Source organism: Mytilus trossulus, chromosome 1 (assembly GCF_036588685.1).
Source record: "Mytilus trossulus isolate FHL-02 chromosome 1, PNRI_Mtr1.1.1.hap1, whole genome shotgun sequence".
Classification (NCBI taxonomy): domain Eukaryota; kingdom Metazoa; phylum Mollusca; class Bivalvia; order Mytilida; family Mytilidae; genus Mytilus; species Mytilus trossulus.
Genome location: NC_086373.1, coordinates 35,082,116 through 35,154,204, shown reverse-complemented (window position 1 = coordinate 35,154,204; position 72,089 = coordinate 35,082,116). Strand labels below are relative to the sequence as shown.

The following is a 72,089-nucleotide window of genomic DNA, read 5'->3' as shown; positions in this document are numbered from 1 at the left end:
GTACAAAAGTGCATACAATATATATGACATGGTCTATCAACAACAAAAGCCTTTATGTCGGTGTCTTTGGCAATATGCTACAAACTACAAACACTTTAGTTGAACACTATTATAATTAATTTTATATAATGTTGACGTCATTGTTATCGTTTCTATCAACTATGTTTTTGTGGGCGTATTTGCCCGATTTTTTTGTAAATATAAAAAAGAAGATGTGGTATGATGTTTCTGATTTATGTTTACACAGTTTTTTGCTGCTAGATCCCAAGTATTGTCACATTAAGCTGTAATGGCGGTTTAGATTGCTGACTAAATTTTGTCATGCAACTGGGAGATTTAGCTAGGTACTTAAAAGGTTTATAGCACAATCTTCTTCGAAAGAATGCCTATAGCAAACCAGGAATTTAACTTTTGTTTCCACGCGTTCCGTTGGTTGACAACGGTTATTTTGTTAACTTCCCCTTTTGGAATTTACATGTGAAGTTTTCTGTGATACCCTTTTTTATTAGTAAAGTACATTTCTATTTCAGTTAAATAACAAAAAAAAAAACGATAATGGGGCGATGAAATCAAACCAATAAGAGAGTTTGAAAATATTGAAAAAAGGAAAATGTTTGTTATGAATATTTAAAAAAAAAATTGATGCCAGATAAGAATAAAATTGAAAACATTAACAACCCTGAACTAACCCATTCAATTTAATACTTTTACTTACAGAGATATGGAAAACAGTTTATGTTTTATAGAGGTATGGAAAACAGTTCTGTTTTATAAAGATATGGAAAACCGTTTATGTTTGTGTTAAAACTATACAAAGAAAAAACAAATGGTTCGAAGATTTTGTGTTATAATTTGGAAAAAAGTTTTTCCAATTTTTCGCCATCGACATTTTTTCCATCAAATACCATGACTGAATTCTGTCCGCAGTGAAAGAGGGTCTTCAGAAAAACTGTGAAATTGTTTACTCGTGAAGTGGTATTAACCATTTGTGGATTCTTAAACATTCTAAAGAGCTTCTAGACAGTTTTAAATCTCGGTCTTTTTTTCGACATTAGTTTTATCAAAAATTTTGATTTTTCAACTCTTGTTTACCACCATTCCCCGTGTGAAATTGATAAATCGTCAGAAAGAATTATACACAATGCCTTTCAACATAAATATGGTAGCATACCTTATAAATTTATTACTTTGGGAAATCATAAGGCATATTTTGTTTATAGTGAACAAAAGGGTAAAACATGCTTCACATATGAACAGGTGATCAGTATTCTGGAGTTTCTAATCGAAAATATATTTGTTGTATTTGGAGGTAAACTTTTCCAACAAATTGTCGACTTTCCCATGGGAACGAATTATGCGCCTCTCCTTGCCGACCTCTTCTTATGAATCGGAGTTCCTTCTAATACTTGTCAAAAACAAGAAGATCAAAGAAGCCAGATTATTAAATTTTACTTTCAGATATATTTATGATATCCTTTCCATTAACAATCCGAACTTGTCTGATTGGGTTCCAATCCCCCAGAACTAGAAATTAAAGAAAAAAACAAAAACGGCTTCATCCGCCTCATATTTAGACTTATACCTCGAATTTGACATACACGGTCATCTCAGTACCAGAAACTATGACAAACGAGACGATTTTAATTTTGAAATTATCAATTTCCTTCACCTTAGAAGCAATATACCAACTTCACCTGCATATGGGATATACATTTCCCAACTTATTCGATATTCAAAAGCTTGCAGCTCCTACTCAGACTTTGTAAAACGTCACCAGTGTCTGAGCAGAAAGTTAATGGACGAGGGGTATGTCAAATAACGTCTCGTTCAAGACCAGATTTTGCATACTGACGTTGTCATATTAAAAACGTGTTATATTGCTCTTTCATTTGTCTTTATTCTTTTATTAATATTACTTTTACTGTTTGGTATGTTTTCTGTGATATCCTTTTGTTGTTGCTCGGTACTTATACATCCTGTCAATGTGTTTGTATCATCTTTCAATTTTGCTGGTGTGTTTCTTTGGTTTATACGAAGTGACTATGTACTTTTAAAGATACCGCCATTCTATTGTTCTTTTATAATTATGTCATAATGTTATTGTTTTAATATAAATTTGAAAATACATTGAACGACAAAATTGTTTTACTCGCGTAGTGGTATTAACCATATGTGGATTCTTAAAAATTCCAAAGAACTTCCGGACAATTCAAATCTAGGTCTGTTTCTGAAATTAGTTCTTGCATAACTTTTGATTTTTTAACCCTGTATACCATCATTTTTCATGTGAAATTATAATGTTTTTGAAAAAAAATTGAACGACAAAATTATTTTATATTTCTTCCTATGTGACGTTTATATTTTCTGACGTCATACACGTGAAACAATGAATGTGGTTTTTAAATTTTATAGATGCTTTTTGTGCTTTTTTGTAAAATATTCGTTTGTTTTGAGATTGTGACACAATGATGACAGCTCTACCCATATTGTGACTATTTTACCTAGTATGTCTGTTTTGTTCACACATCGTTGTAAATATAATGGAATTTGATGAGACTGTCATACAAGTGAGATGTTTAGCGTTATAAAACCAGGTTCAATCCAACATTTTCTACATTTGAACATGCCTGTAACAAATCAGGAATATGACAGTTGCTGTCCATTCGTTTGATGTGTATTATCATTTGATTTTGCAATTTGATTAGAAACTTTCCGTTTTGAATTTTCCTCAGAGTTCAACATTTTTGTGAATATATTTCTTCCCAATCAAAACGATAATGTAATCATGAAGAAAACGTTCACAGTACACATAACGTTTACGTGATTAGTCGCAAATTGAAGTCGGGGATTAGAGTTACCTCCTCCCAAAGATTGACTGACTTACTTAAGTTTTCAACGTTTTCCATATGCATTTAAAAAAGAGGGCCGAAAGATACCAGAGTGACAGTCAAACTCATAAATCGAAAAAAAAAATGACAACACCTGGCTAAAACTGAAAGAAGACAAACAGACAAGCAATAGAACACATGACACAAAATAGAAAACTAAAGAATAAGCAACACGAACCCCACCAAAGACTAAGGGTGATCTCAGGTGCTCCGGAATGGTTTAGCAAATCCTGCTCCACATGTTACACCCGTCGTGTTGCTTATGTTATTAAAATCCGGTAAACAGTCTAATTCGGTAGGTCACATTTTTGAAAGGGAAATGGATTGTAGTTACGACGTTAGGAACATATCCAATATCATTTGTAAAACGGTTATTCCATAACGGCCAACCAACTCGTGATGGCGTCAGTAAATTTTACGAAGGGATGATTTCAACTTCACCATTTGGAACTCTTGGTTTGATAGATTCCTTTTGAGCAGCAACCCTCTATCACGAAAATCTAACATTTAACCTTTTTCAACGTCTATATCGAAATCTGTCGCTGTTTCGCTATCTACAATCTTTATTAGTCATAGTCACAGACGACAAATCATCTCTTTTCGCCACAATACCAATTCTACTAGCACTTCAAGGTGACGATTACTCATTGTTTATTGTAGGTTTGTTGAAACCGTAAAAAAACACCGATCGTTTGAATCTTTTTAAATGCTTCAATATTTGATTTTTAATTTGCTGAGTCATGAACTTTAATTTTTTTTTCAAATACAATAAAAAAGCATGGTAAAGATGCCACAAGAAATTGCTAGGTATAAATGTGGTATGGGTGTCTTTCGCCATCTTGGATTGTAAAAAAATAGAATCTAAGGTCCAGATTTTCAATCAAGTTAGCAGAATTTGAGGGAGGGATACAGGTAACTAATGTGATTTTGCATTTAAAGAAACAAATAAATAATATTAAAATTTCATGGACTTTTGTTATTTTGTATTTTAGCCGGAGAAAATGCACGGTGAACTATTTTTTCTTTTGATATTCTGAATGCATTTTCTAAAAGCTATCTTCTCGTATTTTATTTTACAGTTCTATCATTTAGTTTAGTTTGAAACATTTCTATTTACTGACAGATAATACTTTATATAAACGAAATTAGAGAAATGTACCCTTCGACTGTAGAATCAATGTTTGACATCAGCAAAATAATATTCATAAGGTATGATGTTAGCGTTTGTTTCGTTTTCTTTGATCAATAAGCTCCTTTTACTGATTTTTAATTATTTTTTTCGAGATGTTGTTTACTTTCTTGATGTTGATTAACTCAGTCGAGATATAAACGGATTGAGATAGAGAACCGAAATACGTAATTAGAATATGAAATACCGAAGGAGACTTATCATTGAATTTGAACTTACATGAACAACATGACGGGTGTCACATGAATCTGCTTAATCTTCGGAGCACCGGAAGTCAATCCCGCTGTTTGGTAGGGTTCGCGTTGCTTAATCCTTAGTTTTATATGTTTTTATATACTGTTGTTCTCATTTAGTCCTCTCCTCTTTTTTTTAAATGGCGTTATCAATTTAATTTCGACTTGAGTTTGGATGTCCCTTTGGTATCTTTTGCCACTCTTTTAGAATGAATTATTTCTCTCAATTGTTGTTTTTTTTTATACAATTTGAGACTATACTTTAATTTTTTGTCAATCCTGCTGCTGAACACATATTTATATGACAATTTAATAATGCAATACTTATTTACCAGCGTATCAAAATAAACAGTACAATACACTTGAAAACTATTATTGCTGATTTACTCTTCGGGTAGCACAATACTAAGATTTTTTCACCTCAAATCAGACAACTTTAAACTGATGAAATTCCTCGCATCCATCTTTAAATTTTATAACTGATTTACCAAAAAGAAAGACGACAGATTAATCGTTCAAACTGTGTTAATTGTATTTTGACATAATTATTACATAATTAATTGTTATGTAATTAGTTGCTATATTGTGATGTCCATACTTGAATAAATGTAGCTTCATTGTTATTCATAGCATCCCAAAATATTTTATAGATTCTTGTACGCCACAGTTTGACCTCCAAAACCATGTCTTTAAAATATAAATCTTTCTTCTTTCTTTTTGTAGCTCATTTATAAAATTTAAAGAAGGATGAAATGAATTACATCCGTTTAATTTCGTCTGATTGGGAGTGACAAAAATATTTGTATTGTGCTACCTTAAAAGATGATTATATTACTTGCTATCAATTTCCAGTTGATACTAACAGGTGCAATAGAATAACAAATAAGACATGGTCGAACAAACAAATTAAAAAGGTTTTGAAAATGTGTGGTTAAAAATCTGATAGTTTTACAGGTAAAAATCGTAATGGATATCGAAAAGGCAAGAACGGGTTTTAAATAAATTTGGTAAAAGATGTGCATCTATCAATAAATAAATTTATCTTTTTTTTTTTATTTCCATGTCAACATTTGGGGAAACATTAAATTTCTTTTTGATATATTTTTCTCTTTCGGTTCAAATCAAAATATTTCTTTCACTTCTGCATTTCACTACTACTAAGTTTTGCTGAGAATTGTATCTTTTTAAAATGTTCTTGTTACACTGAATTTACTTTTTAAGGAATATTTTTTAAGGTTTTAAAATTTTACAGCATTTTGGAGCATTAATATACACAATTGTATAAATAGTTTGCAAAACAATGCTTGGAAATGTTTTCTTCGGCGTAAGCAAGAGAAGCAGCAATTTAGATGCTAGCGGTGATATGGGTTTTTTATCAGATGATGCACTACTAATAGTTGAAGTTTTTAAACTATGAAATCGTCTTAAAATACCAGTACTATATGAAAAAGGTGCATACCTGGGCGATAAGAAGAAAGTCTTCATAGTATTATAAAATTTTACAGTTATTACGTAAATATAGTTTGATTTAAAATATAGAAGATGAAATTAATATAAGTAATGTATGGGATTATATACAAACTTTTGAAAAAGAATCTTGGCATCATGAAGTGTGGAATGATAAAAATAATGTCAATGGTAATACATAAAGATTTTATAGATTGTTTAAAACTTGTATTGGTACGGAGCATTATGCAAAGGTTATTAATAATATATGCCACCGACGTATTTTTCACTTTTCCCGATCTGGTTCGTTGAAACACGTCGATATGCTAGACCATCAGAACATCGACAAGACCGTTTATGTATTTTTGTGATAATTACCAAATTGAATATGAAAAACACTTTCTTTTTAATTGTTGTTTTTCCTCTGATATCAGACCTAAATTATATGTCAAAGCCTGTCTTTTAAATGTTGATTTTGAGTATTTATTCGAAATTAAAAAACTTCGTTATCTAATGTGTTATGAGAATATGGTTCCTCTTTTAGCTTGTTTCCTTTATTCTATGTTTTACCTACGAAAACATATCATCTAGAAATTATTTGTTTGTTTGTTTGTTTATTTTATTTACGAAATAATTTTGACATGTAAAACAGTTGCCCTTTTATGTATGCATTAGATGTTTGTTTTCAATGATAGTCTCCTAATTTGCTTTCGGATGCCACCCTTTTACTAAATTTAGGTTCTTATGACTTTATGTGTACATCTATATAGAGACTGTAATGGATGGTGACACTCCAATAAAACAAATCTTATCTTATCTTATATAGTTACTGCAAGAAAACTGGTCGGGTTTTTGTCTCTTAGAGACATCCCCCAGTTCCATTCTCAATTTTATTTCAAAACTCACTCGATATTCAAGAGCTTGCTGTAGCTGTAAATCAAACTTTATAAAACGTAGGTCAGTGTCTCTACGGAAAATAAATGATGAAGAATTTTGCCGAAGAACGTCTCCGTTTCTAAAAAAAGTTGATCAGAAGATGCCAAGACCTTGTTGCTATATATTTCGTATCATCTACTTATAGAATATATGATGGGCTTGGAGTATAGTTTCTAGGTACTGGCGTTGTTTATCATATCAAATACGTGCTAAAGTTTCCTTATTTACCTCAGTACTTTTGCATTTTGTCATTGTGTTTTTTGGCTAAGGTCTTTTTTGCTATATTGTCTTTAATTTCAGCTTATGTTCTTTTCGATATGCTAATTCTTTTTTAATATGATTCCGGTTATAACACATCGTTGACTTCCGTACCCCCCCTCCTTTTAACATTTTATCCTATTATGTTTGTTTGTTTTATTCACACATTGTTTTCAATATAATGGAATTTTATGCGACTTTCAAATAAGTGAGAAGTTTAGATAACAACAAAACCAGGTTATGTTTTTTATTCGCTTTTGGTTTTGCAATTTAGTAAGGACTTGCCGTTTTGAATTTGCTTTGGAGTTTCGTATTTTTGTGAAATATTTTTTTACTGGCTTATTGTGATTTTATTTTTTACGGGGTTTTGTGATTTGTACGTAACTAATTCAATAACTTTTGCTAATTCAAAGAAATAAACGTAATCATTAATATAAAAGAGGGACAAGAGAGGGACGAAAAATACCAGAGGGACAGTCAAACTCTTAAATAGAAAATAAACTAATAATGAACAAGTTTCTCTCTTTAAAAAAAGTAATGCAATTGTAAACCCAAATGCTTGGTTTGGCGTTTAATATCAGATAATTGTTTAATAAAGATGTATTGTTTTATATAATTTTATTTGCCTCTCCCGAAAGACCACATGTGTAGTCACCCAGGACATGCAGGATGTTCTATATAAGGTGCTGCTTTTAATTTTTTTTTTAGATAAAAGTAAGTTTTGATAAATGTCATGCACGGGCAACAAACTCAAACCAAGCTTTTGGAATAAAACAGTATGAAACCGGAACTTTATACTTTTTCAATCAAATTTAACTCTTTTATTTCTAGCTTGTCCTTTTGTAAATTATCCCAAATAAAAAGAAGCTGTAGCTTTGTTGTTTTATATAAAGCTCTCTGAGAAGGAAGCAAAGGTCAATGCAGTATACATGAAGTTCATGTCCAGTGCACAATTACCCCCCTCCCCCACCCCCAAGCAACAACAACATAAGAGAATTTGCATTTAATTGTCCAGACACTTATAATATTTCACTGATTTAACACACCAAAAAGCTGCCTTTAGATTTCGTCTTATCTTCAATTTCGGGCACAGGACGTTTGCGCTTTTTTACCTGTAAAACGATAGGACATTTGCACGGGGCGCCAAATGGGACTCTTGTGGTTTTGTACAAAATTCAATTCTGTCATAACAAAATCATTTTTGTCTTACAAAACTATGTGCTACAGACTTGTTTTGTGAGAACTTCAATTTTGTGATGACAAAATTCATTTGTGTAGACAAAGTTCATTTGTGTAGACAAAGTTCATTTTTGTCATGACAAAATTAATTTTTGTAGACAAAATTCATATTTGTCATGACAAAAGTCAATTTTGTTTAAAAGGTATGCAAATATAAACATATTTGCATACAAAATTGACTTTTGATACCTGATATGGAAATTAAATCACAAAAGTAAATTGTGTAAGGTAAGATTCAATTTTGTGAGACAAAATTGACTTTTGTGAGACAAAATTCAATTTTGTCAATTTTGTTGAGACAAAAGTCAATTTTGTTTATTTTGTTGAGACAAAAGTCAATTTTGTCAATTTTGTTGAGACAAAATTCAATTTTGTCAATTTTGTTGAGACAAAAGTCAATTTTGTCAATTTTGTTGAGACAAAAATCAATTTTGTTGAGACAAAAGTCAATTTTGTTAATTTTGTTGAGACAAAAGTCAATTTTGTCAATTTTGTTGAGACAAAAGTCAAATTTGTCAATTTTGTTGAGACAAAAGTCAATTTTGTGACGACAAAAATCATTTTTGTGACGACAAAATTCAATTTTTTAACAACAAAATTTACTTTTATGAGACAAAATTGACTTTCGTGAGACAAAATTGACTTTCGTGAGACAAAAATCAATTTTGTCAATTTTGTTGAGACAAAATTCAATTTTGTCTCACAAAAGTCAATTTTGTCAATTTTGTTGATCACATTGGTAAATTTTGTCTCACAAAAGTCAATATTGTTTAACAAAAGTCGATTTTGTATGCAAATTAGCTCACAGAAACCAAACTAAACTAATTTGAATACAGAATTGACTTTTGTCGCCCAATTTTCAAATTAGGTAACAAAAAAAGTCAAGTCTGTGTAACAAAAATGAATTTTGTCATGACAAAAGTGACTTTTGTCCGCTGATAGATAATTTTGTATGACAAAATTTTAAATTTGTAGTATGGTACAAATTTTGTTAAACTGAACTAATTTTTGTTGAACAAAAGTGACTTTTGTCCGCTGATAGATAATTTTGTATGACAAAATTTTAAATTTGTAGTATGGTACAAATTTTGTTAAACTGAACTAATTTTTGTTGAACAAAAGTCACTTTTGTCCGTACAAAATTGAATTTTGAGTACAAAACCACAAGAGTCTCATTCGGCGCCCCGTAATTTGCGTTTCTAATACTATGGACATTTTTTGATTCACCTGAATTAAATCGACCGTGGACATTTGCGCTTTTTTTATAGTCGTCTAGCGTCTGGCGTACTAAATTATAATCCTGGTACCTTTGATAACTATTTACACCACTGGGTCGATGCCACTGCTGGTGGACGTTTCGTCCCCGAGGGTATCACCAGCCCAGTAGTCAACACTTCGGTGTTGACATGAAAATTAATAATGGGGTCATTTTTATAAATTTCCTGTATACAAAACTTTGAACTTTTTGAAAAACTAAGGATTTTCTTATCCCAGGCATAGATAACCTTAGCCGTATTTGGCACAACTTTTTGGAATTTTGGATCCTGAATGCTCTTCAAATTTGTACTTGTTTGGGTTTATGAATATTTTTGATTTGAGCGTCACTGATGAGTCTTTTGTAGACGAAACGCGCGTCTGGCGTACTAAATTATAATCCTGGTACCTTTGATAACTATTAATGAAAACTTTTATATCTCATTAGTACGACAAATGGTCCAGAATCCTTTCATGCTTCTACTTGACTCATCGTGCTATTATTTTGTTATCTTTTTGAAGAGTATCATTTAACAACAGTATGTGTTTTACATTTAGATTCGTTTTATTGATTTTCAGGCACCCATGTCAAGAATTGAGAAAGAGAAATTTGATTATTTATTTGAAAATGTGGTCGAAATACCATTCAGAACAGATAGCAATAGCTAATTTGTTTGTTCCTTTCAGATATCAAACAAACTGACCTGTGATGACTGAATGTGTTTTCATATCTTTAGAACGTTTACTTTAGCTCAGTGTATATAAACTTTAAAGCATATATCAATGTGCTGTGAAATGTGCCTGGAAATGATTTTTTAAAATCTAACCATAACGAAAATATGACTTTAACTCTGCCAGTTCAACCATGCGGGTCCCAAGCCTGGATGAAAGAGGAGAATAGTCATTAAAACCATTGCAAAAGCGCAAATGTTCTATGTAAAAAGCGCAAATGTTCTATGTAAAAAGCGCAAATGTTCTATGTAAAAAGCGCAAATGTCCTTTTTTAAAAAGCGCAAATATCATATGATTAGAAGCGCAAGTGTCCAAAAAAAATAAACGCATATGTCCTATGAAAAAGCACAAACGTCCCGCGCCTTTAATTTCCAGGGTTAACTGGCATTGTTTTCATATAACATTGATAAAAAATATGGACATATGCGACGTATGGATAGTAACACTTAATTAAACAGTTTTTAGTTTGAACGATTCTCGTTCCGAATACAAATTGCATTGTTTACATGAAATCTTATCTCATATCTATACACAGCTGGTTTTAAAGTTCGACTCTAGTTAAAATAACTACGCATATATGTAGGTAAATATAAGCAGCTTGTAATTGTGTGCAAGGGAGTATTATATCATAATAAATTTCACATCATATGTAACATAATTTATCTCTATAGCAATTTTAAGATGCTAATATAAAAAAAGAAGATGTGGTATGATTGCCAATGAGACAACTATCAACAAAAGACCAAAATGACACAAACATGAACAATTATAGGTCACCGTACGTACCGCCTTCAACAATGAGCAAAGCCCATAACGCATATAGTCAGCTATAAAAGGCCCCGATAAGACAATGTAAAACAATTCAAACGAGAAAACTAACGGCCTTATTTATGTAAAAAATTGAACGAAAAACAAATATGTAACACATAAACAAACGACAACCACTGAATTTCAGGCTCCTGAATGCTTATTCAACGGGTCAATTAATAAGCTATTGCGCATGTGTATGAAAGTTGGTCATAGAAAGAACAGATGTATTCCGAATAACATCCGGTGTTCCGAAAGACTATGCATGGACTTCGTCCAATATATACTGAGTCGGTAGGTCAAGACAAACAGACAAACAATAGTACATATGACACAACAAAGAAAACTAAAGATTGATGAACACGAACCCTACAAAAAATGAGGGGTGCTCCGGAAGGGTAAGCAGATGCTGCTCCACATTTGGCACCCGTCGTTCAGATTGTTTTTAGCATGTTTCATAGGACATTTATCTGCTTGACAGCCCGTAATTTCCTATTCGTATCGCATATAGGTCCATAAATTATTGTAGTGTTTATCAGCAAAGATTTTGCGCTCGATCTTTTCAATTCAATTTTATGGAAAAACGAGCAGAAATGCATATGTTTTTTTTTAACCTCTTGATAGATATAAACCTATGGTTTCAGGAAAGATATCACTGCAATTGATTGAAATTGTCTTTGGACCAAATTAATTTGGAGACTTTTGTGTTCACCCCCTTTTAGCAATATTTTGTATAAAAAAATGAAGTCTGTTGCCATGGTTACACCTAAAAGGAATAATATTTCACCATTATGACCATTAGAAATCAAATCTATGGAAGATTCTCTTTCTATAAATATATACACGTATAACACAAATATTAAGCCTTATTTGTTAGACAGGAGGGGAAAGAGGGTGTTTAAACATTATGAGTGTCAATTTTAAGTTTTTTCCTAACTGTGTATTGCTTCCTTATGGCATTTGACAAAGCAAATAATTGCCCTTCTTTAGACAAACATACCACAAAACTATTGATATTTAGGTTATAAATACAATTCTAAGGAAGAAACAACCTTTAGTATGACAATATATGTTAGTTTTGTTGTTTATTGTCCTTAGCAACCAATATAAACATTTTGACACAAAGACTTGGATCCGTTATTAATTGATACTTTATTGGCTACCCCTTGGAAAAGAAGATTGCGCGTTATGTAGAAACCTTAGAAGGGAACGCTTTATATTTTTTCATGCGACTAAATCAAATTTATTATTTTAGCAAGTATAAAGTCACAATTTAGCATGAATTAAGCCCAATTTTTTCCCCGCTGTTATAAATAAATTCAGTATTGACTAAATTTTAACCAAGGCCTTGGTATGGTAATACACAACAAAATTGACATTCTAGAGCTTTAAAATAGCTTTAACTTGTAAAAGTTGTCTATTTTTAAGGTTAATTTAGGTTTTTAAACAAGGAAAGACAGGCTTAGAAGGTATAGTTTTAGAAAATTGACTAAAAAAGGAGAAAATGCACTTTGACATGGCATGTTTCATAAAATCACTTTTTTGTTGCATTTCAGTGTCAACTGCTAACCTTCATAAAATATTTATTTCTGAACCGATATTCAAAACTAGCAGGCGAAAATGCTCGTTTTAACTAGTAGAAAACAGAAATCCATTTAAAGTGGAATTGGGAAAAAAATGTTAATCCTTAAGGTAGCAATACACAGTTAGAAGTTCAGTTTCGCATTATGGCCCCTGTGAATATTTTAAATATGAAAGTTTTTGTACAATAAAATAGATTTTTAGATACTTGAAGAATAATATAGCCTTCTCAGTGGGTTTATATGAACATTTAGATTGATTTTAACATGTTTTATAGGCCATTTCAATGATTGACAGTCCGTATTTTCCTATCCGTACCGTTCATAGGTCCATAAATTATTGTAGTGTTTATCAACAAAGATTTTGTGCTCGATCTTTTCAATTCAATTTTATGGAAAAACGAGCAGAAAGGCATCTGATTTTTTTTGGACCACTTGATAGATATAAACCTATGGATTCAGGAAAGGTATCACTGTAATTCATTGAAATTTTCCTTTAGACCAAATTTTGGAGACTTTTGTGACATGTTCACCCCCCTTTTTTGCTATATTTTGTATCTAAGAAATGCAGATTGTTGCCATGGTTACACCCAAAAGGGATTATATTTCACCCTTATGGCCATTAGAAATCAAATCTATGGAAGATTCTCTTTCTACAAGTATATACATGCATAACACACATATAAAGCCTTCTTTGTTAGACAGAAGGGGAAAGAGGGTGTTTAAAAATTATGAGTGTCAATTTTAAGTTTTTTCCTAACTGTGTATTGCTACCTTATGGCATTTGACAAAGGAAATAATTGCCTTTCTTTAGACAAACATACCACAAAACTATTGATATTTAGGTTATAAATAGAATTCTAAGGAAGAAACAACCTTTAGTATGACAATATATATTAGTTTTGTTGTTTATTGTCCTTAGCAACCAATATAAACATTTTGACACAAAGACTTGGATCCGTTATTAATTGATACTTTATTGGCTACCCCTTGGAAAAGAAGATTGCGTGTTATGTAGAAACCTTAGAAGGGAACGCTTTATATTTTTTCATGCGACTAAATCAAATTTATTATTTTAGCAAGTATAAAGTCACAATTTAGCATGAATTAAGCCCAATTTTTTCCCCGCTGTTATAAATAAATTCAGTATTGACTAAATTTTAACCAAGGCCTTGGTATGGTAATACACAACAAAATTGACATTCTAGAGCTTTAAAATAGCTTTAACTTGTAAAAGTTGTCTACTTTTAAGGTTAATTTAGGTTTTTAAACAAGGAAAGACAGGCTTAGAAGGTATAGTTTTAGAAAATTGACTAAAAAAGGAGAAAATGCACTTTGACATGGCATGTTTCATAAAATCACTTTTTTGTTGCATTTCAGTGTCAACTGCTAACCTTCATAAAATATTTATTTCTGAACCGATATTCAAAACTAGCAGGCGAAAATGCTCGTTTTAACTAGTAGAAAACAGAAATCCATTTAAAGTGGAATTGGGAAAAAAATGTTAATCCTTAAGGTAGCAATACACAGTTAGAAGTTTAGTTTCGCATTATGGCCCCTGTGAATATTTTAAATATGAAAGTTTTTGTACAATAAAATAGATTTTTAGATACTTGAAGAATAATATAGCCTTCTCAGTGGGTTTATATGAACATTTAGATTGATTTTAACATGTTTTATAGGCCATTTCAATGATTGACAGTCCGTATTTTCCTATCCGTACCGTTCATAGGTCCATAAATTATTGTAGTGTTTATCAACAAAGATTTTGTGCTCGATCTTTTCAATTCAATTTTATGGAAAAACGAGCAGAAAGGCATCTGATTTTTTTGAACCACTCGATATATATAAACCTATGGATTCAGGAAAGGTATCACTGTAAATCATTGAAATTTTCCTTTAGACCAAATTTTGGAGACTTTTGAGACATGTCCACCCCCCTTTTTTGCTATATTTTGTATCTAAGAAATGCAGGTTGTTGCCATGGTTACACCCAAAAGGGATTATATTTCACCCTTATGGCCATTATAAATCAAATCTATGGAAGATTCTCTTTCTACAAGTATATACATGCATAACACACATATAAAGCCTTCTTTGTTAGACAGGAGGGGAAAGACGGTGTTTAAAAATTATAAGTGTCAATTTTAAGTTTTTTTCCTAACTGTGTATTGCTACTTTATGGCATTTGACAAAGCAAATAATTGCCTTTCTTGAGACAAACATACCACAAAACTATTGATATTTTGGTTATAAATACAATTCTAAGGAAGAAACAACCTTTAGTATGACGATATATGTTAGTTTTGTTGTTTATTGTCCTTAGCAACCAATATAAACATTTTGACACAAAGACTTGGATCCGTTATTAATTGATACTTTATTGGCTACCCCTTGGAAAAGAAGATTGCGCGTTATGTAGAAACCTTAGAATGGACGCTTTATATTTTTTCATGCGACTAAATCAAATTTATTATTTTAGCAAGTATAAAGTCACAATTTAGCATGAATTAAGCCCAATTTTTTCACCGCTGTTATAAATAAATTCAGTATTGACTAAATTTTAACCAAGGCCTTGGTATGGTAATACACAACAAAATTGACATTCTAGAGCTTTAAAATAGCTTTAACTTGTAAAAGTTGTCTACTTTTAAGGTTAATTTAGGTTTTTAAACAAGGAAAGACAGGCTTAGAAGGTATAGTTCTAGAAAATTGACTAAAAAAGGAGAAAATGCACTTTGACATGGCATGTTTCATAAAATCACTTTTTTGTTGCATTTCAGTGTCAACTGCTAACCTTCATAAAATATTTATTTCTGAACCGATTTTCAAAACTAGCAGGCGAAAATGCTTGTTTTAACTAGTAGAAAACAGAAATCCATTTAAAGTGGAATTGGGAAAAAAATGTTAATCCTTAAGGTAGCAATACACAGTTAAAAGTTTAGTTTCGCATTATGGCCCCTGTGAATATTTTAAATATGAAAGTTTTTGTACAATAAAATAGATTTTTAGATACTTGAAGAATAATATAGCCTTCTCAGTGGGTTTATATGAACATTTAGATTGATTTTAACATGTTTTATAGGCCATTTCAATGATTGACAGTCCGTATTTTCTACCCGTACCGTTCATAGGTCCATAAATTATTGTAGTGTTTATCAACAAAGATTTTGTGCTCGATCTTTTCAATTCAATTTTATGGAAAAACAAGCAGAAAGGCATCTGATTTTTTTGGGACCACTTGATAGATATAAACCTATGGATTCAGGAAAGGTATCCCTGTAATTCATTGAAATTTTCCTTTAGACCAAATTTTGGAGACTTTTGAGACATGTTCACCCCCCTTTTTTGCTATATTTTGTATCTAAGAAATGCAGATTGTTGCCATGGTTACACCCAACAGGGATTATATTTCACCCTTATGACCATTATAAATCAAATCTATGGCAGGTTCTCTTTCTACAAATATATACATGCATAACACACATATAAAGCCTTCTTTGTTAGACAGGAGGGGAAAGAGGGTGTTTAAAAATTATGAGTGTCAATTTTAAGTTTTTTTCCTAACTGTGTATTGCTACCTATGCGATAACATTACGGAAAGGCATGTGATAACAATCGAAGCATGTTATAAACTTTTCATATCAACCCGCTAAGCACCAATTCGAAAAATACGGAATTTACGTTAATTTAATGCTGTTATCATACAGTAAAAATCATTTGTTATTTAGTCTAAGTATATGATAAAATATGAATGCAATATTTTTCTTAAATAACTGAGATACAGAAAACATAATTTGTAATTATAGTATATTACAGGTTTAATGTTATAGGCGAAATATCACTAAAATTTCGTACCTGTATCAAAATAAACGTCATATCAAATACAATGTTGTTTAACCCTATAGTTAGTTGACAACATTATTTTCGATAATATATGGTTATACCCAGTAAATTTAAATTCAGTAATAACGCTATGGCGGAATTCAAATGGCTACTGTGAATGAATATTATACCAATCTACTTGATTCCATCTTGCTGTAAAAATCTATAAAGACAAAGAAATATTCTTACTTACAAGAAAAATACCCCATTCAGACAAACAATTCAATCCAACCTGGAAATAAATATTCAAATGGAAAAATAATTATTCCAAACAGAAAAATGTACAATTACTATTGTCCCGAACTTGGAAGATATCATCTGTCCTTTTAAATAAAAACTTAAATCAAGTAATGCAAATCCAATTCAGTAGACTCAGATTATAAATAAAACAACTTCAGATACCACGAATTAAAATAAAATTAAGAAAAAAAAATGGATAATGTATCAAAGAGACAACAAACTGACTAGTCGAAGGTCACCAATTGGTCTTCAACACAGCCAGAAAATTTTAAATCCCTCACCCGGAGGCGGACGTCAGCTGGTCCCTTAAAAATGTGTACTAGTTCACGGAAAATGGACGTCACACTACACTCCAAATCATATAATTAATTAAAATTGAAATAAAGTCTCTTAAGAACATGTGTTGCTCACCTTGTTCTACGGGCATCAAGCACACTCTCCAACGTTGTAGACAAGAATAGACTTTACGACAAAAAACTCTATTTTGATGATCTTGTATTACTGATCCTTTAGTTTGTTTAGTTTCTTTGACTCGTTATTAAATCTTGCTTTGTTGATAATTTTTGTGATTTAAGAGTTTATTTATCTAATATAATTTAAATCATATGAGGCATAACAGATAACAACTTTTCCCTCCAAATGAGATTTTGTCTAACAGTTCCGACATATATTGACAATTGGTAGAGCTCATTATTCTGAACATATTTGTTTCTTTCAGATTTTATCTATATATAACAGTTTTTATGGTTAATATACAAAACTTGTATCTTAACCCTAAGTTCTACTTTTAGCTATGTCAGCCATGTTGGTTTGTATTCGGGGTCATCTGTCACATTTTGTCCAACTAAATACCTCAATGATGATTTTGGCTAAGTTGGGTTAAATTTGCATCAGTGGTTTCAAAATTTTAAGTGCTGTGTTAGTATAAGAAAACACGTACATCACTTATAATTTTATACACATACACTTTTGCTTTTTAAATAATTATTACCGTATCACAATGATACGGTTTGATTAGTAAGAGGCTAAACGTCAGGTTCGGGTAAATCTGTTAACGGTATTTCTGTTATTTCATTGGTTGTAAATACTATTTAATGGCTGCTTCGTGGCTGTTTCCGGAATGATTTTGGGGGAAACGAAGGTCATTTTAACGTCTGATTGGCTATTAATGAGTGGCATGCATTATATGTTCAACGCGTCCGTAAGTGGGGTCGGATTGAAATCATGATACTAGGTTATAGGTACATATTATGATAAAGTGTTCATTTGCTATAGTGATTAGTTATGATGATAACTCACGACAAACTGTCAATTTGGTGCAGATTCTATAATCATGTGACAATGTGATGATTTAATTGTGAAATTGTGTTGCTATTTTGGTAAGAAACTGTACATTTATGTATTATTGCTATTTTGGTAAGAAACTGTACATTTATGTATTATTGCTATTCTCTAAAAATAAAAATAGAGGAATAGTGTGCATGCTCGGACAAGACGGCTGTTTTCTATGACGGCTCCTGAAAAATTTGAAGATTTCATAATCTACAACTATTCTAGAGAATATTTATATACATTTGTATATTTACAGGGTGTAAGACACATTACTACACACATTTAAACAAAATTTCGATCTTTATTTCACAAATTTGATTTCAAAATTTGACAACTGGCGGGAACGTACCTCTTTGTTTGACATTCCAACTTCCGGTTTATCTCTATGTAAACAATCTAGCGGGATAAATCAATTAACCAAATGACCATATGAGCAGAAAATTAGAAAAATACATTGCAGACCAGCCACAATTTCCTCCTGGCTTCCAACACAAAACTGCAATCTTAGTCTCCGACAGCAAAGGCTATACCCTACGGAACAATTGCTTGCAAAAAGAATTTCCACTAGAAACTTGGAGTAAATCCCGGGCAACAACCGAAGTACTTGTTAACCTGATAAAAACTAGAATTGCAAAGGCCATCAAGCGACACCTCCACATAATTATTAACCTCTGGTCCGGGACCTGTGATCTCACCACAACGGAAGGAAAATATATAAAATTAAAATTTCATAACAACAGAGCAATCAAAATTATAGAAGATCAATACAAAAGAGCTATAAGTATTACTCATGGTATACATATGCAAAAAATATTGTCAAAGAGACTAATGTTGACCTTAATATTCTTTCTACTTGTAAGGGTATAAAAGATGTAAATAAAATGAAAAACGATATAAAGTTAAAAATGAAAAATATATATGAAGATTTAATTCAAACTAATTTTCAAAACATTGATGATAAAAGTAAATTTTTTTCTTTATAAATAAATAAAGATAACAAACTAGAATCTTATCTAAATACATCTAATTTTCAGATAAGGAGATTAATCACTAAATTTAGAATAAGTGATCACTCCCTCTTGATTGAAAAGGGAAGATATTTTAAAATCCCAAGAGAGGAACGACTTTGCCATAAACGTAAAATACTAGAGGATAACAAACATGTTTTACTCTATTGTGAGTATAATAAAACTCTAAGAAATGAATTTTTTCATCACATATGTACTGAAAATAATAACTTTAATAATTCAAATGAAGAAGAAAAAAATCAATATTTACTAAATCCATCATCGCCTTTACAAACAAATAAGTTAGGATCCTTCTTGAAAATGTCATTATAACTGAGGGCAGGGAACTCTTAACAACTTTTTTGTTGTTAAAATTTATTTTTCATGCTGTTGTTTTTGTGTATGTTTAATATGTATGTTTATTGTGTTTATTGTGTTAATGTATGTTGGTCACAAACTGTAAAGTTTATATGACAATAAAAAAAATAAAATAATTGACAGTTATCAATATGCTGAAATAAAATTTATCGATTGTCCACTTATTTCTATATCAAACTAGAACAAGAGTAAAGAACATAAAAGACCAGAAACATACAAAGTTGAGGATTTCCTAGCGACAAAACAAATACAGGAACTAAATGGTAAAATATATGAACTCAACAGAAGACTCAACAAAACATCAGTCAAAATAAGCAAATACTTTTTCAGAGGGCGCAAGAGAAGGAAAGGACAAACACGTAAATCAGTCAATCTGTCAATCAACAACAAGGACGGCATACATCCTGGACGTCTACTGAGCCTAGCGATAACTAAAAAAATATTGCTGGACAAGTACACCGAATGCTTCAATATCGACCAAGAATCTGAATTTATTCAAATCCGAGTTGAACAAGAGGAATTGTACTCCTTATTCTAATCAACATCTTCAAACTACCAAGAAAACAAAGGCGCTAACAGTGAACAGACAAGACGAGTACTAAAATTCTAGGTGATTTAATTTTATCAGGTTTTGCTACTTACTTCTTGTATAGGATCACCACACAAAACTCTCAAACAATGTTTTCTCTTCCAGAACTGGACTCTTGAAGTGATTGAAAAGAACACAAAGACTCAGATTGAAAATAACACAAAGACTAAGATTGGAACACCCATAATATTGTAAGTACCGTTAGTATAAGATACATTATCATCAACCGCAATGTTTTATTATACTTTATTTATGCTTACACTTACTCTTTAGACAAGACAAGTTTTACTGTACACCATGTAATACTTACCCCACAACATAAATACATACCAACACATCAGGACTGCATCTACAAAAACAATGCTCTAGAAGGGGTGAATATATACCTATCTGAACACCATCTAATCCCAGTAACATCATCTGTACAAACTTACTACTTGATAAAAGGCTGTAAAAACATATTCAATTGACTCAACGAAAATTCAAAACTGTCCATGAGAGGAGTACACAAAGACTCATCTTACTCTTACCTAGTGGCATAGAGACAAACCCAGGACCAAGACGACCAAGATTTCCTTGCACGATATGCCAAACAGCATGTAAAATAGAATCCATAGCTTGTGACGACAAGTGGACACATAGAAACTGCATTGGTATGTCAACATCAGAATACAGCAACCTAGGCAAAAGTGAAGACACATGGACTTGCCCATCCTGCTGCAAACCAAACAATTCGTCAACCAAAATATATTTTATACCAAATGGAGATCACAGCAAGCACTCAATACAAAATATATCGGCCAGTCCATTAATGGTAGACAGTATATAAGAAGCATCAATACCATCAACATCAGGTTCCAGCATTAATTCACCATCATTCAACACAACATCTTTCAGCACTGATATACCGATCATGACATCATCACCAAAACCAACTTAAACCAAACCAGCCACTAAAAACAGTTAAAAATATTAAACATCAATTTTCCAAGTCTCAGAAAAAAAGGAAAACTACTCGAAGCAATCATTGAGTCAACTGAGCCAGACGTACTAATAGGCACGGAAACCTGGCTTGTTCCAAACATCAAATCAAGTGAGATTATACCAGACTACTTCCATTATGACACGGAAGGCCGAGATCGCCCAAAGGACCCCCATGGAGGGGTATTGATAGCAGCTGAACAAACATTACAGATGGGTAACATCATAAAAAGCACAGAAATAGAACTACTGACTGGCACCATTAACTTAGAAGGAAAAAAGAAAATACTTATAGGCGCTATTTATCGACCACCTGATAAAACAGATGACACCTACTTGAATAAGATGAAAGACGAAATAAATAACATCAGAGATAAAACATCAAAAAGACATATTCCTTATTGGTGGCGATTTCAACTTACCCGATATCAACTGGGCAGAACAAACTATAGACCATAGACAGTATCCTACCAGAACCAACCAGGCATTCTTGGAACTTGAAGCTGACAACGGGGTAGAACAAATTGTGGACTTTCTAACACGAAAAGAGAATACCTTAGATGTATTGCTTACCTCTCACCCTTCATTTAAATTAAGATGTAAACCGTTACCATCAATAGGAAACAGCGACCATGACATCGTCCTCCTAGATATGGCTTGTAAACCACTTAAACCTAAACCAGTCAGAAGAAAAATATTTCAATGGAAAAAAGCTGAAATAAATAATATAAAGGAAGATCTACAAAATTTATAACTACCTTCAAAAACATCAAAGATAGAAGCGTTGAGTTTTTATGGCAGGCATTTAAAACAGCTGTACAAACCATCATAGAGAAAAGAGTACCAACGAAAATGACCCTTGGAAGAAACACTCATCCATGGATCAATACAACCATTAGACGCAAAATACACCAAAAGCAGAAAGCACACAAGAAGGCGAGAAAAACTAAAAAGAAAAGAGACAATGATAGGTATAAAAGACTACAACAAGAAGTACAGTGGGAGGTCCGGCAAGCCAACAAGAAATATATGGAAGAGGTCAGTTTAGACTATAGAGATAATGCAAAGAAATTCTGGTCTTATATCAAGAGCAAAGGTCAGGAATGGACAGGAGTGGCACCGCTAAAAAAAAAGAAGGAATTTCTGCAAAGTGACAACAAGAGCAAAGCTGACACTTTAAACGACCAATTCCAGTCAGTATTTACCAAAGAAAACCTAAATAACTTTCCAGATAAAGGAAAAAGTCCATACTCCACTATGAAGGACATAAAAATTAGTACCAACGGAGTCCACAAACTATTAAAAACCTGAAACCGCATAAAGCTACTGGTCCCGATTCAATACCAGCCTTTATACTAAAAGCAGCAGCAGAACAACTTGCTCCTATACTCACAGACCTATATCAAACATCATTGAACACTGGTGAAATCCCGCAAGATTGGAGAGATGCCAATGTAGTTCCACTTTTAAAAAAAGACGAAAGGCACCTAGCATCTAACTACAGACCAGTATCTCTAACTTCCATCACATGTAGGTCTTATAACATATTGTACATAGCAACATCAGGGACCACTTTGACAAAAATAGAATACTAACTGATGCACAACACGGATTCCGCAAAAGATGATCATGCGAATCCCAACTAATCGTAACCATCAACGACATTGCATCAAAATTAAAAAGTAGCGGCCAAGTAGACATCATCCTGCTTGACTTTGCAAAAGCATTTGACAAGGTACCACATCACCGCCTCCTACACAAGCTGGAATACTTAAGCGTCAACCCTAAAACCAATAAATGGATTCGCTCCTTTCTACATAACAGAAAGCAGAGCATGATATTAGAGGGTGCCGTCTCTTCACAAGTACCAGTACTCTATGATGTACCCCAAGGCACAGTCCTTGGTCCATTACTGTTCCTGGCCTACATTAATGACATGCCAGAAACAGCATCTACATCAGAGACCAAATTGTTCACGGATGACAGCCTACTCTTTCGTACAATCACCAACCAAGTTGACAGTGAACTTCTCCAAAAATACTTAACAGCATTGGAAGACTGTGAAAACAAATGGCAGATGAGTTTTAATGTCAAAAAAATCCTTCTCATTAGAATATCCCCCAACAAGAATGTGGCCAAAGTACACGGATGCCCCACTCGCACTATCATTTTCCATGTTCAATGGGCCGTGAAATTGGATAAGAAATATAATTAGGCATTAAAATTAGAAAGATCATATCATAAGGAACATGTGTACTAAGTTTCAAGTTGATTGGACTTCAACTTCATCAAAAACTACCTTGACCAAAAACTTTAACCTGAAGCGGGACAGACGGACGAAAAAACAGACGGACAGACGAACGGACGCACAGACCAGAAAACATAATGCCCCTCTACTATCGTAGGTGGGGCATAAAAAAAGACCAGTGATACAAACATCGTTCCATCTACACGGTCATACTCTAGACACAGAGGAAGCAAGTAAATATCTTGGAGTAACCATCAGCAACAACCTAACATTGGATAAACACACAGATAAAACAGTAGGCAAAGGAAACAGAACGTTGGGATTTATACGTAGAAACCTCAAAGGCTGTACAAAACCTGTAATGGCAGCTGCATATGTGTCCATGGTAAGACCTGCAGTGGAATATACAAGCACAGTATGGGACCTAACCGCCAAAAATAAAATCAAGGCAATTGAACAGGTACAGAAAAGAGCTGCACGATTTGTGAATAACAACTACACAGACCGAACACCTGGCTGTGTCACAAATATGGTAAAAAATCTAAAGTGGGAAAGCCTCGAAGAACAGAGAAAAAAAATTGATTATGCATGCTATTCAAGATCCATCATGAACTTATAGATATAGACCGTCACCAATATTTGACCCCGAATGATAACCGGATCAGAGATAAAAACCGCTTCTTCCAAGAAAGAACAAGTACAGACACCTACGGCCAATCTTTCTTCCCGAGGACAATCAGGGACTGGAACAACCTACCAACAACAGTTACAGCGACCAACACCATTGAGGGATTCAGAGCTGCCCTGAAGGCATGCTCTGAAAGGAAGTAGGAAAAAAACAGTTGTAAATAATTTTAATTTTATATTTTTTGCGAACGTTTTAAATGTAAATTGAAAATAGCCAAGAGAAATCTTTCTGTGTTGCCCGACACTGCGTAAAGTTTTCGCGCGGAACCATTAACAATCATCAATGAATCCGGTTCCTTACCTGGAAGAAGAAGAAGAAGAGAACAGTAATGTGTATAATTTACACTTTAAACTGCGTATTAAAACGGTTAAATGATTGAGATACTTTTGTGTTAGATAAGATTTTAAATAGTAAATACACAAAACGTATGCTCGATGTAGAAAAATAATAACCATTTATTTTTCATTGCTTGGACATATTTTAAAATTAGAAAATATTAAAATCACGGAATTTTATACCGAAGATGTAATTCATTGATTTCTGGTGTAAATAAACAAACCCGACGATACTGATTAGAAGAAAAACAAAAATTACAAGGTGAGCAATATGGTTTCTTATGTGCAAAGAAGCCTACAGGAAAAACGGTACCATTTATTCTGCCATAGGCGACAATACTAACATTTTCTAAATTTACCAGTTTTTATAATAAAAACCTGGATAAAACAGTTATGTGTGGTGTTAGGACTTTATTACTGTATTCTAAAAGTTGAAGCCAAATAGTATCATGACCAATTTCCAACGGAGCTTGTTTATGTTATTCATGCCCACCGTCATTTTGCAAAAAAATTATGGGATTTTAGAAGCCTTTTTGACTAATTCTCTAGAAAATATTTCAATAGGTTTTAAAATTTATATTGTAAATTTACACACTGCAGTTATTCATAGATAAATAAATAAATATATTGTACCCTTACATCAAATCACAGCGCTCCTAAGTTGACTTACTTCACCTGTCTTGGGTACACAAAAGGCCAACCTAATGCTGGGAAAATGTAATACTACCGTTTTCCCTACACCAAGCATCACGGTATTGTTATTGGCAAGGGTTTCAGTGCACTATAGGATACTATAGTGTCAGCTGTTGCAAATAAATAATTTAGCTTTTTACAATGCACAGCTCTATATTTGACAATGACCCCCAAGGCAATCATTTATACGATCCTTCGAACCCAAAAAACTTGTAACACAGTGAAGTCCCAAAAAGATGTTTGCATGTGGGGTAGACAGTTTGATGTTCTTTGATGTACTCGTAGATGATGATTTGTATTTTGGAGTTGTCAGGAGGCTGATTTAGAAGGGGACCAGGGGGCATGCCATCCTTTTCTGGGAAATTTGTTGACTGACTGGGACTCTTCAATGGGACAATAAAACATGAGATACAGACAGAAGGCCCAAAACCAGCAAAACAGGAGTTGAGAAGAACACCATTGAAATTTGAGAAAAAGGAACATGAACACATACAACAAATGTTGAAGAAGGGTATCATACAACCTTCAATATCTGATCACGCAGCTAGTCCAGTATTGGTTCGCAAGAAAGATGGTGGACTTCGCTACTGCATTGATTACAGACCATTAAACCAGATCACAATTAAAGACGCATTTCCGATAGCAAATATATCAGACTGTTTAGATACATTGAGAGGGAGTACTTTAATGAGTTCACTGGACATGGCGGCAGGATATTGGCAGCTGGAGATAGCAGAGAAAGACAGATACAATACTGCATGTATCATCAAATATGGGCTTATTGAACATGTAAGACTGAGTTTTGGTCTATGTAACAGTCCAGCAACTTTCAGTCGAGCCATACAACTTGTCTTACAAGGTCTCACATGTATTGAGTGTCTTGCTTACTTGGACGACGTTATCATCTTAGGAAATGGTTTCGAGAAGCATCTATAAAATATCAAGAAAGTACTGAGAAGATTACAGCAATATAACTTGAAGCTTAAACCATAGAAATGTCATTTTTTTTCAAGCAAAATTAAAATTCCTGGGAAAGTTAGTCAGTGCAGATGGTGTCTCTGTGAATCCAGAAAATATTCGAGCTGTTTCAAGTTGGCCTATCCCAAAGAACAAAAAAGAGGTTGAATCAATTATTGGATTTGCAAATTACCATAGAGATCACATAAAACAATTTGCAGAGATGGCAGTTCCTTTACATACGCCTCCTGGATCGAAAGCAGAATTTCAGTGGAATTCAGAACAACAGACAGCATTTGAAGACCTTAAGGGGGCTCGCGGGTCTAAATCACTTTTTTTATTTAATATAGGATTTCGCTATATTTTTTTACAAATGAACTTTATCTTATACTTAATAGAAAAATGAAATAAAAACATGGGGTCACCGTCCATTTACGCTTACAATCTGTCATCGAAAAAAGCATACATTTTTGTAAAAGTATTTATTTTCTGTTGAACTGATAGGAGAAAAAAAAATAATATCGAAATAAAAAAAGAACTAAATTACAGAAATCGCTAAAATTTTACAATTATTTAGTTTATGTATAGCTTATTCGAAAACATCAATAAAAAATATAGGTCACCGATGAGTTAAAAAAGATATTTCAATTTTAATGCCAAAAAATGGCATTTTTGCACCAAAGGGAGATAATTTGGAGCTTTTTCAATGATATTTCCATTTTAAAAGTCACCCGGGGCCAACACGAATTGATTTTTTGGAATGATTTTTGTATCATATGATAAAGTAACAACTACTAAAGGTAATTAATAAAATTTGAAATGAAAAATAAATGTTTCATTTTTTTCTGAAAATCTTATACCCGCGAGCCTCCTTAAGCTCGCATTAATTCAAGCAACTTCATTGAGTTATCCAAATCCAGATGATTTATTTATGTTAGATACAGACGTTTCTAATGTTTGTATTGGCACAGAATTAACAATAATACAAGATGGACAGGAAAAGATCATTAGTTACGCTAGCAAAGTTTTGACTCCTGCTCAGAGAAAATACTGTACCACAAGAAAGGAATTGTTTGCAATAGTGACATTTACAAGACAATTTAGACACTATCTTCTTGGTCGATCATTTATACTAGTTTAGTTTAAACATATTTTATTTACTCAAAGTAAAATGGATTGGACACAAGTAAGCCATACTTATGAAGTCCGCTCCGAATGACAATAATTTACAATACAATATTAATATGAGCATGCAATATCAAAATAAACAATATTTTACGAGTCTATCAATTGAGAAAAACAAATGAAACAGAAGTAGATGTAAACATTGAAAACGTTAATGATGATGATGATGATGATGACGTGAATTTAACGTAAATACATTTTCTACATAACAAGAAATCTCTCAGACCTTTTGATAAATTCGAATACGTGTTTGAATATATTCACATTTTGTTCATACGAGAGATTCGGATTACCAGATGTAAGTAACTTAACATTTAATATAAGGTCATCAGGAAGCCATCTTAGATTATTCATCAGAATTTCTCTCTGGTGTATATATAAAGAGCAGTCGAAAAGGAAATGGTGTACAGTCTCAATGTTACATCCACAAAAGCAAGATGGATCAGCAATTATATTGACTCTAAACAAGTCATAGTTCAAGAAAGATGAGTAGCATCTGAATTGTGTTAAAATCATATTTAGTTTCCTCGGTCCATATAGAAAGTGCTTTGGTACATCTTTATTTATACTACGAACAGATCACAGTAGTCTCACTTGATTGCTTAATTTCAAAAATATTGAGGGACAGTTTGATCGATGGATCGAAAAGTTATCTCAATATAACATCATTTTACAACATAGACCAGGATAAAAAAAAAAACATATAAACGCAGACGCCCTATCAAGAATGCCTGATGAAACAGAGAACTGCTTTAACTACAAGGCTGGTATAGATATTGATTCCTTACCTTGTGGTGGATGCAAATTTTGTCGTCGTGCTCAAGAACAATGGAAAACTTTTGAGGAGGATATAGATTATGTGACACCATTGGCTGTACGAAGAGTTAATGCAATACCAGACTTACCTGTATGGATTGGACAAATACCTAGAGAAGAAATAAAACAATGCCAATTACAGGATACAGACACGTCATTACTGCTGACATGGTTACAAGCAAATTATTCGCCTTCAAGAAATGAATTACAATTGTGTAGTCCAGCTGTTAAACATTTTTGGCAATGTCAGTCCCAACTAAGAATACAAGATGGTATTCTATACTACTGATGGGAAGATCCAATATTACCAAAATTGTTATTAGTGGCTCCAAAAGCACTACATAGAGAATTGTCATAGTCGTAAGTTTTCAGGACATCTTGGACAGGATAAGACTCTGGCAAGACTTAAAAACAAGTAGTTTGGCATCATATGAGAGAGGATTGTTTGTTGTTCATCAAGACTTGCAAGATTTGCAGTATGAATAAAAAACCAAATATCAGACCAAAAGCTGAACTTGGGCAGTATTTATCAGGAGTACCTATGGGTAGAGTTCACATGGATTTACTTGGACCACTTGTAATCAAACAGAAAAATAAATATATACTCATGATTGTTGGTCAATTCACCAAATGGTTAGAATGTTTTCCAATTCCTGGTCAAACTGCAGAAATAGTTGCCAAAGCAGCAGTTGATGGTTTTATCTTCAGATTTGGGTGTCCGTTGGAAGTCCATACCGACCAAGGCAAGAATATGGATGGTTATTTAATGTGGAACCTGTGTAAGCTATTAGAAATTTCTAAGACAAGAACAACAGCCTACCACCCAGCTTCTAATGGACAAGTAGAAAGGTATAATCGTACAGTTCTCCAAATAATGAGATGGTTTTTAAATAAGAAACAATATGAATGGGATGTGCACCTGCAACAATTAATAGGAGCCATCCGTGCTACAGAGAACAGACACACAGGATTCACACCAAACGTTATGATGCTGGGACGTGAAGTTTTCCATTCGATAGATTTAATGTTAGGAACATCAAGAGATACTGCTAAAGACCCACCAGAGTATATTAAACAATTAAAGGAAACATTATATGAAGTTCATGAGCTGGCAGGAGTTAACTTACAGAGAGCCCAGAAAAGACATCAGAAGGACTACTAGTATGATTTAAAAACAAACTAACAAAAGTATGATATTGGTGATATAGTACTTTAAATAAACTCTGCTACCAAAGTGGGTCAGACCCCAAAGTTTAAACAACCCTGGAAAGGACCTTATATTGTCACAAAAGTAAAATCTCCAGTTCTATATAAGATACAAGATAAGAAAACAGAGTCTGTGGTTAAACAATGACCGACTTAAGATGTGTTACTTCACAGAACTTCACAGAACTTCACATTTGGTTAAAAAGACTGAGGAACAATATTGTACATGACACTCAGTCACTGACAGCAACGTACCAATAGAGAATGAAGATTCAGAAGATTTGGTTGATATCTATGATATTTCTGGACTATTTACTAACCCAGATCCGGTGTCGGATTCTCTGACGTTGGAACCTGATATTAATTTTACACATGATTTACAGGATATCACTCTGGAGTCGGATACTCTGACCCCAGAACAGGGACATAGACCCGTTATCAAGAATAAAGACGAATTGTTAGACCACGCTTCTGACCTGGATCATACATTTATATATGCTGTCAAAGAAAATAACACAGAAACGTCTACTGCTAGTAGGGTGAGACGGAGACGTCAGTTACCAGCATGTCTTGCAGATTACGTGCAAGACTGGGAGTTAGAATAGATTATTTGTTGAAGTAGATTGGTAATGTATATATGTATAATCATTGGTTCATGGCTTTTAATATTATTTGTATTCACTGAATATTGGCATTTATTGAATTTATGCAGTATGGATGAAGACAGACTTGGATTATGAAGATTATATCTTAGACAAAGATGAAACAGAATCACAGAAGACTGGAGAAAAACATATTAATGGGGCAACTTTAGTAAAGATACGTGGCCGTAGCTGCCCTTTGTGTGAAGGAAAATTCACACACCCTAGAAGGCACACTATTCGTTCACATTTGCCATGGTATTTATCCCCAAGTACGACATGCTGGAGTTGCAAACTTCAATTTGGACAAGCAAGCTTAAGGCTCGTACAAATACACATAATCGAAGTTCACTCCTCGGATGATGTTGGCTGTAATTACACAGGAGAACAGTATGCACAGAAGTGGATTGAATTGTTAATGGATACTTAAAAGCAAATTTCAAATGCATTTGGATTCAAAGAAGTTACACAAGCCTGCAATTATGTAAACCAAAACAAAAAATATAGAGATTTATGTCATCAATCCATCTTCCTTGATGAAGACGTGTCTCCCATTCTTTCATTCAACCGTATAAACCATTTAGAACCGGATACAGACTACATGAAACCATACCCAGCCGTTTCTCTATCTTCTCTTCTCCATTGGAAAGTACTTTCATTACTTACTTTGGATTCGGGTTACCTTGATATATCTACAGAACAACGTCTCCAACTATACATACCTCCAGTTAAAATCAACTATGTGGATTCACATCTTCATTTGGAAAAAATAAGGAGGAGAGTCGGATCTTCTGACTTTCCACAATTCAACACTGATAAAGAACAGATAAAAAACTGTCTTCAATTTGGAATTTCAAACTACTTTTTCCCTACATCCTAGAACAGTTAACCATGAAAGCCAAAGAACTTTGCAGGTATGGCTAGAGGACTTAGAGGGATTGTTGGACTCCAAGAAAGTAGTTGCGGTAGGAGAATGTGGGTTAGATATAACTGACAGACCATCGTCAAAAGATTTTGAAAAACAAACAGATATCCTGAGAAAGCAGGCAAGAATTGCAAAACAGAAAAGATTACCTGTGGTCATACATTGTCGAGGAAACTATGACACATCCAACGAATGCATCAGATGTCTCACACCCAACTTACCTTCAACAGACCATCATATCCACAGACACTGCTTCAATGGATCGTATGCGGAATATATCAAATGGAAAATTGCATTTCCAGAGATAAAATTCGGAATATCCCCTTTCCTACTCAATGAGATAAAATATCCCCAATTTAGGGAATTAGTATGCAAGATGGAACTAAGGGACCTGCTATTGGAAAAAGACGCACCATACCTACCAGGAGCTGATGGAAGTACTGGTTCTCCATTGTGGGTGAAATATTTGGCTGAAAAGATAGCCAATCTCCACAATGTCTCCACAGAGGAGGTGGCCAGGATAACAACAGATAATGCCAAGAAGTTATACAAAATAAAAGAACTGTAGATGTAAACATATGACTTTATATATAGGATATGTTTTAGTGTACAGAAGGACAGATTTTACCATTGATTGTTTGATAATTTTGTGTTGCGATATTTTTAATCTGTGGCCATATGTATATAGTCTTATGGTGGAATTATATGGAGATGATCACTTTTGCTGAAAGCGGGGAGGAATGTTGTATTGATAAAGTTGGTATTTGGTCATACCGGAAACCGGAAATAGAGATCAGCTGACAGCGGGAATTTGACGATTTGAATCAGTTACTTGCAAACAACCTCTGTGTCAAGACGTATACTTAGAACTAGAGACTTGATTTATAACCTAGTTGGTTGGATACTCCCGACTAAAAGGTAACTCATATATTCACCATTCGCCCATTTACTACAAATATGGTGGGCCTGCACTTATGAAAGTTACTGGATCCGCCACTGTTTGTTGGACCATAATAGTCTCAGTATGGACACAGTGGTGATCAGCAGTCATTATAAAAAAGAAGATGTGGTATAATTGCCAATGAGACAACTGTCTACAAGAGACCAAAATGACACAGACATTAACAACTATAGATCACCGTACAGCCTTCAACAATGATCAAAGCCTATACAACATAGTCAGTTATAAAAGGCCCTGATATGACATGTAAAACAATTCAAACCAGAAAACCAACCGCCTTATCTATATAAAAAATTAACGAAAAATAAATATGTAACACATAAACAAACGACAACCACTGAATTACAGACTCCTGACTTGGGACAGACACATACATAAATAATGTGGCGGGGTAAAACATGTTAACGGGATTCTGATCCTCCCCTATCCTTGGACAGTAGTACATGTATAACAGTACAACATAAGAACGAACTATAAAAATCAGTCAAAAAAGGCTTTATTTCTATATTGCTATGAATCTCAGTTTATGACCAAACTCAGTAAAGACTCATCATTGTTACATTTGGTTGATACATTCAAAAATACCTACCGTTATCTGGATGATATTTTTTCGTTGAATAATCCAGAGTTCTCTAAATATACTTCAGAAATTTACCCAAACGAACTTACTTTAACTAAATCTAACATAAACAGCAGCAGTTGTCCTTTTCTAGATTTAGACATTTCAATTTCAAACGGGAAACTTCACACTAAAATTTACGACAAAAGAGACGATTTTTCATTTCCTATTGTTAATTTTCCTTTTTTAGACGGCGATGTGCCTTTGGCTCCATCATACGGTGTTTATATATCGCAACTCGTTCGGTTTGCCCGTGTGTGTTCTGATGTCATAGATTTTAACGAACGTAATCAATGCATCACTGGTAAATTGTTGTGTCAGGGATTTCGATACCATAAATTACTTAAAACTTTTACTAAATTCTTTCATAGATACAAAGATTTGATTAGTAAATTTGGCTATACCTGTAGAAAGCTTATTAAAAATGGTATTTCTCATCCTAAATTTTATGGTAATATTGTACTTAAAGCGAGGAAATCACTATGTGATCCTTGTAAACTCATCGAACCTTTAAACAAACTTATAAGTAAGGGTTATCGTACCAATATTGTAATTAGATCTCTGAATATAAGTCACATTGGCACTAATATTGATTTTGTCATTAGCAAATTAAAACATAACTAAATTTCATTATCTTTTGAGGCGAGATGTATAGGGGACACATCCACGTTAACTTTTATTTCTATAGAAGTCGCTCTTCACTATACTACTACCTGTCGATACATTTATTTTTGGCATTGCACAAGTCATGTCTTCTTTGACTATTTTAAAATGACGTTAAAATACTAAATCCCTGTGATGTGTTTTAGTCGATTTTAGTCTCTGATGCATGATTTTTTACTATTAATTGGTTTTGGCTTTTAACTAGCTGTCAGTAACTGCGAGTACTCTCAAATCGTATTTTCTTGTTAATTCGACCTGTTGATACTGTTTATAATGCTTTTTTGTCATTTTTTATTTATATGGATCTTGGCTGTATACCAGCTTTGATTATTTGTAATATCTTCAATTTTTCACTTATTCTTACAACATGTGTATAAACTTCAAGATTATAAAAAACCGGTTTTTTTCCAAAGTGAACATTGATTGGTTAAATATTTCTCAGTGTGTTTGAATTTGTTTGTTAGCCTTTTGGTCATGAATGTTTGTCTCTAATATTTAAGTAACTGTGCATTTGTATTCAGATATCGCAGATCAAATTTATTCGTTCATTGTGTAATCATACGTTTTTTTATTGAGTTAAGTCTGCCAATTGATATTTTATCGTATGTTTTTATATGTTGTGATGTTATGCTATTGTTTCAGAAAAAGGGAGAAGGTTTGGGCCCATTAAAACGTTTAATCCCGCTGCAAATGTTTGCACCTGTCCTAAGTCAGGAATCTGATGTACAGTAGTTGTCGTTTGTTTATGTAATATATACGTGTTTCTCGTTTCTCGTTTTGTTTATATAGATTAGACCGTTGGTTTTCCCGTTTGAATGGTTTTACACTAGTAATTTTGGGGCCCTTTATAGCTTGTTGTTCGGTGTGAGCCAAGGCTCCGTGTTGAAGGCCGTACTTTAACCTATAATGGTTTAATTTTTAAATTGTTATTTGGATGGATAGTTGTCTCATTGGCACTCACACCACATCTTCCTATATCTATTAACTCATCAGATTGCCCATTGATTTTTCAAAAGCACTGAAAACTTCATTTGATATGTCTGATTTCAGTTTATTCACATCATCAGGTCTTACACTTAGTATATTTTTTCTTGATGAACATTACTATTTGGTTGATTATGTAGGGAATCACTGAAGCATGACTGGAGAAGTCGCCCCCTCCCCCCTCCCCTTATTGTCCCAGCTGACCTGAGAATCTGTCCCTCTGTAACCATTAACGTCATACAACAATTACTTTTCCATTGTGGTATCATATATTTTGTATTAAAACATCAAAATTTTACATGGAATATTATTTATGATGTACATGTACAGTTTGTAATGGCGGACATGTACATATTGTAGCGTTAAGGTGTATTCAAAGCAAAATAATTAATAATAAATCAACTCAATGGATAGAAGCATACTGGTAGGTCAATTTTTCTTTCACACAGCATCTGCATAGAGTGATGAGATATAATTCAGGAGATCATTCACTGGTTTTAGAAGTCAAGAATTTTTATATTTTACTTATTTGGGTAGATGCATGTAACACAACATGTATCTTGCCATAATAACTGTACGCTCAGTGTTCTTCATGAAAACTAGCACACTGATTTTAAATCATGATAGGAAAGCACAGTGTATAAGCAAACATTTCAGGAGGCAAGAAGTCTTTTATAGCCTGACTGCAATAGTCTGTATATTATCTGAAAAAGCTTAGTTCTTGTCAACTTTCTTATTATTTCAAACATTTAAATAGATATCTCCCAAATTTGGTGTATTTCTATTAGCTTTTTTCAACGTCATTTTCATTTATTTTTCAACCCGGCCCAGAAATATGTGGTTACCTTTAATATAGCTGATTAAGAGAAAGGCGACCTGGGTCACCTCTAACAAAGGCTATATTTATTGTCAATGCAAACATTTTACCTGTTCAACACCAAATGCCATGGCTCCTTTTTTCATAATTCATCATACATGTACATCTCCTTTGAATTTGTTTGCTTATTTGTTCTATGGTCTATCTAGACATATCTATATATAAACCACATTTTCCCACAAAAATGTTTAAAATGTATACATTTTACTTTTTTCTAGCTTCTCTCTTGTGATAGCCGTACATTTTTTGTCACTGTTTAAGTGTTGCGTTTAAATATGAATTGTAACTCTTAACAGTGACTGAATAGGTAAAACAAATATTTATCAAGAAACAGAAAAAAGAAGACTACTTGGAACATCACCAGACTACATGTATGTATGAATAAAAACTCTGATCAGAATAGCATGGAGGATAGTACATGTCCTTGTGAATAAGCAAGGAAAGCTTTTAATAATAGTGCCTATTTTTTAATTTACTAGATTTTTCATTCATTATCTGTGCAAATTTCAACATAATTTGTCATAAATTCATATCTTTCTTTACTCAAACGTTCAGTGGTGGATCCAGAAATTTTCATGAGCGGGACCGCACTGACTGCCTTAGAAGGGTCCAACTCCAGTCATGCTTTAGTGATTCCCTATAAAAAAAAAAAAAAAAAATTCCTACAAAAGGGGTGGCCAGGCCCCCTGAAAAACCCTCTTACTCCACCTCTGACTTTAATTTGATATGACAAGTGTTTCATTCATCAACATACTGGTGCGTTTCTGTGATAAATATCATGCACACTTTTATAAATGAGAGGGGAAAGAAGATCCAAATGTGGTGTACCTGCACATGACAATTGCAAACTGTCCCATTTTTTTTATATCACAACCAATCAACTGATCATGCTGATACTGACATTATCAGAGAGTACACATCAAATGAAAAATCACGAATATCTGATACATATTAGCAGATATTACAGAATTAAATATGTTTTAAATTTATTGCAAAAAATTTGTTCTCACTCTTGTAGATAGATATAACTGGATCTCATATACATGTAAGTACCAAAGACAACTCTCTATCCAAGTCACAATTTATAAAAGTAAACTATTAAAGGTTGTAGTTTGGTCTTCAACGCAAAGCTTGTTTCACACCAAACAGCAATTTTAGTTTAAACATATTTATTTATAGTGGATTGGGAAACAAGTTTTGCAACTTATAGTAATCCCTTTCCACTTTGCGGGTGCGAGTGCTGCCTTGTAGCGGCATTAGCCTACTCTTTTTCGAAATCTACAAGGGTGTCTTTAACGTGCAAGAGATATGGCTCTCTCTTAACACGGGTCAGCCATTTATCGTCCCCGTCCGACGGACTATCATCGTTACCTCAAGACCATACTCGCAAATGGTGGCAATTTTATATAGTCCATATCAATCATGACAATGGCGTTTGGGGTTAAACATGTTTTCGTAGGTAAATAATATTGCCATGGAACTTTTTTCATGAGAGTGTTATAGTCTATAGAGTAGTACTTCCTGTTTGGTGGAATAGTGAAATAGAAGTCAATATGTTCTTGCTCAATCCTATGTCGCTTTGAAGGTGTCATGATTGTCATCCTCAGCTTAAGCAATGTGTTACTGTTATTTGAATTTCAAAATGACTGTGCGACGTTTTTCGAAGCACCGGTCAACTCGACCATAGCGCATCACATGACTTTGACAATCAGTAAATTCCAGTGGAAAATATCTTTATAAGTAAAGAATTGTCACATAAAAATTTAAAAATAGAGTGCACAGGAAATGGCAAAGTTCACATAGTCTAGTATGATTAATCATTAAAAAAAAATAAAAATAAAAGAGCAAAAGGGGCGGGATGGGGCGTACGCCCTCTACGCCCCCCTCTGGATCCGCCACTGCCTTCTGTTGTTGTCCATTTTGTCAAGTAGTAATCCTCAAAAGTACGTGTAGGTTATATGCTATTTTTATCAAGTTGATTATAGACACAGAATACATTTTATTATAGGCATTATAATATCATTCCCCATTTCCATTCTCAATTTTATAAAGTCTCCTTCCATTATAACACGGGTCCACTAATAATACATCAAAAATGACAAATTAGTAGAAAAAAGCGCTATGTTTTCATATTGCTTTAAGTGCAATATCTATAATACTAAAATTACGAGGTCCAATTTGTCAGCCGTCATCACGTAAAAACGACGAATCAAAGAATTCAACTTTATATATAACTAATATAGTACAAAGGTGTAGATTAAAAATTACACCACTCCGGCCCTTTTGTTTTCCACGTAATTAATATTGCCAATAATTAAGAAGTTCCGGGTCGAGTCCGATACCGATACCAATACTATATTCACATGTACCTATTACTTTATCTGTACGTTCCGCATCTGACAGGCGCGCCACCAAATGGTGTATTCAGGATTAATATGCTATATACACGGGTCATTATCACAAAGTTGATACTACTAAATTGTCAAATTGTTACCTATTGTAGTATTTTAATCAGTAAGACCTTCTAAGATAACAATACGAATACTAAAAATCTAGACTAAAAATAAGGCGTATAGTACAGTTTTCAATTTGTTAGCGGGCATGACGTCAAACAGCGAATCAAAGAATTCAACTTTATTTTATAACTAATATAGGGCAATGCTGTTGATTAAAAAAATACTCCATTCCAGGACCTTTTGTTTTCCAAATAATTAGTATTACCAATAATTAATAAGTTCCAGTTCGACGGGTTCAAACAGAAAGATTTGAAAGCAGAGAAAACTGTGTATCTTATAATCGGCATGACATTATCAGATGACAATACTAATACTAAAATAAGGCTAGCGCATAGTTATTTACTTTAATTCAGTCACGGACTCGCGATATCACGGGTGTGTTCTAGTTCCAATAAAAAATAAACTACTCACAAACCACTGATCTCAATATTATCAGCTAAAATACGGCAAGTTTTTTTAGAAAAGCTGTTACTTGTTGTATCTATATTTAAAGATTTAGTTGCTGTTTGTTGTTTTAAACTTTTTTTATTTTAACATACGATATTTTTCATTGCCGAAAACAACTTTTATTTAGTTTCTTTGACTCATTATTAAATTATGACTTGTTGATCATTTTTGTAATTTAAGTATTTACTTATCTAATATAATTTAAATCATATTTACAATTCATATTAGACATTTGCGAAAACTGACATACACCTACGATTAGGCTTACAGGTAACATTTAAGTCTTGGGCCTTCTCAAAGTATAAAAATAAACCGCCTATCCAAAACAATGTAATTTTGATGTTTTTCTGTAGTTGAAGATGTTGAATACCGATTTTTTTCTTAGATATTTGCAGCAACATTAATTATTGTATTATTATTGTTATTCAGGTTGAAATGCTGTTATTAGACGAAGTATGATAGAATAAACTAACATTATTTTAAAAATTAAAATAACAAGAGACACACAAAATATCGCAATTGACGTTGCAGTAGCTAGATTGGGACGATTGCGGAAAAAAGGCAGCAATACTTTGTTTTAATAAAGGTGCACTCAACCATGGGGCAGGTTAGCATGTTTATGCTAAGAATACTTTCTCTCTTTTATTTCGTGTTAAAGAGAACGAGGAAATACATCGGACTGGTGTTTTTGATCTATTTATTCTCCAAGAAATTTCACTTGCCGTTCGATATAATTTTGAAATCTCTTATTTTTCCTAAATAGGACACACACTTTTGTCTACGTTTTTGGTTTCAATAGAAAAATATCACAACAATTCGAGAACCCCCCCCCCCCCCCCCCAAAAAAAAAAAAAAAACCGGTTATCAACGAACTTCTCTATGTCGGAAATATATTTTAGACTGTTCGCAGACTCAGTTAATATGTGAGAATAGGTGTATTCAAATAGTTTAAATGTAAGAATAGGTGTACTCAAATAGTTAAAAAAACACTTTGCTATCTATGTTTTCAACAGCAAAACAAACATAAAATGACAAACGAGTTTCAAGATTCTTTTATGCAATTATTAAAATAGAGATCTTGGGAATCATTAATTATGGACGTTTTTTTCGCGGTGTAGATAATTATCCCCTATGAACATGGGTGGAACGGATATGCTCAAATCATGAGCTTAAAAGTTCCTGTTCCGAGACTGGTACTATTTTCATGGAATTGTAATACAATGTGCACAAACGACGCAGGGGTCAATTCAGACATTTTCAAAAGGGAATTCCAACCAAAGATAAATGGGAAAGGGGGGGGGGGGGGGGGGTCCCGAGGGTTCTGACGACCATATGTCCATATATTCAAAAGCATTGATCGGCACAAAAAGGGGCTTTCCAACACTCGGAACAGCCCGTGATCTCTCACTGCGACATTTTGTACGCAAATCTATTCATCTGATCGTTAGGGATGAAAAATGCAAAAGTGTAGCAGGCGAAATTGTTAGAAAAAATCACAAAGTATTGAAGTCGGTAAGGCAACAGATGCGGAACAGTTGTAATCGTGCATAACAAAAACGACACCAACATTACTATTTCAGATTGGACAGTTTGTAGAGTATCCTCTGAACAATATTTTGGCTGGTTTTCGTATATTAACCATAGTATAAAACTACCCTTTTTCGTGGGGAAAGTCTATTGCTCATGCTGATAATATATATATATATATATATATATATATAACTCGTCTAAACATCAACCCAACAATGTTAGATCTGTAAATTTGCTTTCGCAAATTTTTGGTTCTTCCCTCGCCGGGATTCGAACCCATGCTACTGTGATATCGTGACACCAAATCGCCTGCACTGCAGCCGTCCCGCTAGACCACACGACCACCTGGGCTCTCTATATATATATACAACTCGTCTAAACATCAAACCAACAATGTTAGATCTATATATATATATAACAAGTCAAAAAGGGTATAACATCACCATAAAATAACTATAAAATATACAAATATTAGATATTTCGGATAACAGATATCCTTCTTCAATAATAGCACGATGTCAAATGAATCATGTCAATTCAAATCGAGACTCTATCAAAATCTTGATTTATACAATTTAAGCGAACGCTGGGACAATTTTAAAATTTCCAAACACACCGCAAAGACTACAGAAATATGCCAAAAATAAAAATAGTTATTTACGATGTGAAATGGCACAACTTTAGATTTCCAAAGGATGTGACAGTTGAGATGTAATAACTGCATTGAGGGCCGTTGTCTAATTTATACCATCCTGGATCGGTAAGGACATTTTTGATTATTTTGATTTTTTTGTTTGAGGACTGCCCTCAATGCAGTTATTACATCTCAACTGTCACATCCTTTGGAAATCTAAAGTTGTGCCATTTCACATCGTAAATAACTATTTTTATTTTTGGCATATTTCTGTAGTCTTTGCGGTGTGTTTGGAAATTTTAAAATTGTTCCAGCGTTCGCTTAAATTGTATAAATCAAGATTTTGATAGAGTCTCGATTTGAATTGACATGATTCATTTGACATCGTGCTATTATTGAAGAAGGATATCTGTTATCCGAAATATCTAATATTTGTATATTTTATAGTTATTTTATGGTGATGTTGTACCCTTTTTGACTTGTTATATATTATATTTTGTAGTGTACAGAATCATATTACATGATCCATCGCCCTGTAAGATTGATCGTTGACTATTTATTCAGTCATTATATATATATATATATCATACATCTATCATACATGCGCATCTATCTACACCTTCGGTCCTTATAAATCCTTGTCTTCAAATATTCGGCTTTGTGTAGTCCTGATATTTAATCCAGAAAAGCGCTTTGGACACTTGAAGTTTTAACGTGTTGCTTACATCTTTTTTTACACCATTTGCTATTTTGTATCTGTAATGTTGGTTTGTTTTTGTATTTTGAGACAACCCCTTGTTTTTGTCACCTGTAATCGTAAGTCTAAAGTGTAATTCTAGGTATAGACCTAGTTTCCGCAAATGTCTATTAGACAATATCGATATTTCATATAAGAAACGTTTTGAGCGATTCGCTTGCCTTCTTTCATAGACATATATATACATATACGTATCAATATAAATCCGCTATCAACAGGAATACCAGTGTGAGCTATAAATAACTATCAATTTCATTAGTTGATGGTTTAAATCAGTTTGTACATGTGTGTGGTGACATTGTATGTGAGTATTTCTATGTTTATATACATTTACATTTCTGATAATTAGCGTAAATTTATGTCAAAGGAGAATTTTAATAATTAAGATGTTTATTAAATAACATTTAGTTATTTGGTTAAGGGGTTAAATACAATATTTTCCATAAATTCACGATGAAGTCTCTCTCTCTCCTATAGACCGGAACAATGTACAACTTTTATAAAAATAGATACAATCACAGGGACTCGGTTAGCAGATTAAAATTTTGTAAATCAATGTTTTTAATTTATTTTTTATTATTTCCTGTCTATTTGCATTACTATATTAACGTATTTAAAGTTGCCATCACTATTTCTTTGTTTTCTGGCAATGTGCAGTTTACTATCCATATCCATATACTTAAAAAACCTAAAGGGATCTAAGTCGCCATCTTGAATTGCCTTCCCTACTTTAGATAAAAAATAATTAAAAATATGAATAAATTACTATATACCTTACAACAGCCCTCATTTTCTTCCGAAATAATTCTTCTATAACATGCATATTTTGATTTGTGGATTAACAGAACCCTTATGAAGTTTCAGTTGCATTCGTGTCAGAATATTCAAATTTCCCGGCGAAAGCAACGTATCATTCGGAAACGTCCCTGTGCAGATAATTACTAAATGTTAGATTAATCGTACATTTAAGCCGATTACACAATAGGTTGTAAATAAACTCATCATGTAAACCAAGATTGAGAAATTTTGTATTTCATGCAGAAGCACGTTTTCTCTACCATAGACTCACTTGTGACACTCCAATAAAAAAATAGACAAAAAGTTCAACACTTTTATTCAAATGTAAAAGGAGTGGGAATTATCAAACTGTTACCACACTAACAAAAGTATACTCTTGTTTATAGTACGATAACATATTTTTGAATTCTTTTAGTATTCATTTCCGATTCACACATGTCTATAGGTAATGTAGTTTCACTGAGGTTTACGATGAAGCTCCGTTGTGATTGCTAATAGTATCAAACATGTTAGTAATATTGAAAAGTCCCGTTGATCATATATTGATGCATCAGCTGTTAAAATGTGTTTAAATCTCACAAATAAATTAAAAAGATATATATAAAAAAAAAGTATAATACAATACTATACAATTACTGTCTTTTGATGAGGTAAATATGTAGTTTTATTGACTTTTGAAAAACTGATATTCACTAAGGCCAACGGCCGAAGTGAATATCAGTTTTTCAAAAGTCAATTAAACCACATATTTACCGAAACAAAAGACAGTAATTGTTTTATTCCATATTCCGAGATAAATGTATGTAATGGCAATTATTTACCTAAACCAATTGTACATCAAACGTTTTCTTTACCAAAATTATGCACGTAAAAGCACGCGACGTTTTGCGCGGTGAATATCCTTTTTCGCAGGTGAATATGCTTATTTATTCAAATTTCCATTCATATAGAAAAACCTACTAAAATTTTATCAATATGGAATAAAAATATATATTCAACTCCCAAAGGAGCAAGATTAGGTGTCGACAGAGAAGCCGTCACCTGCAATGAATGTTTCAGTAGTCTGGCTAATTAAGACTCGAACAACTTGTCATAGTTGATAAGAGCTGTATATTCTTGAAAACTGTATTGTACCATGCTTGTTTAATTGATACCGTTTATGTAATTACACATTTAAGAATATTACTGGTATTAATTTAACTGTACCAGATGGGAATTTCAACAACATATTAGTGTAAAACATATAATATAACATTGAAAAACTGATAAAACAAAAAAGTACCTAAAGGAAATCCGAATTAGGAAAAGGAATTAGAGCTATACATGAGGGTGATACATTCCTTTATTTAGAATAATTTTGTAGTTCAAGTCTAATTTTGTAGTTTAAATTTAACAACAACCGTGCTTTCATGTCAGAACCGAAGTGATTGCTTATATAAGAGTATAGTTATGTATTTATACTCTTTGGTCTTGTTCGTTTTGTTTTAGCTCACCTGGCCCAAAGGGCCAAGTGAGCTTTTCTCATCACTTGGCGTCCGTCGTCCGTTGTCCGGCGTCTGTCGTCCGTCGTCCGGCGGTCGTCGTCCGTCGTTCGTCGTACGAAAATTTTTACAAAAATCTTCTCCTCTGAAACTACTGGCCCAAATTAAACCAAACTTGGCCACAATCATCATTAGGGTATCTAGTTTAAAAAATGTGTTCCGTGACCCGGCCAGCCAACCAAGATGGCCACCATGGCTAAAAATAGAACATAGAGGTAAAATGTAGATTTTTGTTATCTTTTACAAATATCTATTTCTCTGAAACTACTAAGATGAATTTAACCAAAGTTGTAAACAATCATCATTAGGGTATGCAGTTAAAAAAATGTGTCTGGTGACCCCACCAACAAACCAAGATGTCCGTCATGGCTAATAATAATTCATAATGGTAAAATGCAGTGTTTGGCTCTAAAACCAAAGCATTTCCTTCAAATCTTTCAAAAAAACAAAGTTGTTCATTAGGTCGAGATCTATCTGCCATTTAATTTTTAGACCATTCAGGCAACACGTTGTTGGGTTGCTGCCCCTGGATTGGAGATTTTAAGAAAAATGTTCAGAATTGGTTATTATCTTGAATATTATTATAGATAGAGATTAACTGTAAACAGGTGTAATGTACAGCCAAGACCTACAAATAAGTCAACATGACCAAAATGGTCAATTGACATAATAAGGAGTTATTACCCTTTATTAATCATTTTTTATCAATTTTCATAAATTTTATAATTTTTTACAAAAATAATTTCCACTGCAACTACTGGGCCAAGTTCATTATAGATAGAGATAATTGTAAGCATCAAGAATGTTCAGTAAAGTGAGATCTACAAACACATCACCGTCACCAAAACACAATTTTGTCATGAATCTATCTGTGTCCTTTGTTTATTATGCACATAGACCAAGGTGAGCGACACAGGCTCTTTAGAGCCTTTCGTTTGTTTTGGTCTGTTTTTCTTAAACTATAAGCAATATATCAACTATATTTGTTGTATGGAAGAGTTGTTATCTGTACATACCTGTCTGGTATGGGTCATCTAACCTTGACCTCATTTTCATGGTTCATGGGTCAATGTTAAGAGATCTTGGTAAATGTTAAGTTTACGTGACAGTTGCAATCAAGCTTTATCTTTAGGACTATCAAAATGATATCAATGATTAGTAAAGAAGGCGAGATATTTCAGCGTGTGCACTCCTGTTTTAACATTATTTTATATGTACACAGTTTGGTTATGCAAAACCAAATGTTATTACAACTCAATAATTATTGCTTTTCTAAATCGCATTTTTTAAAAGTTGATTTTTTTCTCCACAGGATATGGCTTATCGGCGTTTTTTAAATTTCCAGCCTATTGATAAACTATCATGGCGAAAACGAGACAAACAATATGAATGTTTACCTACCGTCAAACAAATGATAACAGACATTGGCATTTATCGTACTATGTGGACGAAGATACAAAGGATTCCAGGGAAGAACAGCTTCGTGAAAGCAAAACGTGAAATAGTGAAGGAATTCCTCTTCCAAGTTCAGCAAGGTGAAGATATAGGATTGAATGACCAAGGTACATTTGAAAAAGTTTTCAATGCCGAAACGACAAAAAGGGGACGAAAACGGGAATGGTCGCCATCTGAAGAGGACTCATCACGAAAGAAAATATGTAATGAGCTCCCAAGTATTGAAGAAAGACGCGACCAAGACAGCTTACCACACTCTATGGACATTGAAGATTCGGAAGGAGAAAACAACGACAAAGGCAATAAAATAAAAGAAACCCAAAATTTACTGCGGGGTTACTGGCATTTAGAAGATGAATTTAAGAAGTTATCAGACGAAGAACAAGAAAATTATGTTGGTGAAATAGACGTCGAGACGTGCATACAAGAATGTCATCAAGTTCTGATGCGTGATTTGCTCAATGAAACCAAAACTCAGCCTGGAAAATTCAGTGTTCTACCTAGATCAGCAAATTTTGAAGGAAAAGATTACCTTTATCCATCGTATGCAACTGAGGAAATTGCCTTTCAAGCAGTTGATACAATTGTTTTGGAGTACAACAAGATGGTGAGAGAAATTTCAAAAATAGAAAATAAACATGAGAAATTGGAACGTTCACTTAAGTGCGCTACTGTATTGCTTTTTGGGTTTTTAACACTCCATCCGTTTGCAGACGGTAATGGCAGACTAGCTAGATTATTATGCAGTCATTGTTTAAAAGTATTCTGTCCTTTCCCAACTTCAATTTATAACGTGTTTTCTCATTCTACAAGATACGATTATGTACGGGCACTTGTTAACGCTAGACGACATTTACAAATGGACTCTGATCAAATACAACATAATGAAGATGCCATCAAAGAAGCTGAGTTAATTTTAGAACAGAAACCAGAAGAACTATGTTCTCTGGTAATCGAAAGTAACTGGTTTACATGGCGACAATTCCTACATAGGATAGGAGAAGATATTCCACTTTTCGATTTTGAAAAGAAGCCTCAAGAAATAAAGGAAACATAAGATGTTTTTTAAATTTAAGTGTATCTATCTCATTGTTTTGAGATGTTCCTTATCAAACATATCTAGAAGATTTATGGTTATGTGAAATACTATTCCAAAATCATTTTAAATAATAATATCATAAAAAAAAAGTTTCATTATGTTACATTTGCTATATATTTAAAGATTTTATAATTTTAGTTTATGAGCACATACCATAGTAATGAATAAAAGGAGATATGGGGTAAACTTCAGAAGATAAAAACCCAATCGACAACAACTACGGGGTAATATACAGTTTTTGTCGAACCTGCAACTTTTGTTGCAGAAAGCTCGACATACATGACATAGGGATAGTGATCTGGCGGCGGCGGCGTTAGCTTACTTCTTAAAAGCTTTACATTTTAGAGGGTGGAAGACCTGGATGCTTCATACTTTGTATAGATGCCTCATGTTACGACGTTTCCGTCAGTCACATGTCCAATGTCCTTGACCTCATTTTCATGGTTCAGTGACCACTTGAAAAAAAAGTTCAGATTTTTTGTAATGTTGAATTCTCTCTTATTATAAGTAATAGGATAATTATATTTGGTATGTGCGTACCTTGCAAGATCCTCATGCCCGTAAGACAGTTTTTACCTGACCTCTACCTCATTTCATGGATCAGTGAACAAGGTTAAATTTTTGTGGTCAAGTCCATATCTCAGATACTATAAGCAATAGGGCTAGTATATTCGGTGTATAGAAGGAATGTAAAGTGTACATGTCCAATTAACTGGCAGGTGTCATCTGACCATGACCTCATTTTCATGGTTCAGTGGTTATAGTTAAGTTTTTGTGTTTTGGTCTGTTTTTCTCATACTTTATGCAATAGATCTACTATATTTCTTGTATGGAATGATTGTCAGGTGTACATGTCTAGCGAGCAGATGCCATCTGACCATGACCTCATTTTTCATGGTTGAGTGGTCAAAGTTAAGTTTTTGAGGTTTGGTCTTTATATCTAATACTATATGCCATAGGTCAACTATTTGGTGCATGAAAATATTTTATTATCGATATGTCAGTCGCGCAGGTTTTAATTGACCTTGGCCCTATTTTCACGGTTCATTGCTCAATGTTAAGTTTTTGTGTTTTGGTCTATTTTTTCTTAAACTATAAGTAATAGGTCAACTATTCTTGTTGTATGGAAGCATTGTTAGCTGTACATGTCTACCTGGCATGGTTCATCTGACCTTGACCTCATTTTGATGGTTAAATGGTCTTTGTTTAGTTTTCTTGGTTAATGTGACAGTTTTTATTAAAGCTTTATACTTAGGACTATCGGCATAATATCAATGATTAGTAAAGAAGGCGAGATTTTTCAGCGTGTGCACTCTTGTCAACAATAAGATGAGTTTTTATACGACCGAAAAAATATTGCGATTGTATATTGATTGGTATGACGTTGGCGTCGTCGTCGTCGTCGTCCGAAGACATTTGGTTTTCGCACTATAACTTTAGTATAAGTTTGTAGAAATCTATGAAATCTAAACACAAGGTTTATGACAACAAAAGGAAGGTAGGGATTGATTTTGGAAGTTTTGGTTTCCATGTAGTTTAAGAATAAGCGGCCAACAAAGGGTCCAATAAGAATTTTTCTTGGTTTTCGCACAATAACTCTAGTATGAGTAAATAGAAATCTATGAAATTTTAATACAAGATTTATGACCACAAAAGGAAGGTTGGGATTGATTTTGGGAGTTTTGGTAACAACAGATTAGTAATAAGGGGCTTAAAAAGGGCCAAAATAAGCATATTTTTTGTTTGTTTTTAAAAATCAAACTTTCATGCCAAATAATTAGCAAATTTAAGGTGTTTTTTTCAGGAAAGTTTAAACAGCATTAAACCATCAATCCTGTCAAATGCTCAACTGGTTGAAAAATGCATAAAAAAATATCCAATACCTTTAATTCCTAAATATACCTCATATATATTATTAAAAATACACATTTAGTTGAGGAAAATAAATATATACAAAATGTACGTGAACCCCCAAAAATGTGAAAGTTAATATTTTTGGACAATCCGTTCCTTAGGTATTTAACTCTTTTTGCTTAAATACTGAAAAAAATTCTGGCAGCCCCTTTCTTATTTTTACTCTTTTTGCTAAAAATACTGTTAAAATATATATTTTACATGGGTGACGAATTGACTATATCAGGTGTCCATTTAACCTGGTTCGATATGACCAGGTGCCGGTTTGACTAGAATTCTTTGAAATTACCTGAGTTTCACTAGACTTCCGGTTTTGAAGAATGGAAAAGCGGTAAAATATTTTCCCTCAAAACAACGTTATTTAAGCTTATTAACTAAATAATTTTAATCAATAGACAACGAAACTGTGAACAACAATCATCATGTTCAGGGGAAGGTTACAATTAATTACGGCATAGTATTTAATTTACATTTAATCGAGATCTTATTTGTATGATACAACCAATCACCCAAAATAAAACGTAAACATGAGTAAACCAGAAAAAGTCAATGATGTTATTGATATAGATTTGGAAAAAAATGAGGAATACTTATCCAATCAACGAAACTTTCAAATCAAAACAGAAAACCACTTCAGGAAAAGTAATCCCATTTGAAGACATTGATTTAGAATTATACAAACCCAATGCAAACTTCCTGTTTCATCACATCCAACAGTAGAATTCATGCATGGATTACAGCCATTGCAGACGTTATTTATATAAAAGAAGGCAAAGGGAACAAAAATGTGGTTTGGACAGACAAAACGGATAGTAACAATAAAATAGTTCAAACAGAGTTTGTCATTTCTGACAGTAATACCCTGAATCAAAAGTAGTTGACTCAGATGATTTCTTGTACAAGGTTATAATATATTTGACAACAGGAAAAATTCTAACCCAAGGCAAATTATGGGAATCATTTTGTAAACATCAATTTGACAAATGCAAATTAATTGTCAACACACTTCTTAACTCAAATACATGTGTTTCTCACAAGACTGAACAGTTTGATATGAAATCTTCAACATCAATTGCTGAACATACAGGTAGTGTTACTTCAGAGGCACAATCTGGAGACGTAACAGAAGAAACTACACCAACATGTATCAATAATGACATAGATAATTCAAACCTACAACTTTTTGAAAACACAACTAAGTCCATAACCAGTGCAGAGGTATAAAAACAATTTCATATCCACAATAAAGCTGTGAAAGCTAATTCACATCGATTGGAAAAAGAACCAGAAAAGATTCATGAATCTGAGAAAATAAATGAACAAACCCTTACTGTCATCCAGAATAGAATTGATATCATCGAGGAGTCACTGGTGAAAATTTCAAAATCTGTGGCCACATTGCTTACACTACAAAGTGACTCAAAAACTAACATAGTAGGTGAATTACAAAAGATTAAGTCAATAAAGTGTACCCACATTCCTCCTGAATCAAAAATGTATGAGTTACAATTAAAGGACAAAAATTTAACAATAGAGAAACTGAAAAAAGATAACTAGCTCCTAATATCAAATAAAGAAAAAGATTTGAATAACGTAAAAAAAGGATTTGGAGAAAAAAGACTTAGAACTGCAAAACCAACTTGCACAAATTAGAAAGTCAAAAACAGAATCTGACTTTGACAATGAAAAGCTAGTTTTTAAAGGCAGTGCTTTAAGGCCTGACTTTCAAGTCATGAGGTTCATCTTTTCATACGCAATCTTTGCAGGGGGTCTTTTGGCCAGAAATAGATCCGGAAATGTTCGAATTTCTCCTCTTCTTTTTATGGTATAATATGGTTTTTGTTTCTTTCATTTACATTGGGGACTAAAGAAACGATCAGTGTGTATTGTTCGTTTTATAGAACTTGTTATTAGTGTGTATTTTGCATTATAAACAGTCAACCTGACTACAAACTATCATTATGTGTATTCCGTGTGGAAAGAGGTCGGGTCAATTTCGAGTGTTATCTGACATCTAAAGATTCTTTAATTAGTTCAGACGTTGATATAACAATGAAAAGTCGACTGAACATGATTAATATTGCATCTTCTATAATTCAAAGCGGAATTCGGTTTATGAACGAAAACCGTAAGGCGTTTTCAATTTCGGTTCTAGTTATGTATGTTGTCTACGTATTATCCTGGTTCCCGGTACTACGTTCCGGGTATTAGCTATTTGATATATGTGATGTGTAACATTACGATCGAATACCAGCCAATCTACGTGTGTATGTGTACATGATTTCCCGCCAAAATGACCGATTTACAGCTATGGAAAATAGTCCATAAACGTTCCGTATAATGATATGCAAATTCATAATTAATCGTAACTTTATTTATCTTTGTATAATAAATATAACAAAATGGATTCCACAAAATTGAAAATAGCATTATTTTACGAGGATTTCTCATATTTTTCTCACTTCCGGGCGCAGTAATATGTATGTTTTGAAGAAGCTCGAAGAATTTGACAAAGTGAACTGAGAAGGAAACGGATAGATATACGTCCTTGCTATCAGGTAAAACAATTTAAATATACAGAACAAACACATTTACTTCACACAAATAGTACAGACTTAAGCTTTTTATTGTCTTACACGACTGTAGTCTAGTGTTTAAACGACTGCGGTGACCTACAAGGTACGGGTCATACTGGGTCAAGTCCAAATATGTAAACATATCCACGTGCTATTAGGTAGAACGCATCGTAATGCAATATCTACAATTTTTCTTCCTTTATACATCGTTTAACCAGATATATTTCTCTTTCAAATACACTTAAACACGGGTTGTATGTTCGTATCTTTTCTAGTGTTTTCTTGTCCTTATTAAAGTTCATTTGTTGATGTTTAAATATTTTTGAACGACTGAACACAGGAGTGAATGAATGCAACAGTTATATATACTGAAGACTTGGGCTGTACAATGATAGTGTACGTATATCATACTGATAATTATTCTAGCAGTAATTATGTTAATTTAGGATGTAATGACAGGAATTCATTAGTTATGCCTCAGGCTTTTTGAAAAAATATCAATGACAATGTAAACAGGAACAAAACATTGACACGAATGATGCTCTCTTCTATGTTATAGTTATTTGGGTATGTGTGTTGCACAAATTTCAAAAAAACTTAAGTTATAAAACTTTTTTTCAGGACACAAACCCACTTTAAAGAGACTTGTCTACTGCCATACCCATCCTATTTTCATGCACCATTTGCAAGCAAGAGACTGAATGGTTTGCAAAATTAAAAATCAGGACGGTGTCCAATTAAAACAAAAGAACTAAACTGGATGAATATTGTAGGAGAAATCTAGAGGAAAGTTTTGATTTGTGAAATTGGTTTTCCTGAAAAGTCATTCATCCTAGCCTGCAGAAAGGAACTATAACTGTCCACCACCAACTGACGAGCTAATGTTGAGCTTCACATATGGAATTACTCAAATACCATCAATGTCTATGTTTTCAGCACAGATTTCACAAGTTATGACACAGCTGTGTTTTTTTTTATACCTGTTAAAGAGTTGTATACTAAATTTAATTTTTTTATCAATAAATATATATTGTGTCATTTAAGAACTTGTATTTTGCCAAAAGATGCATACTAGTGAATGAAAGTGGTGCAGTTCAATTTGCTTTGGTATATAGAATTGAATTACAATTGTTCATGTTATTGGAATGCTTATAAAAATAAGGAGATGTGGTACAATGTATTTGATATTTAGTGAGTTTATCAAGCAAAAGTGAATAAGAAATAGGTATAAGCAGTTACAGGTACTACTGTACAATCACAAACAATGAGAAAAACTCATACCGTAAAGAGAATTTCATATTTACAAGCAAGTTTTGTTTTTGCGTTGAATAATTTTCTTCTATTGTTTTAATTGCAAATATGGGAAGTGGTTAAAATGCTAATGAGACAGCTGTTATGGCCACAGAGCCTTAATTGAAAACTTCTTTTTCATTCATACCGGTAGATTTTGCCTGGAGTTAGAAACATATCTGCCAACTTTTCAAAATGCACATGGGGGTTTTACGTGAAAGATGGTCCATATAGTCATACAAAACCTTCAAGGGGCCTTCAAATGGAAGCAGGATAAGTTGCCCCACTGGCTAATTGCCCCACTTTAAAAAAAACCGTCACAAACTGATTTATCAAATCGCCCCACATGTGAAATTGGTTAAATCATGTTTAATATTACTCCTGCCAACTGGCCCTACTTATAAAAAAACGGTAATATTTAGATTAATATATATACAATTAAAAATAAAAACTCGCACCACTTAAATGAAAACTAATCTACACAGAATACAAACAAACCGAAAATTAATTTAATTACTATTATTGATATATACTGAGATTATAATTCTAAAAAAACCTGATTGTTGAAGAATAACTGTAAGTTTTGAAGCTTAGTTATTTGCATAACAATTGAAAAGAAACCAGTTAAATGTATCAAAATGCAATATAAGGAATTTAACTTATATTCAATGGAAAAACACCTTTTTCCATAAGTTGGGCGAGTTGGCATTACTAAATTCATCCTGGTTAATAATATATTTATCTAGATTTCACCCATTTCCATTAGATGGGACCAGTTGGCCGGAGTAATATTAACGGAATTTAACACAGTTTACAAGTGGGGTGATTTGGTAATCCAGGTTTGGGCAGTTTTTTTGTCGAGCCTGCGACTTTTGTCGCAGAAAGCTCGACATAGGGATAGTGATACGGCGGCGGCGATGTTAGCTCAGTTCTTAAAAGCTTTATATTTTAGAAGGTGGGAGACCTGGATGCTTCATACTTTGTATATGGTTGCCTCATGTTACGAAGATTCCGTCAGTCACATGTCCAATGTCCTTGACCTCATTTTCATGGTTCAGTGACTACTTGCCCGTCAGACAGTTTTCACTTGACCTCGACCTCATTTCATGGATCAGCGAACAAGGTTAAGTTTTGGTGTTCAAGTCCATATCTGAGATACTATAAACAATAGGTCTAGTATATTCGGTGTATGGAAGCACTGTAAGGTGTACATGTCCAACTGGCAGGTAGTCATCTGACCTTGACATCATTTTCGTGGTTATAGTTAAGTTTTGTGTTTTGGTCTGTTTTTCTTATACTGTTTGCAATAGGTCTTCTATATTTTGTGTATGGCATGGTTGTAAGGTGTACAGGTCTACCTGGTAGGTGTCATATGACCTTGACCTCATTTTCATGGTTCAGTGGTTCAAGTTAAGTTTTTGAGTTTTGGCCCTTTTTTCTAATACTATATGCAATAGGTCAACTATATTTGGTGTATGGAAATATTTCATGATTCACATGTCAGTCGCACAGGTTTTATTTGACCTTGATCTCATTTTTTTACGTTTCATTGCTCAGTGTTAAGCTTTTGTGTTTTGGTCTGTTTTTCTTAAACTATAAGCAATAAGTCAATTTTATTTGTTGTATGGAAGAATTGTAAGCTGTACATGCCTACCTGGCATGGTTTTTCTGACCTTGACCTCATTTTCATGGTTCAAAGGTCAATGTTTAGTTTTCTTGGTTTATGTTAAGATTATGTGACAGTTGTAATAACGCTTTATTATTATAATTAGGACTATCAACATAATATCAATGATTAGTAAAGAAGGCGAGACATTTCAGTGTGTGCACTCTGTTTTTAAAGTGGGGCGATTTGTCATGGATTCCCTTCAAATATATTCTAATGTGGTTTTTGGCTTCTTTGTGCATTAACAAGCTCATAGCCATTGTTGAATTAATTGTTTTCTTTAAAATAGTCGACAAAATTGCTCTTACAAAATTTCCATTTGGGAACCTCGAGCTCGATGGGGGAAATACTCTGCAAATACTGACAGTTGACAGGTATGGTCATCAAAAAAGTTGACATGTTACTATGTACATTTACCATTATGTTACTTGATGTCCTTGCTATACACACAGTACAGAGACTAGTCAATCTTTGTGAACTATTTTTTATGGGAGTCATAGAATATGTGTATACAATCAATAATTAAAAAAAGTCTATTTATATTGAAAAGGAAAAGTTCTTATATGTCTAAAGAAGAGGGACGAAAGACACCAAAGGGACAGTCAAACTAATAAATTTAAAAGCAAACTGACAAGGCCATGGCTAAAAATGCATTTCATGGGAGGCACAGAAAATATACTGTAAACAGTAGACTAGATATAGGTGAACTAGGTACAAAAGAACTCTTAATCTTAAATTCTACAAAACCCCTCTGTTCTATGGAAGATAATGATATAACTGGACTAGAAATACACACAACCTGTAATTAACTGCCTTTACAGCGCTTTCGCGCTTTGATTATTATAGATAACACAAAAAAGATGCGGAAAAAGTAAAGTGTAATGCCAGAGAAAGAATTGAAGAAAAAGATGCAGTCATCAAGGACTTACAAGATAGGATACAGTCTTTCTTATATGACTGTGAAGGTAACCCCATTAAAAAACAAAACGCAAGGCAAAATCAACAAAGTGAAACAACAAGAAATGCAGTAAATCAACAAAACAATACAAATGTTTCAAATATTCCACTGCGAGAGAGTACACAAAATCGTTTTAGCCCTACAGAAAAAGTTGCTCAACCTAACTCAAACTCTAACATGGCAAATAAGAAAACTAATGACATCATCATTGAACAAATCAACACAGATGTCATCTTCATGCATGATTCTATTTGTCGTTTTGTGGATATTGATAGGCTTCTTTTAAGATCAGGAAAAGAAGGTATGAGATTTACAACCTACACAATTGGAGATGCTTTAGGACAAGTAGACATGGTCTCCTGTGCAGAGACAATCATTATACATGTAGGAATCAATAACCTGAAAAATGAATCAGCAGAAGAAGCATTTTGTAAATATACTGACTTAATAGAAAAGGCCTTACAAAAGTCAGAATCAGTAGTTATTTCACTGGTGTTGCCTTCACAAATAGAAAGGCTTAATGTAAAAATCAGAGAGTTTAATGAGAGAATTCTGTACAAATATGACACCGCTGAAAAGATAAAAGTTAGTAGAAATAGCAACTTCATTTCAAATGGTAATGTGTTGAAAAATTTCTATTGGGATTCATTTAGACTTAACAAATTTGAAGGAGTTCGTGTTTAGCTGGGAACATAAAAACACTTTATTCCCACGAACCAGGAACCAGGTTCCACGTTCACAAAACAATCTATATGTGAATTCATACAGAGAATCTCAAAAAGACACAATCAGAAGTAGAAATGATTACAAGTATCCGTACAATACACCCCACAGAAAGAGCAGTAATCGGAGTGATCAAGGACGAAACTCTGAAACTCCAATAGGAAACACCTATCAAGGGCCACCCAACACGTACTATGACAGAAAGCTAGCAGATAGTATTGCATCAGCAGTAGCCAGCGTTTTTCATCAGTATCATGAATTTGGATCTTAGAAAAATAAACATAATGTACAAAATGTAGACTAGAACAGAATTTATTATTTGTTTTCCTAATTAAAATATGCATTTTGGTATATATATATATTAAGAATTCATTATTGGTTCTAATTATTATTATTATTGTCATAAGCTTCTGCTGTAGTTATATTTCTCAGAATTTACTATTAGTATGTAGATTAGGGATAGATTTAGCCAAGGATGGCAAAAGACAGTTTTGTAATACATTTGTAATACTTACACTTTATCATAGTTTTAAAAATACTTGCATTTAAAGTAACTTTCCAGCTTGTATGCTAGTAGAGGGCAAGCACTTTAATTTAATTTCACATATCATAATCAAAGCTGGATAAAGGCAAATAATTTAAGCAAGTAAGATTTTAGACTTGAAAATAATTAAACAGTGATAGTATTTCTCTATTTTATTTTTCACTTTAATTTCTCTCTCTATCTGTTTTACAGTTCACCGACCCCTGTGCATTTTGAATGGTTAATTCAAATTAAATTTTGATCATGTGTATAAAAGTTTCAAAGCAATTATCTATCAGCTCTTGGAATGTTAATGGATTATTTAAAAGAATAAGTGGTAACAGAGTTTGTAAACTAGATGATGCTAATATTTTTCATATTATGACTGCAGACATTGTTGGTCTTTCAGAAACTCATATCCCAGCCAATGAGATATTAAACTCTGATGGTTATAAATGTTTTGTAAACTGTAGATCATCTGATTCAAATAAAGTTAGAGGTGGTTTAGCTACATTTTTTAAGAAGGAAATATTATCAGGTGTAAAGTTGATGGATAAATCAATGGATGATATAATGTTGTTTAAACTAGACAAGTCATTTTTCAGTTTTGATAGAAATGTATTTTTATGTTTTTTAATATATTCCTCCTTCAAACTCATCTTACACATTAAGAACAAATTTTGATAAACAAATTTTTGAGAAACTTGAAGCAGATATTGCGAAATATAGTATATATATAAGGGGATGTAATCCTTATGGGAGATCTAAATTCACATATAAACTGTAAAGAGTTAGATTTCATAACAAATGAAGTAGATGACAGTTTGGACAACTTTCTTCCCACTAATTATGTGGCAGATAGTGTATGCAAAGTTAGAAATACTCAAGTACACCAAAAAACTAATAACTATGGAAAATTAATACTTGACTTATGCACAGAATCTCAATTAAGAATCCTTAATGGAAGAACTCTTGGTGATTCAAAAGGTAAAATCACTTTCTATAATCATAATGGTGTGTCAATTGATGACTATTGTTTATGTTCATCTGAATTTTTACCAAATATTGTCAATTTTAGTCCAGGACAATTTTAACAAACAATATCTGATCACTGTCCAATTTCAATAACTTTACATTCTCAATTAGTGAATAAGTCATGTGATAATTATGTTCAGCCAACTCTTAGAAGAGTTAAATGGACTTCTAAACGAGAAGAAATTTTTAAGTCCAATATGTTGAAAGTGAACTTTGGAACTATAAATTCTGATGTAGATAATTCAACCCAAAATATAGATGCGAATAATACATGTAATTCCAATGTAACTCAAAGTGTTAATGACACCGTCTCCAGTATATCATCAATATTATACAATGCTGCTTTTTTAAGTAATACTAATAAGACCCCTGGTAAAGACAAGAGAAGTAAAAGAAGAAAAATTAAAAAAAGGCATATTATGATAATGAATGTGAATCTAAATATAGGTCCCTAAAGAGGCTGACTAGAAAATTATGTACTGAGCCCTGGAATGACAATCTTAGACACAAAGTATTATATCATAAAAAGGAACTGAAAAAACTTATAAGGAAAAAATATTGACAATTTAGACATAAAATGATAAACCAGATTATACATTCAAATAATAGCTATCCAAATGATTTTTGGAAAACAATTAAGAAACTAAAAAAGGAGAACTTCAAGGATCCTAGTTCTAACATACAACCTAATGAATGGTTTAAATATTTTAATAAACTAATAATATTGATTATGATAAAAATGTGTGTAATGATAAAAAAGAATATACTACTTTAAAAGATTGTAACACATGTACTAAGATGCTAAACAGTTCTATTACAACTGAGGAGGTGGATATTGCAGCAAAATCTTTAAAGAATAATAAAGCAAGTGGTTCAGATTGTATTACAAATGAAATGTTAAAAATATCTTGTTATATGAATATTGATGTGTATGTAAAATTGTTTAATCGTATTCTTAAGTCTGGTATCTACCCAACTTTATGGAGAATTTTTTTTATTAAGCCTATTTTCAAGGGTGGGTGTTTTAATGATCCATTTAATTATCGAGGTATAGCCCTTTCAAGTTGTTTGGGAATTTTTTTTCTAAAAGTTTTACATAACAGATTAGAAAAGTATCTTGAAGGAAATGAACTTATATGTCGTGAGCAAATTGGATTCAGAAAGGGAAGTCGAACAAGTGATCATGTTTTAATTCTAAAACTATTATTGATAAAGCATTTAAATCATCAAAAAATATATATGCCTGTTTCATTGATTTCAGGAAGGCATTTGATACTATTAATAGAGATGCCCTCCTTTATAAATTGTCTTATTACAACATAGATGGTCCCTTTTTTAGTATAATGAAAGATATGTATAAAGAGGTTTTGTACTCGGTAAAGATCTCGGAAGGTATCACTGATTTTTTTAATTCCTCAGTTGGGGTAAAACAAGGGTGTATTTTAAGCCCTACATTATTTTCTTTATATCTTAATGATTTACCATCTATTTTTGACTCAACATGTGAACCACCCAAGTTAAATGATAATGATATATCATGTCTGTTATATGCTGATGATTTAGTTCTTATTTCTGAATCGGCTAATGGCTTACAAAAGTGTCTTGACAAGCTTAGTTTATATTGCACTAGTTGGGATTTAACAGTAAATCTTGACAAAACAAAATTTATGATTTTTAACAAATCAGGTAAAAAAATTACAAAAGACAAGTTAGTTTTTAGTGATAATATTTTGGAACACTGTACAGAATATAAATATTTGGGTATACTGTTTAAACCATCTGGTAGTTTTACAGAGGCAGTGAGACTTCTTTGTAAAAAAGCCTCAAAAGCTATATTTTGTATTAGAAAACTGTTGTTTTCTGAAAATATCAATGTATTACCTCACTTAAAGCTTTTTGATGATTGTGTTAAACCTATACTTCTCTATTGTAGCGAAGTTTGGTCTCTGTATATAAGTAAAGATATTACAAATCTAGAGTCAACATATTGGTCTTTGGCTACCATCAAAGTCTAAATTAAATTTGCAAAAACTTTAATTGGAGTAAATAAATCAGCTGTCAATTTAGCAGTACTAGCTGAACTTGGTATGTATCCAGTTTTTATAGAAGCTTTTAAACTGTCAATTGGCTTCTGGTTGCATGTCATAAAATCTGATAACAATTGTTTACTAAAAGATGTTTATTGTTCCAACCTGCAATTAACCAATGGATTTGCTAAAAAGATTGAACAGTTACTTGCTACATTAAATTTTTCATATGTTTGGAAATATCATGATACTATTTCAAAAAAGCGTTTATTATATGCAGTTCATACCAAACTTAATGAAAAGTAAAAACACAAAAATACCGAACTCCGAGGAAAATTCAAAAAGGAAAATCAAAAATCAAAAGGCAAAATCAAAAGTCCAAACACATCAAACGAATGGGTAACAACTGTCATATTCCTGACTTGGTACAGGCATTTTCTAATGTAGAAAATGGTGGATTGAACCTGGTTTTATAGCTAGCTAAACCTCTCACTTATATGACAGTCGCATCAAATTCCATTAAATTGTCAACGATGCATGAACAAAACAAACATACTCAAAGAGTAAAAATGTCAAAAATAGGGGTACAACAGTCAATATTGTGTTATCATCTTAATATCTCTACATAAACAACAAATGTAACAAAGAAGCACAAAAAGGCATACATTAATTTAACATTCTCATTTTGCTTTTCTTATACTGATAGATATCTTAATTATTGGAAAGAAAATATATTTTGTGATAATAAATCAGTAAAGAAAATTTTAAATTGGAAACCTATTTATTGTTAAATATAGACAGAAAAGTAATAGGGCATTTTGCTAAAATTCGTATTAGTAATAGCAGAGACATATATACACAGAGATTGGCAACTCCGTGAAATCCCGTTAAAGATCGCGGCCCAGAATGAGATTCTCGTCGATAAAATTTAGAACATGCAATCAAGTCGGGGATGAATAACCTCGATAGATAATCAAGAAAAGCAATGGGAAAATTATATCAGATCATATTATAATTCCTTTTCTAATAAAAAATACTTGAATGTTATATTTATCTTTCAGCATTTATTGAGAAAAATATTGTTATATGATATGCATTTCATAATTAAAATTTCAAATCTGGTAATGCTCAATTGTTATTACAAGAAAATTTTCGGTACGGCATATATCTTTGCAATAGTTTGTTTAATTACACAGTGAAATTGTGTGTGTCCGATTTTCCGGTAATTAGGTCCTTAATAGAGTTGTGATTGTTGATTCACAGGTGTGCGATTACGCAATTTATTGCCCTCCGATCACCTGAGTATTACCGGAGGTGAATTCTAAATGGATTATTACTTGGCAATTGTTTTTTAAAGATTAACAAATTCTGACATACTATTTTAACCATGACCAGAACTTTATTTTAACAGAAGCACTCGGCAATACTATAGTGTATATTCAATCAGGAAAACAAAAAGAGTCTTTTAACATGTCAAAAAAAGAAATGAGGCAACTTTGTCATATCAGAGACATTATATGTCTCTGGTCATATATATAAAAATATGTAGCCAGTAGAATTTTGTGGCCGAATTTTGTCTCGTGAGAAACTGAATTTATATCTGTTTTAATTTAATTATAATGTTTAATTGTAGATTGACCTAAAATAAAATTATTTATGGAACATTTGCGTAAATTTCCTCAATGAACGTACATTATAGTGTTGTCGAAATCACTATTTTTTGCTGCCATGAAATATTGAATATGAATCCGTCATTATTTGTATTTTTTTAAAGACTTCAAGTTAATATCACAGACTTTGATTAAAAACAATATGTTTCATAAGTACAGTAAAATGCTCTGCTCAACTCTGGGAACAGTATATATATCTTACGTTAATATATATGTTCCTGCTCAACTGTAGAATTTCAATGTTTTGTTTCATAAACCACTGGAGTATTTCAACATTCTTATCTTTACTCTTTCCAGAGACATATATACACAGTGAATCTTGAGTTTGAAATTAGAAAGATTTAAAATTGTGCACAAGTTTTATCTGATCTTTTGTGGGTTTATGTTGTTCAAGGTAATTTTCTGTGCAGTTATTTTCATTTCATTTGATATTTTTTTCCTCTGTGTTACAGGACCTTGTACTTTTTGATTTGCCCCTTGACATCTGCTGCTTCTGTTTAAACCTTAACCACAAATATCTCATCTGTTTTAAATAAAAGTCTCATTCCCGGAATTTGTTATACAGGAATTCATTTTAATATCAGATTTTTATAAGCATATCAACTGCTTGGTCTCTTCCCACAACTTGTGTCAGTTAGGACGGAATGCATCAATAGGTACATACATGTACCAGGTCATGGATATAATATAAGTACACGTTATGTGCTTTTGACCTTCACAAGAATTTTTAAACATTCATAAATGTGCAAAGAATATTGTTGTCGTTGGGTTGTTGTCTCATTCTATGTTTCACCATCTATACCTCACATTTCTGTTTAGTCATAGCATCTGTGCCTTTCAACTTATTGCAGAAAATATTAGCATAAACATTTTTTCAAAACAGGAGAGGTGAAATAGTGATCACAGAATGAGGACATGTAAAACTGAAACAACACAGCACAACAGATAAATATAAATAAGCACCATTGACATTTTTTTAAAGGACTGAAACAAACATAGATGGTGACCAATGTAAGCGACTAGTGTACAGAAGTAGAGTGAACATTTCTTGCTTCTTTTCCTACACATTTTGTCATTTTATGTAAACAATTACATATGTTACTTTCCATGAAGAGGAAGGAATTTGTGAATAGAGTGGCCTTCTAATGATAGTCATACATGTAAATCCTTGTCTCATTAGCAATCATACTACATCTACATGTATTGTTTCTTGTAAAAACTATGTAAATTTTGTTAACATAAATAAGACTAATGAAGTTGAACACAAGATATTTATTTGCTTTTTTATCCATTTTACAGTCAGGATAAGCACATGTACTTTTCTCTCTTACATAACCATTGTTAGTTTTAAGTATCACATTGATAGTAGTAATCAGTCCACAACATGACTGTGCCGTCACTTTTGGAAAAAGTCATCACTAGTTGTTCCTGTTTGCCAGGAAGTCTTATTTTCAATCAGAAAGACTTGGGAGTCCTACATTCAGCCCATGTATGATATTATATCTCTTGTATGCTGCACTGACAGGTAAATTTGATCAACATCTTTGTCCTTTTATAGCAAGCAGGACCCTGTTAAAATAGAGAAAGCTGTCAGATACTGAATGTAAAAATATATAAAATTGTAAATGTCATCAAAGTGGTGGAAATAATGAAAAAAAAAAACCTCTATACACAAACCCAGTTTGTCATGATAGGAAAGTAATGCATGTGCTGGGTACAATAATTCTCTGAAGATGGAAAAGTCTACTGTAAATTCAGAAATTAATGCAAGGTTTTTATTATTGCGAAAAATGCGAAAGTTTAAAACTCACTTTTTGAAAAATTTTGAATGAATTTAACAGGATTCTTAACAGAAGTTGTAAAAATTAAAATCGCATTTCAGTTTAAAATGAGAAAATCAATAATAAATGCATGCAATAATTTCTGAATTTACAGTATCAAGTGTATACGGACAGGGGTCTGTCTTGATATTGAAACAAAACACCATGGCCGTCAGCTATAATACTGATTTTTAACTGTAAATTGCATCAAAGTGGGTGAAAATATGATAAAAACAACCTCTTTATGCAAATTCAGTATGTCATAGGACAAAAAATAATGAGCTAAGAACAATTATTCTCTGAAGATGGAAAAGTTTTAAACTGTAGCCATGGACAGGGGTATGTCTTGATATTAAAGAAAATTAACATGGCCGTCAGCTATAATACTGATTTTTAATTGTAAATTACATCAAAGTGGGTGAAAATATGATAAAAACAACCTCCATATGCAAATTCAGTATGTCATAGGACAAACAATAATGAGCTAGGAACAATTATTCTCTGAAGATGGAAAAGTTTTAAACTGTAGCCATGGACAGGGGTCTGTCTTGATATTAAAGAAAGTTAACATGGCAGTCAGCTATAATACTGATTTTTAATTGTAAATTACATCAAAGTGGGTGAAAATATGATAAAAACAACCTCCATATGCAAATTCAGTATGTCATAGGACAAAAAATAATGAGCTAGGAACAATTATTCTCTGAAGATGGAAAAGTTTTAAACTGTAGCCATGGACAGGGGTCTGTCTTGATATTAAAGAAAGTTAACATGGCAGTCAGCTATAATACTGATTTTTAATTGTAAATTACATCAAAGTGGGTGAAAATATGATAAAAACAACCTCCATATGCAAATTCAGTATGTCATAGGACACAAAAAAATGAGCTAGGAACAATTATTCTCTGAAGATGGAAAAGTTTTAAACTGTAGCCATGGACAGGGGTCTGTCTTGATATTAAAGAAAGTTAACATGGCAGTCAGCTATAATACTGATTTTTAATTGTAAATTACATCAAAGTGGGTGAAAATATGATAAAAACAACCTCCATATGCAAATTCAGTATGTCATAGGAAAAAAAATAATGTGCTGGGAACAATTATTCTCTGAAGATGGAAAAGTTTTAAACTGTAGTCATGGACAGGGGTCTGTCTTGATATTAAAGAAAATAAACATGGCCGTCATCTATAATACTGATTTTTAATTGTAAATTGCTTCAAAGTGGGTGAAAATATGATAAAAACAACCTCTACATGCAAATTCAATATGTCTGGGGAAAGTAATTCATCACGCAATTTGTTTTATTCCTTTTCAAATGAAAATGTTTTGATAAAAATTACGACCGTGCTAAAAATTTCCATAACGTGCATCTCGGCCCAGTTTTTACCATTATTAAATACTGCAATAAAACGTTAATCGTCTCAATATTTTAAATAATAACTACTGCAAACTGAATAAAACAGGGTAATTCATAGTAGAAATTGAAATATATACTTACATTATGCTGTTTTGAAATGCTTGATGTGAAATAAAAATCGAAGCGTGGTGGTGTACTTGTCGTGATAGAATCAATATGGCGATCTCGTTAAAGTCTCGTGAGATGCGTTACGTGGATTAGATTTCGTTGACCACTGTTACAGTTGCCAATCTCTGTGTATATATGTCTCTGGTAATAGTGTTCTTAGAATTGAACAAGGGCGTCACACTAAAACCCCTGTAGAAGAAAGAATTTGTCCTTTGTGTCTCTTAGAAGTAGAAGACGAATTTCATATCACTTTAAAATGTACAAAACTAAATATAATTAGAGACCAACTGTTTTCCAAAATTAGTGAAATAGTTCCCTCTTTTTTCAATATGACTAATGAAGCAAGATTTAAAATTTTGTATACGTGTGTTGAGACTGATAAAATTAGAATTATTGTTAAATTTATAAGCGACAGGTACATTTCTAGAAATGCTCTATTAAGCACTAAATAACTTTGTGGTACCACCTCTGCATATAATGTTTATAAATTTGGTATGATATATATATGAGTGTATGTATGTGTATAACAAATTTGTATTGTCTTGGTATCAATCCTGTAATTTTGGATTTTAAACCAATAAAAAATACTTACTTACTTACTTACTAGACCTTTGATACCAGTAACAAAAAGATTATTTACCTAAAATTTTGTGGGAGAAGGGGGTTCGGACTATGTACCAGTGAGAAATATACAAGCCTTTCTACGGTATTTTTTGTACAATTCAGGTAGTCTTGACCCATTCATTTGTCTTTAAAAAACAGCCAGTTGTCATCTTCACTTCACACACACATATACGAATTCTAATTATATGCTTACGAGACATGTTGCATTGTTAAACTAATTACTGTATGTGAAAATCAAGACTTGCATAAAAAATATACCAATATTAGAGACAATGGCGTCATTTTTCCTCAGACCTTTCAGCTCTTTGATTATAAATTAACTTTAATACAAACATTTTGAATTTTTGAAAAACTAATGCTTTTCTTCCTCATGGATAGATTACCTTAGCTGTATTTGGCAAAAATCTTAAGTCCTCAATGCTCTTCAACTTCGTACATTATTTGACCTTTATAGCTTTGGATTCGAGCGTCACTGCTGAGTCTTTTGAAGAGGAAACGCACGTCTGGCGTCAACATAAAATGTCAATCCTGGTATCTATGATGAGTTAATTTAAAACCACTGGGCCGATTTACTGCTGGTGGACTTTTTATTCAGCGAGGGTATCACCAGATCAGTTGTCAGCACTTCTGACATGAATAATCACTGATGTGGTCATAATTCACGGCCGACACTCGGCTAACCGAGAGATAGGTCGGTTAATCTATATTGAGTATGCGGCTATATCGGCGGTGGGTCTGTTAATCGGGTTGGTTATACGTCTGTTAAGAGTATAACACACAATTTAATGTTAAGCTCCATTAAATATACAGATTTTTTGGCACATTATGAGAATCACATAAAAAAAGAAAAGTGTCTGACAAAATGATATCTATCATAGAACATTTTCCACCATTAAAAAAAATGCATAGCCTGCGCAATTTTAAGTAAAACGAAAAGGCGTCGCGCAAGTATGTGGTTTTTATGCTTGTACGCATAGCAATACTTAAGATAAAAGACCAAAAACCATTTTTAGATATTATTTAAAGGACACAAAGTAGTACTTTGGTTCTAAAAAATCAATTGTCATTGATAAATATTTCATAATTGTTATATAAGTTGAGTTATACCACATTGTAATGAATATTAGGGCAATACAGTCTGTTAATGGGTTGGACAATTTAAATCGTGTCAGTTAAGAGTTATTTAGCCACAACAATAGTCTTACTACCTTGAGTTTATATTTTCACATTGAAAAAATGAGATGTACTTAGGACGAAAAAATTACAATGCGGTGCAACAGTATCCTTATAGAAAGAGCACTTTTTATTAAAAAAAAATTCTCTGCATTTCATTAAAAGGGTGTGTCACTTCAAATTAGCGTTATATGGACTGATTGGCCGCTCGAATTCGCATGAATTTATTATTAACGCCAAGTTATCAATCAGCCTTTTTTTTGTCTGTTCAAAGTCTGTAACATCTATGAATCTGCCATGTGTTGCAATTCGGCTGGTTAAATTCCATGCGTTTTCTTTGGAATACTAAGGCTTTTCTACCTCAGGAATAGATTACCTTATGCCGGCGTCACACATTGGCGGATAGACCAGCGTGCATCAAACGTGCAGAGAAAACTGACAAATATAAAAGAGAAGATGTGGTATGATTGCCAATGAGACAACTATCCACAAAGACCAAAATGACACAAACATAAACAATTATAGGTCACCGTACGGCCTTCAACAATGAGCCATGCCCATACCGCATATAGTCAGCTATAAAAGGCCCCGATAAGACAATGTAAAACAATTCAAACGAGAAAACTAACGGCCTTATTTATGTAAAAAAATGAACGAAAACAAATGTGTAACACATAAAAAAACGACAACCACTGAATTACAGGCTCCTGACTTGGGACAGGCACATACATAAATAATGTGGCGGGGTTAAACATGTTATCGGGATCCCAACCCTCCCCTAACCTGGGACAGTGGTATAACAGTACAACTTAAGAAACGAACTATAAAAATCAGTTGAAAAAGCCTTAACTCATCATAGACTTAAAGTCGGTATTCGTTAGTTGCACGCCATAGGAACGCTTAACAATCGTCCAAAGCGCGTTTGCATAAGTTTGAAGTACGTCGAAATACAAAGGTAAAATTGAAAAAGGAAATGGGCAATATGTCAAAGCGACAACAACCCGAATATCGAACAGGTAACAGACAAAGGCCACCAATGGGTCTTCAATGTAGAGAGAAACTTCCGCACCCGTAGGCGTCCTTGAGCTGGCCCTTAATAAATATGCATACTATATATATACAGTGATAATTGACGTCATAATAAACTCCGAATTATACACAAGAAACTAAAATTAAAAATCATATAAGATTAACAAAGGCCAGAGGCTCCTGACTTGGGACAGGCGCAAAATTGCGGAGGGGATAAACATGTTTATGAGATATCAACCCTCCCCCTATACCTCTAGCCACTGAAGGAAAGTAAATACGATTGATGAACGCTACAACCCGAGGAAATTTATATGCAGCATAAAAAACATACAACATACGCCAACAAACGTTTCTTGAACGCCGGATAAACGCTTAGCCTTAGGTACGCTTCTAATACGCCAAATACACGCTTAACGCATATTTGCAGCGTAAATGATTTTTAACACGCCGGAGCTATACGTTGATGTGTGACGCCGGTATAAGTTGTATAAAAACAGAAAACCACTTCAGGAAAAGTAATCCCATTTGAAGACATTGATTTAGAATTATACAAACCCAATGCAAACTTCCTGTTTCATCACATCCAACAGTAGAATTCATGCATGGATTACAGCCATTGCAGACGTTATTTATATAAAAGAAGGCAAAGGGAACAAAAATGTGGTTTGGACAGACAAAACGGATAGTAACAATAAAATAGTTCAAACAGAGTTTGTCATTTCTGACAGTAATACCCTGAATCAAAAGTAGTTGACTCAGATGATTTCTTGTACAAGGTTATAATATATTTGACAACAGGAAAAATTCTAACCCAAGGCAAATTATGGGAATCATTTTGTAAACATCAATTTGACAAATGCAAATTAATTGTCAACACACTTCTTAACTCAAATACATGTGTTTCTCACAAGACTGAACAGTTTGATATGAAATCTTCAACATCAATTGCTGAACATACAGGTAGTGTTACTTCAGAGGCACAATCTGGAGACGTAACAGAAGAAACTACACCAACATGTATCAATAATGACATAGATAATTCAAACCTACAACTTTTTGAAAACACAACTAAGTCCATAACCAGTGCAGAGGTATAAAAACAATTTCATATCCACAATAAAGCTGTGAAAGCTAATTCACATCGATTGGAAAAAGAACCAGAAAAGATTCATGAATCTGAGAAAATAAATGAACAAACCCTTACTGTCATCCAGAATAGAATTGATATCATCGAGGAGTCACTGGTGAAAATTTCAAAATCTGTGGCCACATTGCTTACACTACAAAGTGACTCAAAAACTAACATAGTAGGTGAATTACAAAAGATTAAGTCAATAAAGTGTACCCACATTCCTCCTGAATCAAAAATGTATGAGTTACAATTAAAGGACAAAAATTTAACAATAGAGAAACTGAAAAAAGATAACTAGCTCCTAATATCAAATAAAGAAAAAGATTTGAATAACGTAAAAAAAGGATTTGGAGAAAAAAGACTTAGAACTGCAAAACCAACTTGCACAAATTAGAAAGTCAAAAACAGAATCTGACTTTGACAATGAAAAGCTAGTTTTTAAAGGCAGTGCTTTAAGGCCTGACTTTCAAGTCATGAGGTTCATCTTTTCATACGCAATCTTTGCAGGGGGTCTTTTGGCCAGAAATAGATCCGGAAATGTTCGAATTTCTCCTCTTCTTTTTATGGTATAATATGGTTTTTGTTTCTTTCGTTTACATTGGGGACTAAAGAAACGATCAGTGTGTATTGTTCGTTTTATAGAACTTGTTATTAGTGTGTATTTTGCATTATAAACAGTCAACCTGACTACAAACTATCATTATGTGTATTCCGTGTGGAAAGAGGTCGGGTCAATTTCGAGTGTTATCTGACATCTAAAGATTCTTTAATTAGTTCAGACGTTGATATAACAATGAAAAGTCGACTGAACATGATTAATATTGCATCTTCTATAATTCAAAGCGGAATTCGGTTTATGAACGAAAACCGTAAGGCGTTTTCAATTTCGGTTCTAGTTATGTATGTTGTCTACGTATTATCCTGGTTCCCGGTACTACGTTCCGGGTATTAGCTATTTGATATATGTGATGTGTAACATTACGATCGAATACCAGCCAATCTACGTGTGTATGTGTACATGATTTCCCGCCAAAATGACCGATTTACAGCTATGGAAAATAGTCCATAAACGTTCCGTATAATGATATGCAAATTCATAATTAATCGTAACTTTATTTATCTTTGTATAATAAATATAACAAAATGGATTCCACAAAATTGAAAATAGCATTATTTTACGAGGATTTCTCATATTTTTCTCACTTCCGGGCGCAGTAATATGTATGTTTTGAAGAAGCTCGAAGAATTTGACAAAGTGAACTGAGAAGGAAACGGATAGATATACGTCCTTGCTATCAGGTAAAACAATTTAAATATACAGAACAAACACATTTACTTCACACAAATAGTACAGACTTAAGCTTTTTATTGTCTTACACGACTGTAGTCTAGTGTTTAAACGACTGCGGTGACCTACAAGGTACGGGTCATACTGGGTCAAGTCCAAATATGTAAACATATCCACGTGCTATTAGGTAGAACGCATCGTAATGCAATATCTACAATTTTTCTTCCTTTATACATCGTTTAACCAGATATATTTCTCTTTCAAATACACTTAAACACGGGTTGTATGTTCGTATCTTTTCTAGTGTTTTCTTGTCCTTATTAAAGTTCATTTGTTGATGTTTAAATATTTTTGAACGACTGAACACAGGAGTGAATGAATGCAACAGTTATATATACTGAAGACTTGGGCTGTACAATGATAGTGTACGTATATCATACTGATAATTATTCTAGCAGTAATTATGTTAATTTAGGATGTAATGACAGGAATTCATTAGTTATGCCTCAGGCTTTTTGAAAAAATATCAATGACAATGTAAACAGGAACAAAACATTGACACGAATGATGCTCTCTTCTATGTTATAGTTATTTGGGTATGTGTGTTGCACAAATTTCAAAAAAACTTAAGTTATAAAACTTTTTTTCAGGACACAAACCCACTTTAAAGAGACTTGTCTACTGCCATACCCATCCTATTTTCATGCACCATTTGCAAGCAAGAGACTGAATGGTTTGCAAAATTAAAAATCAGGACGGTGTCCAATTAAAACAAAAGAACTAAACTGGATGAATATTGTAGGAGAAATCTAGAGGAAAGTTTTGATTTGTGAAATTGGTTTTCCTGAAAAGTCATTCATCCTAGCCTGCAGAAAGGAACTATAACTGTCCACCACCAACTGACGAGCTAATGTTGAGCTTCACATATGGAATTACTCAAATACCATCAATGTCTATGTTTTCAGCACAGATTTCACAAGTTATGACACAGCTGTGTTTTTTTTTATACCTGTTAAAGAGTTGTATACTAAATTTAATTTTTTTATCAATAAATATATATTGTGTCATTTAAGAACTTGTATTTTGCCAAAAGATGCATACTAGTGAATGAAAGTGGTGCAGTTCAATTTGCTTTGGTATATAGAATTGAATTACAATTGTTCATGTTATTGGAATGCTTATAAAAATAAGGAGATGTGGTACAATGTATTTGATATTTAGTGAGTTTATCAAGCAAAAGTGAATAAGAAATAGGTATAAGCAGTTACAGGTACTACTGTACAATCACAAACAATGAGAAAAACTCATACCGTAAAGAGAATTTCATATTTACAAGCAAGTTTTGTTTTTGCGTTGAATAATTTTCTTCTATTGTTTTAATTGCAAATATGGGAAGTGGTTAAAATGCTAATGAGACAGCTGTTATGGCCACAGAGCCTTAATTGAAAACTTCTTTTTCATTCATACCGGTAGATTTTGCCTGGAGTTAGAAACATATCTGCCAACTTTTCAAAATGCACATGGGGGTTTTACGTGAAAGATGGTCCATATAGTCATACAAAACCTTCAAGGGGCCTTCAAATGGAAGCAGGATAAGTTGCCCCACTGGCTAATTGCCCCACTTTAAAAAAACCCGTCACAAACTGATTTATCAAATCGCCCCACATGTGAAATTGGTTAAATCATGTTTAATATTACTCCTGCCAACTGGCCCTACTTATAAAAAAACGGTAATATTTAGATTAATATATATACAATTAAAAATAAAAACTCGCACCACTTAAATGAAAACTAATCTACACAGAATACAAACAAACCGAAAATTAATTTAATTACTATTATTGATATATACTGAGATTATAATTCTAAAAAAACCTGATTGTTGAAGAATAACTGTAAGTTTTGAAGCTTAGTTATTTGCATAACAATTGAAAAGAAACCAGTTAAATGTATCAAAATGCAATATAAGGAATTTAACTTATATTCAATGGAAAAACACCTTTTTCCATAAGTTGGGCGAGTTGGCATTACTAAATTCATCCTGGTTAATAATATATTTATCTAGATTTCACCCATTTCCATTAGATGGGACCAGTTGGCCGGAGTAATATTAACGGAATTTAACACAGTTTACAAGTGGGGTGATTTGGTAATCCAGGTTTGGGCAGTTTTTTTGTCGAGCCTGCGACTTTTGTCGCAGAAAGCTCGACATAGGGATAGTGATACGGCGGCGGCGATGTTAGCTCAGTTCTTAAAAGCTTTATATTTTAGAAGGTGGGAGACCTGGATGCTTCATACTTTGTATATGGTTGCCTCATGTTACGAAGATTCCGTCAGTCACATGTCCAATGTCCTTGACCTCATTTTCATGGTTCAGTGACTACTTGCCCGTCAGACAGTTTTCACTTGACCTCGACCTCATTTCATGGATCAGCGAACAAGGTTAAGTTTTGGTGTTCAAGTCCATATCTGAGATACTATAAACAATAGGTCTAGTATATTCGGTGTATGGAAGCACTGTAAGGTGTACATGTCCAACTGGCAGGTAGTCATCTGACCTTGACATCATTTTCGTGGTTATAGTTAAGTTTTGTGTTTTGGTCTGTTTTTCTTATACTGTTTGCAATAGGTCTTCTATATTTTGTGTATGGCATGGTTGTAAGGTGTACAGGTCTACCTGGTAGGTGTCATATGACCTTGACCTCATTTTCATGGTTCAGTGGTTCAAGTTAAGTTTTTGAGTTTTGGCCCTTTTTTCTAATACTATATGCAATAGGTCAACTATATTTGGTGTATGGAAATATTTCATGATTCACATGTCAGTCGCACAGGTTTTATTTGACCTTGATCTCATTTTTTTACGTTTCATTGCTCAGTGTTAAGCTTTTGTGTTTTGGTCTGTTTTTCTTAAACTATAAGCAATAAGTCAATTTTATTTGTTGTATGGAAGAATTGTAAGCTGTACATGCCTACCTGGCATGGTTTTTCTGACCTTGACCTCATTTTCATGGTTCAAAGGTCAATGTTTAGTTTTCTTGGTTTATGTTAAGATTATGTGACAGTTGTAATAACGCTTTATTATTATAATTAGGACTATCAACATAATATCAATGATTAGTAAAGAAGGCGAGACATTTCAGTGTGTGCACTCTGTTTTTAAAGTGGGGCGATTTGTCATGGATTCCCTTCAAATATATTCTAATGTGGTTTTTGGCTTCTTTGTGCATTAACAAGCTCATAGCCATTGTTGAATTAATTGTTTTCTTTAAAATAGTCGACAAAATTGCTCTTACAAAATTTCCATTTGGGAACCTCGAGCTCGATGGGGGAAATACTCTGCAAATACTGACAGTTGACAGGTATGGTCATCAAAAAAGTTGACATGTTACTATGTACATTTACCATTATGTTACTTGATGTCCTTGCTATACACACAGTACAGAGACTAGTCAATCTTTGTGAACTATTTTTTATGGGAGTCATAGAATATGTGTATACAATCAATAATTAAAAAAAGTCTATTTATATTGAAAAGGAAAAGTTCTTATATGTCTAAAGAAGAGGGA

The 72,089-nt window shown here is 33.0% G+C and overlaps 3 protein-coding genes and 1 long non-coding RNA gene across 6 annotated transcripts in view; 3 read left to right on the top strand and 1 right to left on the bottom strand.

Moving 5' to 3' along the window:
* The window catches only part of LOC134722610 (uncharacterized), a 14,517-nt gene extending 14,297 nt beyond the window's left edge, over positions 1-220 (top strand). For both annotated transcript variants that reach the window (XM_063586236.1, XM_063586230.1), the window contains exon 2: positions 1-220. This exon is cut by the window's left edge. The gene's annotated coding sequence lies outside the window, so the exon portion shown is untranslated.
* Positions 221-29,819: 29,599 nt separating this feature from the next.
* Positions 29,820-31,236, top strand: LOC134714202 (uncharacterized metal-dependent hydrolase YabD-like). The gene is made up of 2 exons (XM_063575475.1): positions 29,820-29,915; positions 30,658-31,236. Exons 1-2 carry the CDS (start codon positions 29,820-29,822, stop codon positions 31,234-31,236), a joined length of 675 nt encoding a protein of 224 aa, XP_063431545.1.
* A 9,538-nt stretch (positions 31,237-40,774) lies between these two features.
* LOC134722580 (uncharacterized) lies at positions 40,775-45,513 on the top strand. Of its 2 annotated transcripts, none has more exons than XM_063586210.1 (2): positions 40,775-40,956; positions 44,308-45,513. In XM_063586210.1, exon 2 carries the CDS (start codon positions 44,311-44,313, stop codon positions 45,505-45,507), a length of 1,197 nt encoding a protein of 398 aa, XP_063442280.1. In that variant the 5' UTR covers positions 40,775-40,956; positions 44,308-44,310; the 3' UTR covers positions 45,508-45,513. The 2 variants fall into 2 exon arrangements, with proteins under 2 accessions (XP_063442280.1, XP_063442274.1); XM_063586204.1 differs by having other exon boundaries at positions 40,776-40,960.
* Positions 45,514-61,183: 15,670 nt separating this feature from the next.
* On the bottom strand, positions 61,184-63,408 carry LOC134722572 (uncharacterized). Its single transcript, XR_010107982.1, has 2 exons — positions 63,251-63,408; positions 61,184-61,500 (listed from the first exon to the last, which is right to left on the bottom strand). It is a non-coding gene; the product is annotated as an uncharacterized LOC134722572 (long non-coding RNA).
* Between the last annotated feature and the right edge of the window lie 8,681 nt (positions 63,409-72,089).

Excerpts from the sequence above, each read along its gene's own strand:
- LOC134714202 (XM_063575475.1), top strand. The coding sequence starts at position 29,820 with ATGAAGACAGACTTGGATTATGAAGATTATATCTTAGACAAAGATGAA. Across the intron at positions 29,916-30,657 it reads ATATTAATGGGGCAACTTTA|GTATGGCTAGAGGACTTAGA; the intron begins GTAAAGATACGT and ends AGAACTTTGCAG.
- LOC134722580 (XM_063586204.1), top strand. The coding sequence starts at position 40,940 with ATGTGTGTGGTGACATTGTAT. Across the intron at positions 40,961-44,307 it reads TGTGTGTGGTGACATTGTAT|GATATGGCTTATCGGCGTTT; the intron begins GTGAGTATTTCT and ends TTTTCTCCACAG.